We start from the raw sequence: 72,089 nt of genomic DNA, 5'->3' as shown, positions 1-72,089 counted from the left end.
CTAGGGTGAGGCAAGTGGGGTACGTGCCCTGGACGCTAAATTTGGGGTTTTTATGGTTAAAAAATTCCAAAAGAAGCTCATTCAGTTGGAAATATCGCCGGTCCTTGTTGTAATCAGTTTAATGTTATTTGATAGTGCACATGGCGTTATTGTTATGTGCACTATCAAATAACATTAAACTGATAGTCCACATAGTGTTATTATTATGCGGTTCATCACAAATCCGCCTTAAGTACTCTGTGAACATTGTAAAGCCACTCGATGTGGGTTGAGTAAGTAGTGTGTTGTTTGACTGGCCTCTTCGTTACTGGGAGGTGCGATCATCCTCCCAACATCCGCCCACTGGCACGAGGAGCCGGACTAGGGAGTATCAAAACATCTGACGGGCCGTACACATTCGCTCTTGCAGAGTGAATGTGTACGGGCATAGAATAGACAGGAAAGAGGAAGACAGTGGAGAATGTCAGAGTGTAGGCATCCTCACCCCCCATTTGAAAAGGAGCCGGAAGAATGCTAGGTGCAGTTGGGAGAGTACTGGAGAAGGGCTGTGGGTGGGGAGAAAGGAACAGGTAAAGTTCAAATTAAAGAGTCAGAGATCGCCACAATGGCGAATCACGGTATGGCTTCGGCGGAGCACCTAGCTGGGTGGCCCCTAAGGATCATCTCGCTGAGGGGTGCGCCCTGGGCCAGCAGTAAGAGTGGATTAAGAGCCAAATTTGCAGTTTCATGACTGGGCGTTTCCGGTGCTGGGTATCAGTTGCTATGTGGAGGAGGAAGTAGTGTTTGGAAGTTGCATTTGATGCCAGCGACGACGAAAGACCTCGTTGGCATTACTGGTCAGTGCACGGAAGGCATTTTTAGACTCCGATAACTTGGTTTCTGGCCGAAGTGATGTAGTGTGGAAGTCTAAGAGTAGTTGGGTTCTTAGATCTAAGTACACGTTGCGTGAGTGCATCACGTGGTTCTAGTCTTCAGGTTCTCCGCAGGTACAGAGGGCATCCTTGACTAGGCCGAACTCTAGAAGGCGGCTCTTGAAGGGCCCATGGCCAGTTAATAGGAAGGAAACATAGACGTTAGGGAAGAACCAAGTGAAACGTTTGTTAATGTAGGTTACCTGAAGGAGGAATAGTTGGGTAGTTGCACAAGTTGTGGAGTTAATCCAGTAGGTTTGCCATAAGTTTTTTTTTTTTCAGTTCTAGTCACACACGTTTTTGTTCCTGTTGGTTATCGGTACGGGTTTGAAAAGCGAAGAATTCTGCTTCCTTATTCATCTTAATGGCATGCGAGAGTCCGATAAAAGCGACGTGGAGGTCCAAGGGGAGGCAACCTGTTATTACCTGTGTGTGTATATATATATATATATATATATATATATATATATATAGCACCTACTGGAGGTAGGGCACCCACTGGTATTGCCCTACCTCCAGTAGGTGCGGGATTTAGTGCTTATTTGCACATCACAGGTGATAACAGACCCAGACCTGGATCCTTAGTGCCAGGGTTGGGCACCACGCAGCAGCTGCCCAGCTGTTGGCTGCTTCCTGGTGGAAAAGTAGCCTTTCACAAACCAGAACACACACACTAACATCCCACACCCAAACATTTACACTTTTCCAGGCCCACTATACAGAGTTTCTTTACCAACACAGAGGACAAGGTGGAGATGGGCTTTTAGCCTAAGAGCCATCCAGAAACGCAAATACACACAGTATGGCGCCAGTTGATGTCGTTCTACACGCGCGGGTCATTTTTGGTAACATAAATCGTTGAATTTGCTGAATTTGACGTTGTGCATGCACGATAGTCATTCGGTGGTATCCATACTGCAGCTCCATATGTGACAATTGGTATAAATACTGCTGAATATAGAAGACGTAGAGTTGGTCCTTTAAGACTCCAGTCCTTGAGGGTAAAGCGTGCTAAGATGGTGATGTAATTTTTTTTCTTGGACAGCTTGGATTTGTGGGATGAAAGTTCTATGGTCGTCGAAAATTACTCCTAGGTACTCACCGATCGGTAGTTTTTCAGTGAGCGACCATTAAAACATATGGTAGGAGGTCTGGAGAAGTCCAGTTTACCTTTTATTTTCAAGGCCAATACAGACAAGGCAGAGAGAACAACTGCAGCCCGGGTTTCTATGGTGGCGCGGGAGGAGCCGTCGACGATGATAATCATGTTGTCGGCATAAGAAAGCTGAGTAGTGTGTGGGTGGTCCCCCAGGAGCCAGTCGTCGTATCATATCCAAAACATCTGGCCCCAGGATGGAGCCCTGGGGACAGCCTCTGGTTAGATGTCGGTTGATGTATTTGATGCGAATCGATTAACATGCATTGGAATGGTTGTCTCATAATTTTCTCTAAAAATGAAGTATTTTTTGGTAAATACTCGTAATAAAGTAAATAAATAATTTTGTAAATAAAGTAATCGCTAAGCCCGATGAAGTAGCCTTTACAAACCAGTTTGCGTACATAATACAGTGCCGAAAACATCAGCTTCTTTGTTTTCGGCACCGTATTATTTACGCAAACAAAGAATTGCAACAACACAACACATCGCCTGAATTCTCACAATTCATCCTTGACACAATATTAGATTAGTTGTTAGATAGACACCTCAGAGAGAGACAGAGAGATCCTCCTCCCTCCTTGACGTCTGTTCATTACCCCACCATTATGCACTGCCATGATATTTGTTGAGGTCGTATCCATTATTTACCCAGTAAGTATTTATTGGGTAAATAATCAACTGTATCTGTAGTTTACCCTAGAAGAGATTGTTTGCATGGGTAATCAATCCGTATTCAGCATGATGTAATATGATATGTTTACTCGCGTGAGCAGAATAGTGCCTAATGGAAATATACGAAGCCTTCATTTCAAAGGATCCCCTTTTTTTTAAAACACATACGCAGTCCTTCGATGCATGATGGATATTATGAAGCAATTCAATTTAATGGGCCCGAAGCTGATAAGGATTTAAAATCTCTTTTTCCCAGTATTTTATTTATTAAAGGCTGCTGTTCGAATTTAATCTCAATGAGAATGTTGGTATTATTAAATGATAAATAACTTTTTTAGTTTCCAAATTTCACTTAAAGTTGCCATATATGAATATTGGAAAGATGCAGTTGATTAACAATATTAATAATAATGTTATTCTTTTAATCGATTCTAAGGTCAGGCAGTAATTTACAATAATAAGTACATTTTTTTTGATAAAGGCTGGTTTCTGTATAATTCAAATGCGAATTTTTCCACAAAACTGTGTCCGTTGGTTATCTGGGAATTAAATGAGATATCTGTTGTCTAATATCATAAATACCGTGCGCGCTACCTTCATCTTACTTAGTAAGATGAAGGTAGCGTAATATAAATAAATAAAAGAAACATTATTTGTTTTATTTTATTTCTGTTTTATGCCTTTCGAAATGTGATTGGCTTGGTTATAAAAGGATTGTTCTTCGTAACCTGTGAGCGCACCAAAAGTCGGGGTTGAGACTTAAAATAACACGCAGATTATCGTACTGGGAATAAACTGCGCAGTGCACAGCTGTCTAAACAATCACCTGATATTTTAAACCCTCGATCGGCGAAAATAATCTTTGCATTCTACTTTAAATACTTCTCCAGTTCCAAAAATAACTATTTTTGCTGATTACACCTACTGCGAGATAAGTGAATTGAAACATAAACTCGCATCTCTCCGTTTATGACTCCTGTGTTCTCAACCAGCGAAGTTCGGATGCCTTTATTCCCAGTGTCCCACTATTTTGCAATATCAAGCCAATATCCGAATAGTATATCCGACAGCACAGAAACCGGGATAACGCGGGGCACTCCATGGGAGAATGCACGTAATAATACAGAGCTTTGGGTACACACAAGCGATTTCCCAAGTTAGACGACCGTAGCTTCACTCTTACCACGCATCGTTTGCCAAAATCTATCGATCTCTTATAGTAGCAGCAGACGTGGAGATTTATTATAAGTCGGGAAAACCTCGCTTATGTCCCAAGCTTATTACTGGATTATATCCCTTACCATAACGCTCTTTTCTCCATATCCTACGAGGTTACGTTTTTGTTTGGGAGGAGGACAACAATTGGACACCGCCTCTTTCCGATAGGAAATGTCTGAATAGATACTGCTGAAGCTAAAAATAAACTATTGTATTTTCTTCGTATGGCTGCGTATGAGATGGGCCAGAATTTTTGGATCATGACAGAGAACAGTGCTTATCTGCATTATAAAATCCTAGAAAAAGAAATTATTGAAGTGATATTTTGCCTCACAATAAATGAAATGATAAATATATAATTCTTTCAATAAAGAAAAATATATATCTTACAAGAAATTATAAGTTCTCTTAGTTGACGATGTTAGCTGTACCCCGATTTTTTTTTTCAGTAACATGTACTTGGTGCAATTAAGTTACGCATGCCTATGAAGGGTTAAGGGAATAATGGACGGTTATCCTATATGAAGGGTTAAGGGAATAATGGACGGTTATCCTATATGAAGGGTTAAGGGAATAATGGAGGGTTATCCTATATGAAGGTTTAAGGGAATAATGAATTGTTATCCTCAGCTTCCCAATTAGAAACAAATGTTTCTGTACAGTTATGGTATCACTTGCATTTGAGATGGAATGTTTTTTTGGGAGGCTTAAGATGAAATAATTTGACATGTTTTTATGATTTTTGTGTTTGCTGAAGTCCTAAATGTATTCTTCCTTTGAATTTCAACTTGGTAAAATTCTTATCACGCAAGTTTTTACTATTTATTTCGGTGTCTTATTGGATTTCTTGTCTCAAAAAGCCACTCTTTTTGAGTGATTTCTTAAAGTTGCTGCTTTTGCGTTATTTTTCTTAAATTTCGGGATCTTTATTTCTTTCCTGGTTGTAGTTTGTCCGAAATGCTGAACTAAATGTGAATAGACATATCTTTGCGAGGTTACACTGCACTATGTTCCACATAAGTTGTTCTCAGCTTTGAAGTTTTGCTCTTATTTTCATAATATTTCTTGTCTCTCGCGTTCTTTTCCAGAAATATATCAAGATAAAATTAACCAGATAAAACAGCGTATAACTTTTTAAATAGAAATAGTACACTCTGACAGTGTACGAGTTTGTATAAGGATTTTGATATATCCTAATGCTCAGTAATCTCTGCTATTATCGACTGTTCTAGACGAGTAACCATTTTATTTTATGCAATATGATTCTTATTTCTCCTTGATAAAACCTTGATCGATATGCTTTCACTACTTTTAATTTTTCTCATGTCACTATTGATTATACCCCTCGAGTCTATGCAAGAATATCCGTCTTATCTTTTCTTTAAAAAATCGTCTCTTGTACCAAGGCCGAGATTTCCATCGAATACAAAGGCACATTACAGTCTCTGAGTTCAGCCAAGTGCTAATCGATTTTATAAATTCTTTCCTTATCAGCTTAAGAGACGTTCTTTGTTCTGAAATAAGACAACAGAAATCTTACTATCTTTGGTCTGATGAGAGGCTGAAGTGTTTTGCGATGCTTGCCAAGATAAAGAAAAATAATCTCTTCCCCAGTATAATCCGAACTTGCGCTAATGCATTTCCAGGCTGACCTCAATCTTAGGTTAAGATGGAGGTGTATAAAGCATTACTTTTTTAGTTTTGGGGGAAAGACTAGGATATATACTTCCCTTCTAAAATATTAGAGAATGCAGTTAATGGTAAATGGATTCTCCTTTAGCAGTATTAACAACAACACACGTCTTAAGCATGTGATTCCGCAGGGGTACGTAGGTGTCGATCTGTGAGTTGGTCTCATTATTTGCCCTATCTCTTGTCAAATTTCGAAGATATTAGGAGTTATTTAATTGGTGTGTCATCAAGAAAGAATAAATAAATAAATAAAATTCTATTCTACCACATGATTTTTGGATTCAATATACAATGAGAAGGAGACTACCCATCGTACTAGCTGCATCTTTTCAGACGTTGAAATGACTGTTTTGGCCTATTTCAGCCATTATTTCAATAACGAAAGCCCAAAGACCTTTTTAAGTGTGAAACTAAAGCAGCTAATTCGTTATGCGACTTACCAGGATGATTTTCCTGTACGGAATCCATTCCTGGCGATGGCCGCTTATGAGGTTCTACCAAGAAAATTTACAAAGTTGGATTCAATATACAATGAGAAGGAGACTACCCATCGTACTAGCTGCATCTTTTCAGACGTTGAAATGACTGTTTTGGCCTATTTCAGCCATTATTTCAATAACGAAAGCCCAAAGACCTTTTTAAGTGTGAAACTAAAGCAGCTAATTCGTTATGCGACTTACCAGGATGATTTTCCTGTACGGAATCCATTCCTGGCGATGGCCGCTTATAAGGTTCTACCAAGAAAATTTACAAAGTCCTACCAAGAATACGTACAAAGTCTTTGCTACAAAAAACACATATACTTGCAATTCAAACGAATTTGTGAAAAGTCTTTGCTATAAAATACAGATTCTTTCAATTTAAAAGCATTTCTGCATATTCAAACTCTTCTTTAGTTTCAAATTCCTTTACCCTGTGGTGTATAAGCAGTTTTTATTTGAAAGATTTCCAGTTAAAAGCTGCCAACTGAAGATGAATGTAGGATATTGAAGAAGGCACCGTCACCGGAAGGGTGAATAATTGATGGCTCAAGATAATTGAAACCCTGTCCAATACACAAATAAAAGCGAGTGGTTGAGTGATATTCATTTCAGATTTCCAAAATTATCTTCGAGTTATTGCATAATGCGATAGTTGTAAATAGTACAGCATTTTATAATATTAATTTATCTATATATTTAATTTTATATTTGAAACTATAAAATAAATAATAAATTAATTTGTTCAGGCCATTAATTACTGTTTTCCATGATATCTGTAATATATCAAGTGAATTACGACCAACTTTCTCATTCGACAGGTATACTTGGTACTGTTGGCTCAATCCTTATGAGTATAAACCAGAGCTATGATGATCAGTACGTTCTACGTTGATTTTAATATTTGTAAATACTTCTCTTATTCTTTTACAAAAATTCCATAAGAATGTAAAGAGTGTACTGTTCAGATTTTCAATATACGTCTGCGGCTTTTGTCCCTCTCTACTTAAATAAAATGAATTCCAGACTTTTGATAAGATTCAAATTCTGGGGTTATTGCAGGGGAGTCAAGGAAATGGAATATACGTGGAATATTCGTAGAGCTACCTCTTCATAAGTCCTTCGTGTTGGACACCATTGACATCTTGGAATATGTTGTTGCCGTTTGGTACAGTGTACGATTGATTGGTTTATTACATACATACTCACACAACAAAGAGGGGCAGGCTTTCAGGAATAACAAGATGACCAGCGCCTTGCCTGCAAATATTGTCCACACTAGAATAACATAAGAACACCGGAAGAATAGAGAAAAGTCGCATTGCACTCGGAGAATATTGCTTCATGTAGCTTTCGTCGCACCATACAGACAGTCGGCGATAAACAAGAGGAATAATCAGTCCACAGGATGCGTTTGTACTTTGCTAATGACAATTGTAGCTGTTCCCTTTTATTCATAGATAAACTGGTATAATTCGTTCTTGTGGGTAGCACAGTAGTTACGATCGCCGTCTTTCTATACCGTTTTGAAAAAGCTTGGATTCGAATCCCTTCAGAGATGCGAGAAAATATTATGGGCATTTCTTACAATGGAGCACCTTAAAGGGTAACACAGTGGTTATAATAACCCTCCCAAACCGAGTAAAAAGGTCTCACTTCGAATCCGGTCAGTGACGCAGTGAATTATTAATTTTTCACAAGTGGCTGTTTTATTTAGTCTCAGGAGAGAGTTGCGTGTTTTTTATCTCATGGAAACTGGGGCTTTTCATCCAAAAAAACAACAAACGCTGAAGAATACACGCAATTACAGATACATTTATACTGACGCGTCATATCTTTAGTTTCTTTAGCGATAAACACACAGAATTAAGCTGGAGGCGAGTTAGTCGGGGGTGCTAGAGCAGCATGTTTTTTCCTCCTGGAATTTCAGGCTCTTCGTAAAGCAAGCAAACCGACTAGAGAAAACGCTCAACTTATAGGCGATACACATTGGTATTTGAACTTCTAGTACCATTTTTTTTAATTATAAATTGATGTAATACAATTAATGTGGCGTACAGAATATAGCCGAACTTCTGGTTCGTAGCTTATGCCCACTCTCATTATACCGTTGCTTTCGACTAACTCACACCACAGATTCTATGCTGGCAGATGTAACTTCTGGCTCAGAAAAAGCTCATTTAGTGCTCATGCTGCTTTTAGCAAGAAGTATGACCCAACCATCTGTCTTTTCTATCTCTCCTAAATGCATTATACATGCCATAGTGAAACTCGTTATCCACAATTTCTTGGTGGCGTCACTGTATATGCAGAGAAGGTATAGCTTGATAGATTCGGACTGAATCTACGGATTGAATAAATAGTTGCATATATACCAATAATCATTTTTATTTTCTGTATGAGTCGTCCCCTTTTGCGCCTGATAGTTAGGGATCGACATGTAGACTGAGTTAAGAGTTAATACATTAGCCACATCCCTCTTATTCACAAGACTTAGCCCCGTGTGATTTCTTCCTGTTTACAGCTCTGAAAGGCAAGCGTTTGGCTTCCGATACAACGATGCTCACAGAGTCACAACGGAAGCACTTATTTCGCCTCCGACACAATGAAACACTTCTCACTCTTTCGAAAAATGGCTTCCAAAAAGCATTTGTAGCGTGAATACGACGGTAGCCAAAAGGTGTAAAGTTCAAGGGAGAGTATTTCGAGAAGCAGAAATCCACAGAAGATTCTGATAATGAAAATTAAAATAAGATCTTGCACCAGTTAACTAAATCAATCATATTATATCAATTTGATAAATTATATTAATCAAAACATAATTCCCGTTTGATACACCAACCGAAATATAACTTCTTTGAATTTACAAAACGGTGAAAATTATCTAAACATGAAAAGCTATTTGTTTTTCAGAATGACTTTGTGCCTTTGTGTTTTCTCTTCCCAAAATGCAGCATATTGCTGCATTTTCTGATACCTGAACTGTAAAGTGGTGACATGCACGATGCCATTTCTCAACATGATGCTGCTCTATCCCACCGGTCGTTATACGTCGGATGCTACCAGAGAGTACTTTAATGATAACTGGAGTGGAGACAGTGGACCAATTCCCCGGCTGCCAAACTCGTCTGAGCTCACACCAGTACATTTTCTTTTGTGTGGAGCTACATCAGGAGACCTATTTGTGGTCACCGGCCAACCGATTTGAACGATCTGAAGGGAAAACTTTCATCAGTAGCTGAAGAGATAATGCCTGACATATTGGATCGTAAATGGAAATCGCTGAATAATCGTTTGTCTACATATGGGGGTGTAAGATAACAACTGTAGCAAGTTATAGCATCTCAAAAAATAAATAAATAAAATAAAATAATTTTATTTCGTTCGTGATGAATTATGCAAGAGTTTGTTAATTTTGTATTCGTTTATTTTCATTTATGTTAACGCCCAGTATTATTCTACTCCCAAGAGATATTCAATTATTGGAAAGCAGGAACTTCTTTTCTTTGTTTGTTGGCGCACATTCAATTCATAAATGAAGTTTCTTTTTATACTTCGAGACAGCTACTACGTAAGCAAACTCTACAACTACATATTTACACTAGCTGATAAAAAAAGTGTTCAATCGGCGGTGTAATTTTATCGTCTCACTCGGATTCAAATAAGTAACAGAGCCCGCTAATTGCCTTGCTAATCACCATAGACCAGGGAAACACTAGCGTAGGACTCTCCTTGAAGCAATTTACAACTCTCTGTGTAATATTGCTGTAAATGAACATCAGAGATGTCTTTAGCGTCAGTCTAAGCTTATGGCATTCCAACGCACATGATCCCTTCGAATATCCTTTCGAAATCTAGATATTGTCCCTTGATCTCAAGAGAAAACACCGAACACTGCGTTAGTTATAATATAGCAAAAAATTAGTACAATATCGTAATATTTATCTGTTCATCACAGCCTTTGACAAAAGGAGTAACGTCTGGAGTCATGGTACTGCCGAGTGGCTTCAGATGTTGTTCCCTTTCATCACGGTGGAATATGATGACTGCACGACATAGCTTCTATTAGGTGCGCTCAAACATGTAATACAATTCCTTGCGACGGTTTGGTCCCTCGAAAAAAGAAACCCTGTGTTACGTAAGCATTTTTACACAAATGACTTAAAGACGTGGTGGCGATAAAGTTTGTTTGCCTGCAGTCTAGCAAAGATAATGGATTTGTTTGCAATATAAATTAAATTGCCGTAGATGTACAACCATCTACGATGATTTGAAATGATCTTTTGCACTAAAATGTACACATTTTTCTTTCTGTCATTAGAACAAGGGGTAAAATTTTAAAATTATAATGAAGTAAACATAGACATTAATTACTTTAAAACTTACAAGTCACACCAATATTTATTTCGTAATTAGAATGAGTATTCTAATTACGAAAGATTCTACTGCAAAGATTCAGTGAAGCATAGATCTATTGAATAATATCGAAATCCATTTCTAATGAAGGTGACTTGCCTACTTCCTCTTTTTCTTGGACAGAAAACTTCTCTTTTGATGAAACAATCTTAATATATACTTGTTTAATAACGTAAGTATTACTAGTTAAAAATGATATAAAAATGAGCAGAAATTTATCAAATCTGAATAACCAGATTTGATTAAGGTAGGCCAGGCTGAATTCTCAGTAGTGCTAATTAAGTTTCCCTAGAGGATATGAAGATACTACGAACTATGAAAAATTTTAGTAGTTACTAACAAAAATCCAAACTTCAAATAATTTATAACGATATTATTAGTCCTCGAGTCAAAAGGCTCCTGTGTAACCATGCACTTTCTGTCAATAACATGAAGTCTTATTTTTGAAATGAAACAACTACTTTTATATCATCCCTCCCTACAGCGTACATAGAAAACAAGAGTATTACTTGATGCCGAAACAAGTTATAAAGGATAATTTAAAAGCAAATTTACGATTCAAAAATTTATTCTTAATATGAAAGGAAACTAAATTACATTAAAATGAAGAGAAGTGCATTAGTATTTTTCATCAGTTTGCAGTCGTGTTCGTGTCTCAAAAAGGCGTAGCTGTTATTCGATTGAAAAGGCGAGTTTCACAGATACAAAGAAAGGCAATATATATTTTGGTTTAAGGAAACTCCGTCCACAAAAGTGCAGCAAAAGGTTCACGCACGCAAGGGAATCTTTCAGACAGATCCGCTGTATATGAATGGCACAGATTTTGTATAAAAATACTGTGTGAAGCGTGGTAAGAAAACCGGTAGGCCCACTGTGAGCAACGAAACAGATGACGCGTGCAGATGACCAAAGTAAAAACAAAAATCTACAAAGAGCAGTTGCCGTTAATTACGTCTTCCAACTATTTGTAAAGTGGGATATTCTGTGTTTGCGCAGCTTTAAAATAACGAACACACTCTCTAACATGTTGTTTTCAGTGACGAATGTACCATGGTAGTGGGAATATAAACACTCAATGGATAATTGTCGATATTCCAAAGAGTGACGCATTGAGAGGCATTATGATAATCTGTAATATTTGTTTAATAGAGAAAAACTTCATATATACGTTGAGTTAAACGAACGTTTACAGGCGTTTTCTGGAATAAGGTATCCCAATATGCTCAAAATATTTGGTGCCCAGAAATCAATGATGATGATCCGGAAGGAGGATGTGTTTTCCAACATGGGATACACCTTCTCACTAACTATTCCAAGTGAGAAAGATTGTCTCAATCACCAATTCAGGACTGCTGATTTAGTTTTGACTTTGTCTTAATCGGTCTCCTCGTTCATCAGACCTTACCCGACTCGACTTCTTTTTATGACGTTTCATCAAATATGTAGTTTATCATCCGCCATTACTACAACTCATCAATGAACTGAAGGACAGGGCCACTGTTCTGCAGGTAACTCCTGATTTGTTCCATAAAGTGTGGGCAAATTAAATTTCTTTGGAATGGCTGCTGTATGTCTTCGGAGCGTACATTGAATATCTGCAAGCTTGATGTATTTCTTTTAATTTCCGTGCCATTTGTTTTCCTTTCAAATGAAAAATAAAGTAGCTATAAATGCATGAAGTTGGTAAGATTATTTGTAATTATCTTACATGCTATGCTATTAGATATAGTAAACTAAGCAAACGAAATTGAAGTAATTTTACTGAAAAAAACCCTTGGATATTTCAATGTTTAGTGAATAACAAAGGTCGAATCATTTTGCTGAGTTTAAAGAGTAAATGCCGATATTAGAATACCATAATATTATTAAAGGTTATATAGCCTACCTTCTTCATTCAGGTACATTCTACGAATTTCCCATTGCACAAAAGAATATCAGATGAATGATGTGCAGGTTATAAGTAATTGGATAAAAACCACTTCCAGCGCTGTTCGCGGCAGTTAGTTGATCGATACTCAATTGTGATTCTGTCTTGTCTCTGCGATTTGCCGACTGCTGGCGAAAGAATTTTCTGCCTCTTATTCCTCTTCATCAATTTGTAGGCCATCACATTTTCCTCTTCTACTGATCCCTTGTTCGCGAAGTTTTTGAACAGTCTTCATACGGGTTGTTTACTAGACTCGCTTTTCTACAAAAAAGCGTCTGCAGTTGTCAACTGGAAATAAATTCACATTCGAAATGACTGAACTAATCTTTTATTCGTAACCAACGCAAATAATATTAATAAAATCTGAATAGTCTCGAAACTAAAGTTTAAGAATTTCTACATTCATTTTCATACTGAATTTGATTACTGTGTGGCTGTAGAATTTCGAAGATCTTGAAAACAAGTTAGTATTTGAAATAATTCTGAATTTTTAACTTAATAAATGTATGAAATAGTAGTTAATAAATATTTTTAACTTCCCAAAATAAATGTATGAAATTGTGTCCCTAATCACGGAGGTTAACTATATTTTTGTAATTATCTAAGTATTCAGAAAATTACAGCTTAATATTCATAAAGCCAATGATATCTGTATTTTGGTAGGAAACATGTCAATTTAAAGTCAATTTAAATTCTCTTAAAAACTTTATAAGAACTGTTTAATTAATTAGTTCTTGGAGAAAACATTATAACCTACTGTTTTGCTGTCAGTTTCAGCCTTTTTGCTTGCACTCGTTCTTGCCCGTATACCGAGCCTTCGCTATCTATGGAGAGTCATTCTTTTATCTTCAAAAAGGCCTCTAAGGTTGGGAGAGTACATATCCAGAATTTAAAACAAATACACCAACCGTTTAATTATAATGGTTTAATACTAGAAACTAAAATGTACCAAACGATACTACACTGTAAAATGATATATGCAAAAGACTGATTTACAAAATAAATATACGATGAAACTTTAATATACAATAAAATATAAATAAATAAAGAAATTAAATATTTAAAATACAATAAAGATAAAAGCGATAAAACATTGACTGAAGCTTTCGGAGGCTTCCGCCTCCTTTCTCAACAACAATGATGTTTAAGCAATACATCCTAAGTAACAGGCTCACAGCACACGTTGTTGACCAGGCGCATGCTCAATATTTCTTTCATACGATCCAGAACCGGAAGCGGCTCGGGAGCGTGGAAATATAAAACGCTCGTCTTTTGCCAAGACCACAGCTTCTAGTAGAGGGTGAAATCGAAACTCCTCTCCCTATTCATACTATTGTTCTCAGACGAGCCTATCCACAAACTCTCTAGCAACTTACGGTCCCAGAACCTATGCGCCCGGTCAAGGATGACAGCATTCACCGGGGAGACCTGATGATGTTTCTCCCAATAATGCTCAGCAATGGCGGACTTAATGAACTCTGCGGTCCGTATAGCTCGAATGTGTTCCCCCAGACGGTCTTTTAGTCGCCGTCCTGTCTCCCCCACATAACATTCCCCACAGTCCGGGCATTCGATCTCATATATGACCCCACTACTGGAATCCCCCAGGAATGGGGTCTTTGACCTGTGACAACACTGTGTGCAGCTTCCGACCCGGAAGCTGCACACAGCGTGTCTGAAAGTCACGTAGCATTCTTGAAACTCGATCTGACAAGCCCGGATAGTAGGGAATATAAACTGTGGCGACTGGAAAGGACGGTATTTCATGATTAGGCTCCACGCCTCTATTATATTTATCAATGACCCTCTGGGGGTAACCGCATTTCATAAGATCCGCCCTAACTCGCCCAATTTCTTTCTCTCTCTCCTCAGAGGTGCTACAATGCGTCCCAACCCTACCCAAAAGTGCCCTGGCCATGCTGTTTTTATGCTGGGCAGTCTGTGCTGACCTATAATGGGTGTACTGGCTCCTACACATAGGCTACCTAAACACTGTAATACTAAGCCTGGAGCCTACTCTACTCACCATTACGTCCAGGAATGGGAGGGAACCATTCACTTCCACCTCTGAGGTGAACTGTATAAAAGGAGAGAAATCATTGAGAAAGCCAACTACATCCTCTTCTCTCCCCTTTTGCAGCAAAGTGAACGTGTCATCCACGTATATCTTCCACTTGCGCATTGGGAACTCCAAACTTGTAAAAACTCTATTTTCTAACTCTTCCATTGCCAGGTTTGCGACAATGGCGCTAATAGGAGAACCCATAGCTGTGCCGTGAACCTGTTTGTACATCACCTCCTTTATACAGCAAAGTCGTATTCGAAAGACATAATTCTACACCACAGCATATATCCTCTACACTTAGGTGCGATCTAGTACTTAGGGTATCATCTCTTTGCAGTGCCACCTTTACACATTCCACCCCATGGGCTATGGGTATACAAGTAAATAATGACACCACATCTAGCGACACCATTATTTCATCCTCCCCTACATTTTGACTTTTAACGAAGTTCACAAAATCCACACTGTCTTTAACAACAAACATGGACCGTCCCACTATAGGAGAAATCAGCTGCGCCAGGAATTTTGACAAAGCATAGGTAGGGCTCCCAACAAAAGAAACAATGGGTCATAACGGGACCCCCACCTTATGTGTTTTCGGTAGCCCATAAAACCTGGGCAGCTGACACCCCGTTGCACGCATAGACCAGTATTTTTCTTTAGAAATCTTACCCGTTTTTAACCAGAGCTGTAAAATCTTATTAACACGTTGTTCTAAACCGGCTAGAGGATTTCTGCGGATGACCTTGTATGTATTATCATCCTGTAATAAATCTAGTGCTTTTTTATGATAATCATCACTATTTAATACTACTGTAGATCTACCCTTATCTGCCGGCAGAACCATAATATCTTCAACCTTCTTAAGTTCCTTTAAAGCTTTCATTTGATTACGGGTGAGATTAGGGGTAGCTTTTCTGGCCTGACATAGGATAGCTGAGGTCATTAATAAGATTTTACAGCTCTGGTAAAAAACGGGTAAGATTTCTAAAGAAAAATACTGGTCTATGTGTGCAACGGGGGTGTCAGCTGCCCAGGTTTTATGGGCTGCCGAAAACACATAAGGTGGGGTCCCGTTACGACCCATTGTTTCTTTTGTTGGGAGCCCTACCTATGCTTTGTCAAAATTCCTGGCGCAGCTGATTTCTCCTATAGTGGGACGGTCCATGTTTGTTGTTAAAGACAGTGTGGAATTTGTGAACTTCGTTAAAAGTCAAAATGTAGGGGAGGATGAAATAATGGTGTCGCTAGATGTGGTGTCATTATTTACTTGTATACCCATAGCCCATGGGGTGGAATGTGTAAAGGTGGCACTGCAAAGAGATGATACCCTAAGTACTAGATCGCACCTAAGTGTAGAGGATATATGCTGTGGTGTAGAATTATGTCTTTCGAGTACGACTTTGCTGTATAAAGGAGTGATGTACAAACAGGTTCACGGCACAGCTATGGGTTCTCCTATTAGCGCCATTGTCGCAAACCTGGCAATGGAAGAGTTAGAAAATAGGGTTTTTACAAGTTTGGAGTTCCCTATGCGCAAGTGGAAGAGATACGTGGATGACACGTTCACTTTGGTGCAAAAGGGGAGAGAAGAGGATGTAGTTGGCTTTCTCAATGATTTCTCTCCTTTTATACAGTTCACCTCAGAGGTGGAAGTGGATGGTTCCCTCCCATTCCTGGACGTAATGGTGAGCAGAGTAGGCTCCAGGCTTAGTACTACAGTGTTTAGGTAGCCTATATGTAGGAGCCAGTACACCCATTATAGGTCAGCACAGACTGCTCAGCATAAAAACAGCGTGGCCAGGGCACTTTTGGGTAGGGTTGGGACGCATTGTAGCACCTCGGAGGAGAGAGAGAAAGAAATTGGGCGAGTTAGGGCGAATCTTATGAAATGCAGTTACCCCCAGAGGGTCATTGATAAATGTAATAGAGGCGTGGAGCCTAATCATGAAATACCGTCCGTTCCAGTCGCCACAGTTTATATTCCCTACTATCCGGGCTTGTCAGATCGAGTTTCAAGAATGCTACGTGACTTTCAGACACGCTGTGTGCAGCTTCCGGGTCGGAAGTTGCACACAGTGTTGTCACAGGTCAAAGACCCCATTCCTAGGGGATTCCAGTAGTGGGGTCATATATGAGATCGAATGCCCGGACTGTGGGAAATGTTATGTGGGGGAGACAGGACGGCGACTAAAAGACCGTCTAGGGGAACACATGCGAGCTATACAGACCGCGGAGTTCAATAAGTCCGCCATAGCTGAGCATTATTTGGAGAAACATCATCAGGTCTCCCCGGTGAATGCTGTCATCCTTGACCGGGCGCATAGGTTCTGGGACCGTAAGTGGCTAGAGAGTTTGTGGATAGGCTCGTCTGAGAACAATAGTATGAATAGGGACAGGGGTGTTCGATTTCACCCCCTACTAGAAGCTGTGGTCCTAGCAAAAGACGAGCGTTTTATATTTCCACGCTCCAGAGCGCTTCCGGTTCTGGATTGTATGGAAGAAATATTGAGCATGCGCCTGGTCAACCACGTGTGCTGTGAGCCTGTTACTTAAGGATGTATTGCTTAAATATCATTGTTGTTGAGAAAGGAGGCGGAAGCCTCCGAAAGCTTTAGTCAATGTTTTATCGCTTTTATCTTTATTGTATTTTAAATATTTTATTTCTTTATTTATATTTTATTGTATATTAAAGTTTCATCGTATATTTATTTTGTAAATCAGTCTTTTGCATATATCATTTTACAGTGTAGTATCGTTTGGTACATTTTAGTTTCTAGTATTAAACCATTATAATTAAAAGGTTGGTGTATTTGTTTTAAATTCTGGATATGAGTCATTCTTTTGTTCAAGTGTTAGGAATGCGACAAACGGAATTCATAACTCGACATACTGTCAGGCGTGACTGGGTTTTTGAGGAAGCGAGTTGATGCCCTGGACCAAATTCATTCTGGAGCTCGATAGAAACTCAAGTGTCTGAGAGTATATCGGGTGACGTACTTCGACCCCAGAAATGGATCAACCGGTAAAAAATACTTTGATTCTGCAGGAGGTAGTCTTAATAGCGAACTCAATTGTAAGAGAAATAGGGAATACATTCTGTAAGAAAGAAAAATGGCATAGAATAAGAGTAGCAGGACTGTAACAAAACAAACTAAATAACTTTGACCTTTTGAACAACTGAAATAATGACATACGACATGAAGAATTCCATTTCGGTGAACATGGTGCGTTCAAGGAAGGGATGGAGAGACTACTTGAAAAAGGAGAACTGAGCCCCCTCCCCCGCCCATGATGCACCATCTCATCCAGTAAAGAAAGAACATCATTTGCCCCAATTCCACAACAAAGTGGGGGGGGGGGTGAACTGAGATAACAAACGAATGAAGGTCCCAACCGCGGGGAATGGACGCGAAACTTATCTTCAATATAATTTGAAAGAAAAAAATAAACTGCAAAAACTTTACTGGGGAACACACCTATACTGCAGACTGACTGCTGCAACCCATAGTGAAAAGATATGCGGATTTTTTTTGCTTATTGATGTAAAGTCTGAAAGTTTAATCATAGCTACGGTTTCCTCTAAATCAAACAATTTCATTTCAGTGAGAAACAAATACGTCCTCAGGATTCTGCATTGTCAAAAAGGTATGGTAATTTGTTAAGATAGGGACTGGAATACAATAATTAAGAGAAAGAGAAATAAATTTTCCTTCCAGACTCAGAAGACTGCACATGTTGTTTTAAAAACCAAAGCTTTCCTGCATGTTTAATGCACAAGTAGTAGTTAAATAAATAATAATAGAAATGAATGAATAAATAAATCTTTGTAAGTCAATTACGGTCAGTAAACAGAGATGTTTAGACATTATTTGCTTAGAGGATGCTTAAAAATTCCTTCTGCTTGATATCACCCATGATTACGATTAGAAATGAGCCGAACCTGTCAGTGGTACCAGTAAGTTCCGATTTTTATAAAATGATGTGTGAAAGCAAGCGTGACGTGACGAATAAAGACTGCTGGATGATGAAAGGTAAAAACCAAAATTTAATTTATGACATGAAGATTTCAGTTCGATATTTTCATTAGTACAGTGTTATTGTTTTATTAAGTTCAGTTTTTTTTTCCAAATGAATTGCGTGTTCTAGTAGAGTAAAGCTAAATACTGCCTTCACTGAGTGAAGGCAGTACAGAACTTGAAAATTTCTTTAAGGGAGTGGTACTGAAAATAATGTGATCTTTTCCATTCTGAATACTGTATTCACTTGAAGAACACAAAATATTGAAAAATAACACAGGGGAAATCAGTTTCTTTCAAATAAAATGCTGAAGTGTGCTTCAATTTTTTTTTTTTAACAATTGGAACTTTAGTTATTTTCTCCTCCTTCTGTATTTTAATTTAATTTTGATGAAACAAAGAAAAATATTAATTAATTATTATGTAGGTGTCTCAAAAGATTTTACACAATCTCCATAGTTGTTGATAGTGACTTCGTCTTTTCAGGCAAAAGCTCTTCTCACCATTGGCACGAGAACTCCTAAGATTTTTTTGCTAGCTGAAGAGCTATGGTGCGTTCAAAAGAGATACAGATAGACAAATTTTGCAATCCGCACGATTTTCCAGCATACTCTCTGATGGAGCTTTAGTTGTATCTGCGCTAATCGAAGGAGTGCATTGAAAAAGATTTTGTTGGGTGGTACAAGACGATAACTTGATACTCAAACACGTTGTATAGCCATTACAAAGATTTAAAATCTCTTTGTTCACAAAACTTTAGTTTCGGTATTAAGGCTTCTAAGTTAAACCTTTGACTTCTGCAGTAGTGGGACTTGTAATTTCGTACAAAGTGAATAATGTTTCATACCTTAATGAATCTAAATGCATCTAAATTAGAACATTAATAAATTTTGATTGACTTCTAATCACTGCTTAACAGCGTAAAACATCCTAGAGAATAAAGAAAATAAATTATAAATGCGAAGCCCAGGGTCTCTGATCCTGGAAAATAGTCTGAGAAATATTTGTGGGAATCATTAGTATTAATAACAGAAAACGATGCAAGGAAGAAAATTTATATAGCATCAGCAAAATAAATAAATGAAATAATAATAAATAAATAAAATACTTCACATATCATTTCTTCCACAACAGATGAAAGTTTGTTTCAACAATCAAACTATTCGCTGGGTGAAGGAAAATTTCTGCACATCCATCCTGCAACCATCCTTCCTCAATTTCGAACTTATGCTCCCCCATGTGTATATGCCGAGAAAGAGGAATGATTCCATCAGCATTGCGCTGACCAATCGATTCAATGCCTAAAAATCCTAACTCAGAACTTCTAGCAGGTTAATAATAACAAAGCTAACCGTTTTCTCCCAAACTCTACAATTTTCATAATCCGTGCTCTGATTCATAGAAGTAATAATTATAAGGATACGCTGTTTGCATAAAGAATATTAACCTGAGAGAGCATCTGATACGGCACGAATCTATAAAACAGATGTAAAAGGTTGGAGCAGAGCGGAGGGGGAGGAGGTCTGAATGATGCAGGACACGTGCTGCGAGAATTTCCAGCAGCAAGTGTCTTGGAGAAAGTGGGTATAGAAGTTCTCCCTACTATTAACTTAATTGTTATAATTAGGCGGCGAACCTATATTTCAGCAAGAAGCTTGCGAATGTTAAGCGACTTCTCCATTGCTATTGTCTTAATGCAATGAAGGCATGCACATATAAACACATTTGTACTTTAGTGGGGAAAATCAGTGGTTTCAGGGTCGTGGAGTTAGTATAATAAATTTATGTTACCAGTTTCTATTCAACCTATCTATTACTCCATTAGCAGAGCGGGAAAGAGGTTTGCAATTTGAATGCATTTTTCTGAGGTCCTCATCATGCGTTTCCATGATTCCAGTTACTGGAAGTTCTTGGGTTGGTAAAGATCTGTCACTGAGCTTGAATCTAGTTATCTTAAGTGTAGTAAGAGCATAAAAAAGAATAACTTGGTGCATGGCAAATGCACACATGCATGACGTTCTGAGAAGAAATTATCTTTGATATCAGTTTGGTTAATGGTCAGCCTCTTCGTGAAAATTATGGGAATAGTCGTCAAACATAATTTTGTAGCCATCTGTGTTGTCAAAATATGAAGGAGCTGATGCGTATTGGTCAATTAATATATACGCAATCAATACTGAGACGCCTAAAGGGGGTTCTAAAGTATTTCATCTTACTGACAAGTGTGGTAATATAGTCATTGAATCTGAGCCTTGGTATAAAAAAATAACCCCATACATCTTTGTGACTCTTGACAACGGAAATTGAAGTTTGTTGAAAGGGTGGTTAGATTTTGTCGATGCTTGCTTGAGGATGAATGCTAACCTTTTACACTTTTGTGAGTTAAGCACTAACCCAGGCTGTTGACGAAAATGAACAAAGTCACTTATTTTGTTGTTGTTATTGAATTTTTTAGACGCATCGGCAACTACGGCCATGTTGCTTTGTGTATATTGTCTATAAACTGAGTGTGTTCTGAGGTCGAATTTCTGTTTGCTGGACATAAAACTGGAGTTTTCGGAAAAAAGACCATGCTACCCTCGCCTGAGACCGACTAACTCAGCCACGTTGCGAAAAAGCCCCACAACAGTTCCTCCCGGCATTGACGGAATTCAAACTCAGGTCTTTTCCACCCAGTGTGGGGAGGACGGCTATCCTACCAACTGTGCTGCCAACGAGGGCACTTATTTTGTTGTTAATTATAGCTGTCAAGGCAGCTGGTCAGAGGTAGGCAGAATTGGCGTTATCAATTTAATATCAACTGCATATACGATCATTCTCCCAGCTCTAATAGTAGTTATTTCGTTTTATTTGTATATTTGGACAAGATTTTTGCGCCAGTATTGAATGGCACAATGCATTGAATCGAATTAACACTGCATATTCTTAAAAAAAAAAAAAAAAAAAAAAACATCACATTGTTCCCATAAGTTACATAGCGTTGATATTTGTGCACTTCTTAAAGTATTTATTTATTATTCCTCTGTGCGAGTTGTAAATTTCGCAAACTGTTTTTGTGCGAGTGGTTTATTTATATGACATATTGCATAGGATCAGTCTCCATGTGGCAGTCATGGTATTCCTACCAATTTTGGACACGCATGCTATTAATAGCGTGGGCTAAGTGGCGTTTATTAAATTTTATTTATCTGCTGCTTTATATAATAACGTTTTATATATAAATTGCTGATCTTGAAAAGGGATAATTAAGTGCCTTGGTAGCACTAGAATTTCAGGATATCGTCTAAATATACCAAGTAGTACTGTACATATCTACATGATGCTGTAAAGATTTTTTTTTTGAAACACAGCGCCTGTTTAGCAAAATTTCCATATAATTAATAAAGTGCAACTTTTGTTTATATCTTTTACTGTGGAATTGGTTGGGAAGATGTTTAGAAGGAAGACAAAATTCTGTGAAAATAGAAATATTTACTCTGTACTTAGTCTTTGTTTAGATTCCCCAATATAATAAAAGGGAATCGTGCAGACCATCCAGTTTGAACGAAAAAATATAATAGGAGAGTGGGATCATCAATGAGCAGATTCTTTTTTATCCAGACTTCGAGGAGAAATTATAAATCATTTATACCATCCGGGCTCTCTATATAATTAAAATCTCTCTTTATATTAAAATAACAAAGGTGCGTAGCTATTCGTATTGGAATGATACGGCTGAAATTTCCTTTTTCAATCAGTTTTTCTTTTTTCAAATGAAAATCTGAACAAATGATAAACGGTTGCGACCTTACTGATAGCTTTCCTGTAGAACTGAAATTAATGCCCAAAGAACGAAAATTAAAAATGAGTTCTGACTTTGGAATAAATTGTGCTTAATAGAAGAAATATCCTTTAATAATATTTCCATCTAGCAATGTTGAATGGCTTGTTGATCTAAGGCAGCTGACCTGTGAGCTAAATTTCCCTTTTTGTAACGGATCGTTGGTTTTCCACCATGTTCACTGCTCTAATATACCCTGCTTCATTCGTCTTTTCTTTCATGGTTTTTTTTCAACCATTTCAAGATGAATTGAACGCTTAAGGAGCATTTTTCAGGATATAATTTTCGCAAAGAAAAGATCATTCTCATCATTACTTATACTTTTGAGAAAGTCTATTTCCGCTGCAATGGAGTGATTAATAATATCTCCAGATTACTTAAGTTCTTCACTGAGTGCGCACACAGCGGTGCAATGTCACCGATAAAACGACGTACCGTCTGAAGATACGGTAACGATTTGATGGGTACTCGTCTAGCCATCAAGCTCGATACAACTGTTCGATTTCCGGTACGTTAAGTTGTATTTCTTCCCCTCTTCCTCCCCCGTAATATTTAGTGTATAGCGGAAAGGAAAAGCAGAGAGCAAATAAGCCCTCGACTTCACTCTTCTCCTAAAGTGTGTAATGTAACGGTAATGAAAGCCTCTCTCTAGAGACTCGGAGACACAAGTCTGGTTTCACAATTGATCTCCGCAAGAACGAACCACTTTCTCTGTAGAAACGTATTCACTCCCTCGAGAGCTACGCTTTGCCACAAGAGACCGGGCACACTCCATCCTGTGTGACAGAGGAATGAGGGGATATTTGAAAATGATAATTGCGACATGTTTGTGAAAAATGAAATGCATGATTTATCTGGCTATAATAAGAAGAAAATAAAGAAATTGTTTTTGCGCGATCGAAGTAGAAATACGATGCTATCATATTTGTACCAAAGTAAAAATAAGATTCTTTCATACTTCTTTCTACAGTAGCGTAGATTCTATACGGGAGAAATTGGTTCTACAGATAGTCTTTGAGAGGAACAAAAGGTACTCGGAGATAGCTCTTATTATTTTATTTTATTTATTTATTTTTAAATAAAAAATGTTAGTTCTACAAACTAGTACTTTCTGTCTTGCTAAGTGACTTTGTGGATTCTTTCATGTCGTTTATAAAATGCATTTCTTGATACAGTGTATTAAATGCTGATGTGACTGTTGATGGAAAATTCCTTCTCTTTATTGCCTGATCGCTTGTGGTCATTCTTCTTGGACCTTCCAAGTCAATTTTGCCCTCAGGTGTACTTTAGAATTAATGTCCTCTCACTAATTCTTTGTGATTTATTTTTGGTATGGCTAGCAATCACTGCACAGAGTCCATTGATTTCCATTATTACCAATAATAATGTTTAAGTACTTTATACAGTATGTGGTTGGATCATTTGCGTTAAAATGCTATCTATATGCATTATCAGACTTAGAATTTCGGAGCTCAAAATAGGATTACATTCAGGGGAATGTCATGTAATATACGCAGCACCTATGTTTAACGGTTTTCAAGAGTTAAGATAGTTTTTTTTTTTTTTTTAAATTACCACTGACATTATGACACATATACAGTGATAAATCCTAGTGCTGTGAGCAGCCATTTGTTCTAACATTTCTTATTTTCTATGTACAGTTATGTCACTGATAAAGCACTGGGGCCAATGCGAGCAGTATTCATCAACAGGTCGATCTGGCTACGTTATAAAATGTGAAGAGCAACAGTCATAGGTCTGTAATTGTTATATTTATCGCTTCCGAAAGGGACATGATCGTAGATGTCTCTGTTATACTCGTAGTATAAAAATGATCAAATTACTAATGCTCGCTGATTTGGCTTATGATTTCAGTGATCGGACATTATGAAATGAAATCAAATGCTACATCAAATGTTACAGAAAATATGAAACATTTTATTGCACTATTTTTAAAAGCAGATTTCGAAACAGAACTTTCTTTTGACCACGTTTCTGTATGCTTTTGCATTACAATGTTAAGAAACTTCCTTATTTTAATAACAAATCAGAGCATCATAAAATGTTTGGTTTCTATGCATTATGAGTCATTACTTGACTTTAGTAATATTTATATAATTATGAAATATTTAATAGGAAATTCTTTCAAATAATAAACGATTGTAGACATTAATCTTCACTTGCTGTTTTTTAATTCGGTACGTATGCTTATTTCCAACCACCAAATCTCTCTGCCGCCTTACCAGTCCATTTTTAATTTCAGTATTAGCGAAACTTTATTCTGTGCGTTCATTTTCCAAAAATATATATTTTTTCTGAATGTAAATTTACTTTTCTTCGATAACAACAATGACCTTTCTTGGCATAAACCTGTCATTATTATAATTTCCTTAATATTCAGAACTCGATTTCGCTTCCAATACCCCGATTTCTTCTGGACAACGTTAGAACCGTAGAAATCGCTGTTGGCAAATCTGGGAGGATGCCAAAAAAATCTTCCGAGAATCCTCGACCCCTATTCCAAACTGCGATTAGAGAAATCAGTGACCTCTACCGCCCACTGATTCATACCCTTCTTTATCACACAGGGGCGTTTGGTTTCTGCTGCATGTCATTTTTCAGATAATTCCAGGACACTGTTCTCCTGGACTGGCATCTATAATCCTGTCACTCACTTTAAACCTTTTAAAACACATGCTGCAGCCATCCGTTCGCGATTCGATTCCAGAAACATTGAAGTAAGGTTTCTTCTCTTCATTTATCACTTCTACTTTTTCTTCATCAATTTTTTATCCTTCATGTAGATTTTTTGAACAACCTTTCTTGTGCTCTATAAAATACTCTTTAAATAATTTAAATAGTAAAATAAATTTTTAAGTAGCTAGTTACAGATATCTCAAAGTGAAAATACATGGAATTGATTGTCTTACGCTCCATGCAACTTGGTCATGTATTTTATTATTATTTTATTTACTGCAGTGCTTTCGAAACTATACTTATCAATAAATGGATAAGTCAGTGAGCTCTATCTCTGTGCGTGTGTGTGTATCGCCGATCTATAAAGAATACGTATAAAAATTATTATTCTTAATGTAACTTAGAAGCATGTAATCTGATAACGTACTGTATTGTAGAGGATTCAGGCGGATTTCTCAAGGGAAAATTTTGACATGGATACTTTGACAGCTTAAAATTGAAGTTAAAAATTATTTACAGTAACCGAAGCTCATGGAAAATCACCGTAACGCTGTAAAGACTAACAGTTATTAAACACGCCATATTATTCTGTTTATACGACATATTTGAGTAGCAGATGAATTTAATTTCTGCATGAAAATTAACTGTTTTCAATATGATTAATAGAGCAAGTAATAATAAAATAATATGACAACATTAAAAAAAAAAGCTAAGGACTGACAGGATAAGCATGGACTTTTCAAAATGCTTCATATATATATTGTGGGTAACTTTCCCCTCGAACAAGGAAAATCATCTGATCTCTTAAATTCCAATAAAACTTTCGAACATTTTATCAAACCTCACAATGTCTGAAATTTGGTTTCTGGTGGAAAACACCCTAGCTGCTCCACGACAAGAGAAGGTAGATGCAGATTGAAATATCCGCACTTCAGTCTGTCTCATCGGTTCTCGTGAGTACCACAGTTGGTATGATCGCCGTCCTCCCAACACCGGGTGGAAAAGACCTGAGTTTTTGTCGCGTCGATGACGGGAGGAATTTTTATGGGCCTTTTTCACAACGTGGTTGAGTTAGTCGGTCTCAGGCGAGGGTAGCATGGTTTCTTTCCTCCCGGAAACGCTGGTTTTCCTTCCAGCAAACAGAAAATCGATCTCAGAACACACGTTATTTACAGACAATATACACGGAGCAATATGGCCTTAGTCGCTGATGCTCCTAAAACCCTACAACAACTGTCTTCTCATCCCCCCTCTTCCTGTATAGAAAATTATAATACAACAGCTAAGAGTTAAAAACAGTTGTTAATATGAGTTAATATTCTGGGTCTATTAAAGAGAATATAATCGCATTATAGGAAAAACAGTGCTAGGTGCCTTTTTATTTTCAATCTGCTTATGAACGTGATTCCATATTGTCATACTTGCTAATTGGACAACTGGGCAATAGGAATATTTAATATTCGGAGATTAATCCAAATTTAATCTCTACGGATCGAATGGCAAATCCTACAATCAGTACACAGACCTAACAAAGAGTATCACTCTGAATGTATTGAATGAACAGTAAAGTTTCCATTGGCCAAATGGTTTGTGGATGCATATCAAGCAAAGGTGTAGACAGAATACATTTTGTAAAGAGTACTGTTAATGGTGGCTACTATTCATACATTTTAAAGTAGATTCATCTGCCCATCACCAGAGACTTCTTTCAAGGAACACAAAATTGTATTTTCCAACATCATTCTGCATCTTGTTTAATACAATTTGTAGTGCGTTCATTTTAACTTGTTGCAATCACTGACTGTTTAATTGGCTTTTTTTGTGTGTGTGTGTATAATTATGTCAAGAAGTTCGTGCGAAACTGCAATATATCATTATCATGGCCTATAAAAAAAAAAAAAGGTAAACTGCAGCCATTATCAACCCACTGCAGGATGGAAGCCTCCTCAACAATTCATGCTGAGAGAAATGGACCACAATCTGTCACGCTGGTCCAGTGCGGGTTGGCAGATCGACCGTATTTAGCAGTCAGGGACTTGAACCCGGGTCTACTCAAAGAGCGTGTGCTACTGCACTCACGCCCCTGACCACTCGGCTACGGAGGCCTCATGCCCTATAAACAGTCCCAATTTGAATCAGATTAGAAACAACAGAAGCTATGGGACAGAAAACTGCTGATAGAAAAATGCATCAATATATATACCCTTGCAAGAAACCATCGTTTGTGAACTAAGCAACGATCATATCAAGAATCCAATACACTCCATGACAGACAGGCGCAAATCGGTAATTTAAGTTCGTGGTCTGCCAACAAAATACCATTAGAGAAGTCCTAATGGTATCACAACAATATTTTTTGGCTGATGGCATTAATTTTTTCCACCTTATTACATGTTAATTTCAAACATTAATTACAATGAAAAGGCATTCATATGGCCCAAGTGCATTTCTGTGATTATTTGTAAATACATGTCTAAATAGTTTTTCTTTAATTTACTTTTTATTAATAAGATGAGTAATCTTTGACATCAGCGTATCACAAGAAAAGTTGAGGGTATGACAGTTTTTTCAATTGTAATGCAGCTTGTTTTCGCAGAAAATTTAAAAGCAAGGATCAGTGCAAGTCTATGAATGTAAAACTTTGGAGTAATTGAAATTATGCTGGTTATTCAAGTAAAATTCATCAATACAGTTTGAAATAATCCAATTACGATATGACTCAGACTGCGATGTAAATATATATATATATATATATATATATATTTACAAATAAATATATAATTTGATTAGAGCTATTACAGAATGTGTTGGAAGTATGCATGTTGATGACGGTACAATTTAATTCTTACAACTTATGTATATGTCCACAATGTTATTTATGGCATTTAAACGAATTGTTTAAACTGCTTTTGGTAATTTACTTCTCGTTAAAGTCCGTAATTGCATTCGTTATTGGTAAGCTGTCATATAATCAGCGAGCTATCAAAAACCTTACTGCAAACCAAAAAACGTAATAAATATTTATATAACAGAAAAAGTTTCCATCTTTTAAAAATCTTTATGGGTTTCGTAAGAAACAAGAAAGATATTTCTTGTTTCGAAATTGTCACCTGAGATTGATCTGATATAACCAACACGCTTTGAAAGTTATTTGTTTCGGACCTACAGTAATTTCGCATCATATCCTTCGGATGCATCTTCCCTCATGTGCATATTGTTGATGACGAACAACTTTTGACGTTTGCACTCGGTACTGTCCACCTCATAACAACCAGCGCGTCAGCTGCATTTATCAGATGAGTGGCGGCGCTAATAACATATTCATGAAGGCATCTGGCTGAATTCGAGATGGACTTTAGGAGAGCAATCTTATCTTCAACAATGATAAACTCCTTACTCATAGCTTGTCAGATAAAGTCTGGAAGGTACTTTACTAGGAATTGGTCTGTAGGCCCGTGTAACCTCTTAGTACACAGGCAATTTCTTTGCGATCGAAGTTGCGTGATGTGGAAAGTAATCCATTTCTCTATACATTTACGCAATTTCTCAATTTATCTATTTTTCCATCTGGCTTCGGTATCCATCTAGCTATTTATGTCTGTTAAAGAGAATTCTTGGCAGAATTCTGGAAGAGTATACCGACTAAAATTTATAAAGCACAGTTGGGAACGTAAAAGCTTAGAAAGAGTTTAATTAGCTTATTTTCTGCCCTATATTTGCACATTATTATGATTTTGGTGAGAGAATAGGAAAAGCGACCAGCATGAAAAAAATATAAAAATTAAATTGAGTAGCTTCTCCACTTATTCCTAATTTTTATTTTACACAACCACTAGATGGTCTTATAATAGGAGACGCTACAATTTGTATAAATTCCTAGACTTTATATCGAGTCGGATAAAACTTCATACTTTCAGCAGTATTTGTAGTTTAAGTACTCGCTTGAGATACTGATATTTTTCACCCCGTTCTACTATTTTCAATGTTTAAAATTACTTCTCAAATGATGATTTTTAATGAGGGAAGAGGAGCAAATAGAAGATAGATAATGCCGATGAATCCACAAAGGTCTCACGGATCTTATGCAGCTAGGAATATATTAAATTTGTATATATATTACATATAATATTCAAATATATTAAGTTTGTCTTGTATTGCCAAGTCTTACACTGATTGTATAACGATAAAAATATTGTGCCTAATTACCCATTTATATGGTTCAGTATAGTACCAAAGTATGGTCAACGTACTCCTGGATAGGAAATAGTGCTGTTTTATTTTAAATGCAAATACAGGAGTGATGAAATTTGTCCTTTTTGTACTGCACAAATGACTTCTAGAGTAAATTTAATTAGCCACTTACTAGGTGCGGAAGTGAGGCTTTTTGAGACTCATAAACGCTGTTTGAAAGCTCTCTGTGCCGCTCATCTTTTTTTCTAAATTAATTAGAAACTTATTTATTGATTGATTTCACGATTTTCAAGCAGTTTACCCAAGTAAATCTTCGAGATAATTAGTTGTACATTGTTGTTGGTTGCTTTTGTATGTTGGAGGGGGAGGAGAATTTTGATGCATTGGATAATTATTTTTCCTTGACCAAAATATGTTGTTATGCTAATTTCTCTTCGTTTTCTTGGTGGTTTCCGGTTTGTAAAGTAATTTAGATTTGACCCCTGGCCGCATTGCAGTGAGGTCGATGTAGCATCTGTTTAATAAACTCTGGCACACTGATGGACTCGCCTTCGTGGATAGCATATTTGGCATAATCGCCGTTCTCCTCATACCGGGTGGAAAAGACCTGAATTGGAATCCTGTCAGTCACGCGAAGAATTTTTATGGGTCTTTTTCACAACTTGGCTGAGTTCGTAAGTCTCATGCTAGAGTAGCATGATTTTTATCTTCCGGAAATACGGATTTTTTTCTTCCGGCAAACAGAAAATCGATCACAGAACACACAATTTACAGACATTATATACGGCGCAATATGGTCAAAATAATCCTTGAGATCTGTCACAGAGATTCTCTCAGGTATGACAAGCTGGGCTTGCTCAGCTCAGTTCAGGTAACGGTATTCCCCTCTAGCTGTTTGCAATTAGTGATCCACTGAAATACATTTTTTCGCATCTCTAACTGAAAAAAGAAACTGGGTGCTAAAAATAATTATTCGCTGACGAATAATTATTGTTAGCAGGCAATTTTTAGCTATCCCCCCTTATAATTACGGATGTACAGTAGATACGAGTCCCAGAAACACTGTGTGTTATGTGTTTGCGCTGGAGCGAATTTGTGGTTTTTCTGCATAACTATTTTTAATTTTTATTTCACCCCGTCTAATCATAGATAATTTTTTTAGTAAGAGGAACATAAAAGAAAGTTACACTGCTCAACAAAATTAACGGAACAAAATATTTTTCATAAAAATTTTATTGTGAACAGTGTCGCCGATGACGAATATTTGATATAATGGACATCCTGGCATGCAAATTCCGATTATCCAATAGAAATCGATCTACTACCTTACAGAGTGGCAAATTATTCATGCCTATAAAAACAAGGGTTGCGACCACGTCATTTCATTCCCGTTTTTTTACCTTTGCTCGGAGGGACAGCCTCATCTCCAGTACTCAGGATGGAAAGTCATCGTCGTTTAGATGATTCTTTGAGATGGCAAGTCGTCGGACGACTTGAAGCCGGCCGAGGTGGTACATTGGCTAAATGTGTCACGCAGTATCGTCTCGGTACTATGGAAGCTGCTTCAGGAGACAGAAACCATTACAAGAAGGGCTGGCCAAGGTCTCCCGAGGACTACGTCACCCAGAACAGAGAGCTATCTGGCTCTAACAGCAAGACGGAAACTTACGATGTCCTTTCATTAACTGTCCCTTGAGCTTGCTGAGGCCACAGGTGAAAACATTTCCAACCGGACTGTGTTAAGAAGGCCCAATTGAAATGGACTCTACGAAGCAAATGCTTTTTTAACCCATAACCCCAAACTATCGCAGAGATCGTCGAAACTAGTATCATGAACATGTTTTTTTTGATTTGGTAGTTGTTGGCGCATCGGCTTCTGTGGCCATATTGCACCTCCCAAGGTTTTTGCAGTACTTTGATCCAAGCCCGAGGCGGGAATCGAACCCGCGACCTTTGGGTTGCCGGGCAGGTACTTTTACCCACTCGGCTAGCCCGGTCGGCTCATGAACATGTGACATGGAGCCCTGACAAATAGGGTACGTAGCCGGGTGGGAGTGCGAGAGTGCACAGCACGCGTTCCTTGAATGGACCGGGGTGCAAGCCCGTGAATACTAAATACGATAAATATTTGTATTGACGATTTATGGTAAAGTCTACTGACCTGTCGTGCCGATTATAAACAGAAAATTTAATTTTTACAGTGTCCCATTTTAGCCATTTTCAGCCATTTTCTGCCATTTTCTGATGTGTCCCATTTTAGCACGTTATTTCATCTGGATACAGCCGACCGGGCTAACCAGGTGGGTAAAGTGCCTGCCTGGCAACCCAAAGTTCGCGGGTTCGAATCCCGCCTCGGGCTTGGATCAAAGTACTGCAAAAACCTTGTACCATAATGCTCTGTGGCCATAATGCACCTTGGGAGGTGCATTATGGCCACAGAAGCCGATGCGCCAACAACTACCAAAAAAAAAAAAAAAAAAATCTGGATACAACGAGGAATGCGATACCTAGCATTTTAACTTCGCAGAAAGGGACGCTTACGGTGGAGGTGTTGTTCTCGTGTGGGACGGAACGATAACCAACGGTCTCACCTCTCTTCATGTTTCTAGTAGGGGGTACCGCGACCAGATCCTCGAACCCTATGTGAGACTTTTTTTAGGGGTGCGGTTGGCCCAGGTTTTTTCTTCTTGCACGATAGTGCCACTGCACATAGAGCTCAAAAGCTGGAGGCCTATCTTGAAACTGAAGACACACCCAACAACTGCCGGGGCCAGCACGCATTAGACTCAATTCCCATTGAACATGTTTGAGACGCCTTGGGTGTCGCATTGCACTCCGACAGCCAATCCCTTGGTTAATTGGGGAGCTAAAGCCTGCGCAGGTGGAAGAATGGGATTGGTTGCCACAAAATCTTATAGACATCCTTATATCGAACATGGTTCACCGCTGTCAGGCATGTTTAGCCGTTGGAGGGATACTGATGCCATGTGACCATATTTTCGCGCATCTTTTATCGACTTCTGTAATATGACCCTTTTGGTAATTCTTACAACCCCTATAAATGCCCTTTATACCTGTCCGAAGTTTCTCGCTGTCTCCTTATTTCATCGTTATTCTATGGTACACCACCTTAGCAAAGTTTGCTGCGCTTTATCGCAAGCTGCAAGAGTTACACCACGTTTTCTACGTGTTCAGTTAATTTTATCGAGCAGTGTACATTCCGTGGAGAGAACAGAAAATCCTGAGAAATTCTGCGAAGGCGAGTCAGAAACATCTCAATATGACAGATCAAGCGGCGAGTGTAATCTTGACCATTTACCAAGTCCATCTAGGAGCAAATCAAGACTTTATCACCCTCTCTGTTGATGAGACATTTTAAAAGAAATCGAGACTTGAAAGGTATGACCACAGCTTATTTCGAAGAGAAAAATAAGCATTACAAAAGAAAGACTTCGTGAAATCTGTATTTGTATATTGTAAAAAATAATTATTAGAAACCTTACTGAAAGTGAGCTATCGCATTGCTTGTCAAGGAGAAGCCAACACTGTTAGTGAAAATTTGATCATGCTCTATTGACCTGTGCGAGACAATATTTGGACCCAACGAATCTGCAAAAAACTTTGCTCAGCCGATCTTCTCAATGAACTCATTTGTAGATTTACGTTGTCGCCTTATTTTACTTTGCAACTCGATGAGTGCACTGATGTCATTAGCTTAGCTCTGCTGTTTGTATTTGTCCGATGGCGTTTGACGATTTTAAAATCACATCAACAGGAACTGATAATTTTGTGTTCATGAACTCGATTGGAAGAAGTGTACTGACTTTTCTACTGACGGTGCCAAGGATATGCAGGGTCCCATTTCAGGTGTTGGTACTAGAATCAAGGCAGCAGCACACCCGTCCTGTTCAAATAATCACTGTGTTGTACTCCACAGTGACTTCTTGAACAGGAAAGGTGGGCCACTATCTAGGAAAATTTAGCTGTGTAAACATTTCTGCAAAACTGAGATGTTTTTAAGACACTAATAGGAATTATCAGTAATGTAATCTAGTGGCTTAAATACAAGGCTTTTCCGGCAGATTTGCGACGAAATGGGCAGTGACTGCTTACTTTTTTTTACACAGAGGCACGTTGGCTAAGTCGAGGTAAAGTGCTGATGAGATTCTCTGAATTGTGAGGTTTCTTACTGATCGTGAAGCTGAAAACATAAAGTGTATCTCGATCACTAATTAAATTTATTCCAGAATGCTTACTCTACTGTTACGTTGATTGTGAACGCTATTTAAGATTATTTACAAACGAAATGCGGAGAAAAATGACGGTGATTATTTATATTCTCTCTTTATGAGAATATATGCACAAGTGTCATATCAAAATTGTCTGTAGCTGAAGTAACGCTCCAATATGTCTTTCCTGAATAAAGTACGACTGAGGATATCTCCCCTTTCAAAAGATGGCAATCTTAAAAGTTTACAGTATGTCCAAATTGAGTTTTGAATAACAGAAATACCTCATGATTTGTTCCTATGTTTCGCATTTAGGTACATTCAGACAAAAGCATTAGAGAGATTAAAGTTACTTTGGCCCACAGTTATACTAAGGTCTATTTGCAGACTGCGGTGACCCCCTTCTCATCAGTCTTCTGATTCTGTTGTAGACTTCGGTTTCTGTCACAAATTTGGCACTGGCTGCTTATATCCTCAACTATGAGCCGTTTTTCCTGATCTAAATTAGAATGAACAGGCCATCATGGCGGTTGTTAGGGGAACAGTGATGCCTATCTTCTTGCCTCCTTAACTATCATCCTTTTTATAAAATTTATTAGATTACATTCCCATTCAAAGTCAATCAATGAACTAAAACAACAAAAGTGGACCTTCAGTCAACTGGACTGAATAATTATTAGATTAAACTTCTAATACTTCGTGAAAATTATACTTTAGCAATAATCTAGAGATTCCTGGAAAGTGCTGTAGTTTATCTTATTGGTTAAGTTTTTCTCTGAAAAACTTAAGAACCGAAAGGATTACATTCGAATTTGGAACCTCGATGTTTCAACAGTGCATAAAAGTGTTCTTACCAAAGTAGTACGAAAACTCACTAATAAAATTATGCACAAACGCGTGAAATTTTCATCTTGTACAGTTTATCATATTGTTTAAATGAGCAGTAAATGGCGATTGCTCTCCGCGAATTCTTGCTGATGAAAACCATGATATGAAATGTTCACTGGAAATGAGAGACCATACGATGTTTGGAAACTTTTCTACGAGAAGAGTAGTAGTAGCCCCATTAAAATGTTGCAGTACAGATGCAGGAAAGGATTGATACGAACCCCTGTGATGTCAAAGGGAGTTGGAAAGATGATCACAAATTTAAGGACACAGAAAATGTAGATAAGATACTGGAATCGGACAAGAATGGGGACTCTGCTCCCGATATGGTTCAGCGGTATATCCACCAACATGAAGGAAATGGCTAGCACGTCAGCAGTAGTACTTGAACTGTAATATGACGTTTGGTGTTCTTCGGACCAGTATAATGAGTTTATGCATATGATTGGGTCGTGGATTTCAAGCATGAAGGGTGCCTTCTTCTTATTTGAACCCCTGTAATATTTGACTGTGGGATTATATGAAGAACCGGTTTTCCTATGCTGATATGCACACCTTTAAGGACTTAACCATCACATGATATATAGTGAACGCATCTTTTTAGACATGTTATGCTTCACCGACAAAATATCTGCTCTTCCTTTCGAGTAAGCTATGGATATCGAAATAAACCATACTGAACAGCTACTGCTTTTAAATTGAGCAACAACCTTTGTCCCTATGATGGTGAGTTCATTTTTTTTTGTTAAGCCTTCACACATCCTCTGAAAGATGTAGATCCCAAATTTATATGCAGTCCGCTCAATTCTTCGATCGACAGTTGTCTCAGAGTATAGAACCATTGATTTTGCTCAACCTGTGCTTTCTTTTTTCCTCTGCTTACAGTTTTGAATTCTTCAAATTGGCTTGTGTTCTACAATAGTGTGTGTCTACTGATTTAAAAACAGTAGATGCTCAATTCATAATGAATGTTTTCAGATGTTCTCAAAAACCCAAACAATAGGCGCGCAATAAATTGATTACGTGTCTCGCATTTTACATAATTCATTAATGCTGTCATGTTTCTATGATGCTTAATAGACTTACTAAGGTTCGGTTAGAGTTTATATACGATCAGCTTTATTAATATTCAGGCCTGTGATCTTCCGCAAAGTTGTTTTGAAACTAAACCTTCCAGTGGAGACCTTAGAACAACAAAACAAATGCAAGGCAATTTATGTGATGACAAATGAAATGGAATTCATTTCCTGTTTCAATATTTGTCAGCGATGTGCGCCGACTGGAAGCTTTGTTGCTCGAGGCACAAGATCATTTTCGCTCTGTATACATATGAAGTCAGGATGACTTATTCTACGACGTACACAGTTTGTCTAGTTTCGAACTACTTCTCTTTTATATACTGTGTACGTTCCTGAATGCACACCAATGGATTTCTTCTCGACCGAAATCCTTTGAAAACATCAATAAATCGATGTTTGTATATATTCAATGAAAGTACATATTTTGCTGTTAAAAATTTCATTCTAAAATTTTGTTTCGGTATAGTTTTCTCTGAATTTACTAGAAATTTTCAGAAAAATAAGAGGAACCTAATTCGGAGCTTTGCTGCTTACTCTGAAATACGAATTCGTAAATGCTGACTCTGAAATGCTAATTCGTCACCTCTGTACCCAACTGATAGTGGAATTTCTCTTGCTATGGTATCGAATCACATATTTTTAATGTTTCCGTCACAATGGCCTATAATACGATTTCTGGGATATAGATAAAAGGCGAAATAGTGTATAGCGTACAAGAGTACAAGAAAGGTGCGAGTAGTTTAATTTATTTATATTTGGAAATATACATTATTATGCGTGTATGTATATGTTTATTTGTTTTTCCTTTTTTACTTGTTATAAATAATCCTGCACTAATAAAAATAAAAAAATCGCTTTTTTAAGTCTGAATATTCAGTAGACCTGAACGTCCATGAAGTTTCTCTCTCAAATATTTAGTTTCCATTACCAACAACAGCTCTTTGCAGAAAACACAACACTACCTACCAACGACTTTTATTATTGTTTTTAATTGAAATATCTATTTAGGGGAGTTTAGAAGCGAGAACTTCATAAAGTCGAAATTAATGGTAGCTTGCGATATTGAAAAGCTACTCGTTACTAATGGTAAAGGAAAAAAGAGGATGCAATGGGGCAAGGAACACAAAAACTGGACAGTTGATTGGAAACTACTACTTTCATATTTTCAGACGAATTATCATCCACAGTTTTCCCTCCGTGGGCACCTGTACGTGTTGAGGGAACATCCCAGTGACGTTGCCGGTCCTCCTGATTAGTATCACTGGGATGCAATACCCACAGCTTAGGTTCCGGGCTAACACCATAGGAATCCGCCGTATTTGCCTTGCGCTGCGACCTGTGGAACTCAGAAAGGGACTGAGAGGGTAGAGCGTGTCAATGCCATGTCGCTACCATCATGGTCCGAGGGACAGTATTCATGCTGGTGGCGGTGCCGCGATAGTGTCTGAACAGCCCTGGCGTCCTACTCCCGAGCGCATTTATTGCTTGCAGTGTAGTGGGTGTTCCATTTGGGCTCCATGGTGGATGTGACGCCCGGCGCTGAACCACAAACAAAAACACTATGAATCCTGATAATGTTATTTCATTTAGGGCCCAAACATGATCCATCTCAGAAAACTTAGTTAGTGAGTCGCTTCGTCCGCAAAGAGACAAATAACTAAAGAAATATCAGAATCAATACCTCGATTCCTGATAATTCACTCTGCTAGTGAGAAGCCCTTAAAAATAACATCCTTCTTTATCCAGAAGGGTATGGAAAGGTTGGCTTGGCAGACTCTCCTGAATCACTAAAACTGCTTCGCTCAGACAACATCCTTGTGAAGACCAGACATTCGGAACAGCTCCTCCGAGCCACATCTGTGGGGGGATAGAATGCCGATCATAGCTACCCGTCCACATGACACTGAACTCATCCCGTGGAGTCATCGCAGAATGGGATCTACTTGATATCATTTCAATAATAAATTACTTAATCTACCAGATGATATAAAAGTGTAGTGTCTATCAATTCGTTAACATAATAACGAAACATCACGTAGACCCTGTATTCCAAGTAATCGAGATAATGTTTTCGGAATATAAGTGGAATAACGCAGTCGTAGGCAGAACAGTCAGTATAATCGCCGTACTTCCCAGACGAGGTACAAAAGACCTGAGTTCGAATCCTATCAGTGATTCGAAGAATTTTTATGGTCTTTTACACAATGTGGCTGAGTTAGTTTGTCTCAGGCGTGGGTACCATGGTTTTTGATCCCGGAAACACGTGTTTTTTCTTATCAAAACATTCAGTTTGCTTTACCGTCCATTTTAAAAGTGCATTATAAAGAGTAGAGAAACGGAGGTGGAGAGGAATTGGGTGAATACAACGCTTAAAGAGATTTTTTCATATTTAGGTTTCCACTCACTCTCTGAAGAATTGCATTTATTCTTGGCCATTGTAATTCGATCTCTGGGGGTGATTATGAATTTCAGCTTATTTCACCTTTGAGTGTGATAACAACAGATTTGGATGCAGGCGTTTATGTTCGGATTATTCTCGCTTGTTGACAAGGTCGGTGATAACGAACTGGAGTTCATACACCCTTGTTTTCCTCGTTTGTGCCCTAATGTTAAGATTTCCAAGTGAGAACAATTTTAACAGAGATTTTTCAAGTGTATCCATTTTACTGGTACGTATTCTCAAATGCCTCGCGTACCCTTTTGTAATTATTTAAATATCCTTTCGTATTGCGGAACTCATACTTGAGATTATCTGCATTTAAAGCAGCGATTGATTCGGAATATATTTACTGTAGACGTTCCTACGAATTTTTCCCATTTATTTTTTTTCTCTCTCATTGCTCAGATTTGCGTGAACAAGTAAACGGTTGCCATGCTTCATGACAGTCGGGTTTAGCGTTATAGCTGGCACAGCAGCAGTTCGCTCATATTTTGCTACTTTTTTATTTCAAGCGTGGTGTAACTGTTGCAGAAGCATTTCATTTAGTTAATGCATTTGGTAATACATGGACAACAGAATATTCCTATAGTCCATGTAACAGTGCTTGCCCATGCATTATGCTTTGTGATGACACTAGCCTTTAAAGTTAAGTGTGAAGTTTATTTCTGTTCCATTAGATTAGTTCATTAACTCAGCCTTGTTTTGAATTCCAATTTCCAATTACTTTGTTTATAGAATTATTACGGACATCACTGAACTCTGAAGAACTTCACAATTACAATCGATCCTTTCTTTGCAGAAGAAATATTGATTACAAAGACCGGTGAAATATTGATCCTGTTCTTTAATTATGAGTTAAGAGAGCCTTGACTGTGGAATTATAATGTTATTGTTGTATAAGTTTTCGCCAATACCTGGCTGTAAATTGAAGACACTTGTATAAGCTTTATCAGTTGACGTAGAATTCAATTTTTTCGTTGATTATCGAATAACAGAATATAAAACAATGGTCTTGATGCATTAATGTTGTGCACGGTACAATTACTTCTTTAATCTGTGAGTTGAGGTCAGATCGATCAAAGAATCAATTCGTCATTTTTCGCTTAACATTTTTACAAAAAAAATAATAAAAAACCGTATTTATAGTATTAAAAATACAAATACATGAATTCCATATTTTTAATGGAGAATTCATTGCGAGAGAGAGAGAGAGAGAGAGAGAGAGAGAGAGAGAGAGAGAGAGAGAGAGAGAGAGAGAGAGAGAGAGAGAGAGAGAGAGCTAAAACTGAATTCGCCTAGTAATGTACGAGTAAATCGCCTTAACTTGTGTATATCTATTGTTCTAAAGCAGTTGCTCTTATACTTTGAATAACGTATTAAATATAACATAATATTTTTGCTGTCCGAAGTTCTGCTTTAAAACTGTGATGATAACTTTCATGACGCTTTTTTTGTGGGCTCTTGAGCCCCTTTATATGAATATTGTGTCTGTTTTAACCGGTCAATAGTTACTAGTTACTAATTGAGTGTCCATATTTCTTCAGTGACCGCCGTACATCCTTCGCCGTTTTTAAACATCTTCTTGAACCGTACGCAGATTTTAAATGACAATCTCATCGGATGTTTTCACATTCTTAAAAGAGACAATTTTATATTATTCCATTTAGCTACACTTTATTTTATAATAATGACTTCAATTTTAACTAAACTCCCTTTGAAATGGCAACTTTTCCTTTGATTACCAAATCTGCTCTTAAAATAAAGAAACAAGTCTTACATTTAATTTTTTTAAATGCATGACTCGTACCGCTTTCAAAATATGTTTTAATTATTAGTAATAGTATTGGCAAATGATGCAAGGAAGCAAGCTTTTGTTTTAGGCTGATTCTAAATCATCAGCCATTTTCAATTCACTGATTGAAAAATCGGTGGAAAAAAAAAAAAAAAAACACTTCTCACATCACCTGTCCCTTCCCTTTAATAATTTTTCCAATTCCTCCTTAAATTAATGCAAATTACTCACTTCGACAACACCAGATGGAATTGTGTTCCAGGAATAAATTACCCTCTGGCTAAAAGCAACTTTCCCCACATCTATGCTGCGACTATCCTTCCTCAATATAAATTTATGCCCCCCTATGTGTGTTAGTAATAGTAGCGGCAAATGATGCAAGAAAAAGCAAGCTTATAAAGCATCACCCAAAAACAAAAAAAAAAAAAACCCCTCCCCCATTACCTGTCAATTCACTCCAGTAATTTTTATAGTTCTTCTTTTATTCAAACGACCTACTTCCACAACAATAGGTGAAAGTTTGTCCCAAAATCGACCACCCTCTGGCTGCAGCCAAACTTGCGAATTCTGCAACTATCCTTCCTGAATTTAAATTTATGGTCTCTCACTTGTGTAATTGAGCAAGAGGAAGAATGCCATCAGAAGTGAGCACTAATCTCGTAGCTATTCTCTGCACCCGTTCCAGCAAGCCAACATCCTTTGTAAAATGAGGCTTTAAGACCTGTATACAGTACTCAATATGCGGCTTAACCTTGTACAATAGGATAATCGCTGCTTATCCCTACTGGAAAGTTCCTGTATATCGCGGACAAAACCCCATGAGCTGTCCTGGCAGCCTGTCTGTAGTGCTCAGAGAATTTCATGCCTGACTAAAATTGCCCCCGAGTATTTTTCATTCTCTACTACCTTCAGTGTGGCACCACACAGTTGGTATATTCTTCTTGGATTGCTGCTACCCATATGCAAGACCTTACATCTGCAAACTTAGCCAATTTAATGTGACATGCCTTCATAAATATCATTAATAGAGAAAAAAATTTAAAACAACATTGGGACCCCGCACTGAACTCTGGGGAATCCACTAATAACTCTAAGTAGAGCAGTGCTCATTGATAACCGCTCTACCTTCTTCCCTTCAGCCATACCTGTATCCATAGCAGTAATTTGCCCTTAATGCCGTACGTCCCTAATTTGTATAGCAGTCCTTTATGTGTGACAGTATCAATGGTTCTTCTGAAATCGAAGCACAGTATATGATGTCAAAATTATTTTTCACATCCAGGTCTTTTCTTACTGCGTCACAGTATCTAATCAGATTGATCACACAAGTTTTCTCCTTAAAAATTCCACGCTATGATTTCGTATAACTGCGTTCTTGTTGAGGTGGTTCTGCATTCCTTCTTTAATCAGTGACTGTACCATTTCACTGGAAGTCAAGCTTACCTGTCTCTAATTACTCACCCTATTTTTGGAGTTAGGTCATCAGTGAGAGTAGAATGTCTCCATGATCTCAAACGAGTACGAAGTTTTCTTTTATTTGACGTGAAGAGTCAAAAAATAATTTGATTTTATGTCTTCATTATTTTAATGGTTGACTATCACAGGAAACTTCGTATTTATTTTTAAAATGGCATTAGCTGATGACATATGCCCTTTTGAAAGCACACAACCAAGTTTTTTCATGTGTATAATAAGAAAAAAATATGATCATTGGTTTCATGTATTTCTATATGAATAACAGTAATACATATCTACGTTGTTTTTGTTAAATATTATCTTTAACCCCTTTTAAAATAAATAGCTCTTCTAGCTCTACTGCATACTCTTCTAGCTCTACTGCATACTCTTCTAGCTCTACTAGGACTTTCAGTACTGCAAATGCAGTACTGTAAAATTTATAAGTAGTCTAATATTATGCTAACATAACTGTCGTTTGCTTTTAGTGGCCTTAGTTGGCGATATTCTATTAAAATCGAATCAAGCTAAACCAAATTAAAATAAATCAGAATGAAATCTTAACCCAATATCCCAAGTGATAACGATACCATAAAAGTAGGTGAGTTAGTATCTTCGTACATTTAACAAAAGCCCTTAATACTTTAATTAGTTTATGCCATTATGTTAAGAGATGGATTTTGAAATTCAGGGAAGTAATCAATTCATATGTTAACTATTAGAGATGTTCATAGCTTCTGTCAATAAGGGGAGTATCTTCCGCATCCCGTGCACAATTCTCATTGTACTTCCGAGCAACGGAAAGGTTTATACAGAGCCATTTACGCTGGTATTGATATCAGTTGCTGACCATGAAATGTGAGTAACTTCATCTTGGCGGTATGTCTTTAGTGAGTGCCCATTCTGCGATATTGTATAAATATATAGTTCCTAGGTGTATCGATAACTCACCTGCATATCGAGGATGATGGAATTAATGGAGTTCTCGTAATGGATCCCCAGTACTACGATGTTAGTTACTTGCATCGTTTGTAACGGAAATGCGCAAGTCCTCATGTTCACACTGCAACAAGGCTGTTTCAGATCCTTTTGGAATCAGCTTTCAGTATCCTTTGAATGTAGGGATAATGGTTTCCGACTATGAACGCATTCCTGTCGTTCTAAACTGACATCACAATTTCTCCGAAACAAATAAATTCATGAAATTAGTGGAGTAACATAATATTATTCACTTTGTACCCTAAAACGTAGACATATAATGTATAGTTCCAAGTCAAAATGTTTTATTTTCATTCGTACGCTGTTACGAAATAGTAAGGTGCAAGTGGATTCCAACGTAAATGCGATGTCAGGGAAGGAAAATAATTTATTAAATTCTTTTCCTTCCCCGAGTATTCGAAGAAAAAGAATACAAGAAAAATGTGTAGATATTTCTACGTACGTGTTGGGATTTCCACAACTTCCATTTGAGACAGGCTAATTACAGCCTCGATTGAATAGAAATTTAGAACTTTCTCAAGTAAGAAACTCCTTTATTCACGTAGGACTGCATGAAGTCATTCCTAAGGTACTAGTTAAGACTTGCATGTAAGTAATATGAAGAAACAAGAAGGAGTGGAGTAAACTAAATTCAGTAAATGTTTTTACTAATTTTACCACTTTTACACTTCAGTAAAAGTGGCCACTGCTGCGAGATATTATCTCGCAGCAGTGGCCACTCACACCACATCAGGGCCCGTGCTCGTTCTTAGAATACGAACTCTGTCACAAGGGTAAATCAGTTTTGTATAATTACTACAATAGATAAATTGGAAAGAGTGAAAACATTGCACAGTAAGAAATAAATATTTGGAGCCAAGAATGAAACCTGAACAATACCAATCGAATGGGATAATTTATTAATTCGAACTATATCTGTTCTTTAACTTGCAAATTGGATGAAAAATATATGACGTATACTGTATATACGCGTAGGATATCAGGAGGATCTTAGAAAGAAAAACTGCTGCAGACAAACGCAATTATTTCGTAATGTTAGATAGAGGAAGAACTTGTGTTTTCCTGCTATATTAGTCAAGGAAATTGTTAATTGAAATTTACTATCCGGAATGGCAATTTCTGTCAGGTGAATGCAGATTGTATTCGTAAGGTTATCAAACGAAATTTGTCTAATTTTTAAGTGGAATGTACACGAAAGACCAAAATGCTAGTGCCTTAATTAGCGAGGCTAATGATGTGCACCGGATAGTGAGCATAAAATTAGTTCATCTCTGCAGTCAGCCATGGCATACGCAACTGGGGACTCTGAATTATTATTCCAGACTGAACCAAAATTGCGAACCGTCTTAAGACGAAAGGAAAGAGGGAATACTTTCTACCTGGGGTCTCCTTTGCCTACACGTATTATTAACGTAGCGGCTTACACGAAATTATGCGTTAATTTGCTTCCAGATTAAGTCGCTCGTGAGTTTTAGCCTGTACGTGATGGAAGTAAGACGAAGATTCCAGACATACCTCTCGAATTTGTAGAGCAACGCTAAGAGGCGTTCCTCATAAAGATTTTCCTTCTTCATATAACGCCCCCGAAGCTTGGCTCAAAGCAGATTTCATTTGCTCTTCGTTTATTATAAAAATATAATTACATTTTTTCATAATAAGATGTGTAATGGGTATATTTACGTGTTCCATACACGTGCCAAGAGGGGAGAATTAAACAGATCGCTTGTTCCAGTATCAAGTTTAAAAGTTAATTAAAACAGTAAGACCGACAAGTCAGATATTTAAATTGCCTTGATTCAGGTGGCGATGATATTATGTCACTGTTTTGCCTATTCATAGTCAATCACTAGGGTAGTTATTTTATTTTATTTTTGAAAAAATGTATAATTCTAATGAATTAAGAAAGAAATTATGAAGTAAGAAAGAAATTATATGAAAATATCGTTAAAAGTTCAATTGTAAAAATTTCAATCACATCGCATTTTTAAGTTGATATATATATATATATATATATATATATATATATATAGTAATAAATTTGATTAGCGTTTCTTCCTTTTAATAATATTTCTTTAAAACTCGTGAATCGTATACAAAAGAGAAAATTCATAATCACAATGCATAATTGATTAATTATGTTTGCGAAAGCATGATTATATTAATATCCTAATAATTTCCATTGTAATCTCCATATGATGAATATTAATGTCATCGTATAGAAATTATTAACTAACATCTCGAGTGCTGATATCTTTATATTAATCAGAAATAGTTTCAAATCATCATATATTTCGAGAAAGAAGACGCTATTGATCATGTTAGTAAAAAAAACCTGATTTCATTACGCGCAACAGAATTGCACATTTCACAAGGTTGTCTTTGTGTCTTGCTTATGGCACCCATCATTAACTGTAAGAGAAACAAAAATTGTAAAAAGTTGATATCAGATCATCAGGTCGCATTTCTACACACTGAAAGAATGGTCATCTGAACTGGGTCTGGATATAGGAATCTCTGATTGCATAAAACCGCGACCTGGAAGTCCAACCTTTTTGTTGCACAAGAAGACGAGATCACATTCATAAAGTCAGTGGTTAAAACATCATCGGCATTACTCTATGTAATGCTCAAGCTCAATACAATAAGCACAAAGCATAAAATAAGGACTTGCTATGGGGAGAGCATACAAAACCCCCTTAGCATTTAGAAACTGGCATTCGCACTTGACACAGCGAGCCTTGCAAACAAGATACATGATATAAGACTTGTTATTATTTGTTATTTGGTTTTTTTTTAGGAGCATTAGCAACTAAGGCCATATTGCTCCGATATAAGACTTATTACCACAGTGAAGATGCTCGCAGGGCTTATCTCATCACCGAATATATGATATAAATGTGGTTGGTGAATTCCCCTTGGTCCTATCAGAACTGTCCCATCACTTTGCACTGTCAAAACAAGGCTCCACCGAATCAGAAAAGAGCCCAGACTCTCAATGTAGATTGTGAAAATTTTTCTACCAATAAGGATTATTTGATACCCACAGGAGACATGTGCTCAGAGAAACATTGTCGTAATATGTCTAAACATGTCTATCTAAGGTGTGTATATTCTTACTACAGTGAAACTTCCCTTTAACGGACAGTCATGGGGAACGAAAATTTGTCCGTTAGAGAGAAGTGTCCGCTAACAAGAAGTCTGAGGGAGGAAAAAAAGAAAGAAAGAAAGAAAAATCGTTAAATCGTTTAATGTAAAATTAAATTAAAATATATACAGATGTTGAACAATATTTTTGTAAATAATATACAGTACATACAATTGTGCTATGCATATTATGACTTTATCTTAAGAAAAATACATACAGTAATCACTTATTTTCTTCTGCACCTTCTTCCGGCTGATCATTTTGTTTTCAACATTTGTTTGGAGTGAAGAAACCATCGAAAGTCCTTCAGTATCTTCTTCAGCGGCGAAAAACATTTTTAAACGATTGATTTGTATGCGCGCTTCTTCTATTTTCATCGGTGGTTCGTCGTTAATATGTTCTTCAACAGAATGACCTCCTTCCATTTCTTCATCCTCATGAGGAACTTCTTGAACAATATCGATGATAATGTCGTTGATATCTAGAGCACCATCTTCTGTAGTGAGGTTCGAGTCTATATCTTTGTAGCCAGGGTCACTTGTAGCTGAAGTATCGTACATTATCAATAGATATTGAAGTTCTTGTTCTTCTTGTTGCTCCGCATTGCTGTTCACAACTTCAATTTTTGCGTTTGAGAAGCCAGATTTTACAAAACAGTTCAAGACAGTTTGTTTTCTAATTGCGTTTACTGAAGAGGAAATCCATTGAATCGCATATAGGATGCTGATTTTCTTTGCAAGGTCTCTCGCACATGTTACATTGTTCATGTTTGCAATGAGATGTCTTAAAACACATTTTCTGTAGTGAAGTTTAAAATTTTTTATTATCCCTTGATCCAAGGGCTGACACTCTGCAGATGTGTTTGGGGGCAGACAAACGATTTGAATGTTGGACAATTCAATGTGCGTGTGAGATGCAGTGTGTGATGTTATCCATGAAAACAATAATTTTTCTGTTTTGACGAATCATGTTTTGGTTAAAGTGACTTATCCATTCGCTCATGATATCTCGTGTCATCCACGCTTTTTTATCAGACTTCCAGTCAACATTCAAAAGATTCAACTTTATGCCCTTGAAACAACGAGGATTTTGTGGGTTTCCTATAACAAGAGGTTGTTCAAAGTCTTCCAGCATATTTGTACACAAAAGTACAGTCAAGCGTTCCTTAGAAATTTTTACGCACTGGCACTTTTCGTTTTTTAGACCCATTGTTTTTTCAGGAAGAGCTTTAAAAAACAACCCTGTTTCGTCACAGTTGTAAATATCCTTAGCTTCAAAATCACGACATAAATCTTCAAATTTAACGGTCCACTCTGTTACAACCCCAGTATCAACAGATCCACCTTCACCACTTACGGTTTTCCAAGAAATTTTATGCCGAGTTTTGAACTTTGTCTAGCCAAGCCACAGAAGCTTTGAACTCATTTACTCCCATAGATTTCGCAATCTCCAAAGCCTTTTCCCTAATAATAGGCCCACTAATGGGAATTTTTTTAGCACGTGCGCGACAAAACCACTCATACGTAACATTGTCAATTTGAAGTTCAACAGTTTTCGGGAATGATTTTTGAACCTGATCATTTACGTGTTGCCAAAATTGTTTGAGCAGTTCATTTTTTTTCTTTAGGATATCGCTTACCTGCGTCTTCCCGATTTTGAATTTTGCAGCGAGATTGCGAACACTATTTTTTTGCCGATCATACGCATTAATGAGTTCGACTTTATCTTTTAAAGTTAAATGTTTACGAGAAGACATTGTGCACTTCACACGACACTGAACAAAACTGAAAACTGAAACTCAAAAGACGAAAGGCCCACCAAATCCTACCCCCCTGCACACACCGAATTCATCAGGCCTGCCTTAAAATTCTTGAAAAAGGGTTTAGAACCGCGACGTAAACCTTGATAAAATTCAGAGAATCGGAAATAGAAAATAAACACACGATTGAGGCAATACGTGGAAGAAAAGTTCCTAGAAAAAGGGCCGTGAGCTCTCCCGCAGTCCGTTATGGGGAGATCAAATTAAGTGCTAATCTAAACGAAACAGTGCAGATTGCCTGTCCGCGTCCGTTACAGAGAATGTCCGCTAGACAGAAGCTGCAAACACGTTAAAACCAATAGAGGTGAGTTGGGGAATTTGAAGATGTCCGTTAAAGAGAGGTGTCCGTTAGGAGAAGTTTCACTGTATATAATATTGGTGTTATGAATCAACAGGGCTTACCTTTATTTTTGGTATAGGAAGCTTCTTTTCCAACTCTCCTTGTCCAACAACAACTGTTGGACAAGGAGAGTTGGAAAAGAAGCTTCCTATACCAAAAATAAAGGTAAGCCCTGTTGATTCATAATATAATAGAATATATGAAATATCGAGTACTTAATAGCTCTCTAGTATCAAAAATAATATTGGTGTAAACACACCGTAGACAACTCTTAAACAAAAAACTACGTTAGTAGTCTGAAGGGCATGATTTTATCTGTATCTCATATTGCGCGCTTCCTTTACGAGTTGTCGTGTATTGCACTACCTCGAATAAGTAACGCTTCACTAAAAGAGAAGACTATTGTTACTTATTCTCAGTGGGCACCACCATCCAGGTGGTGGTGCCCACTGAGAATAAGTAAAAATAATCTTATTTCCCCTCTGTATATGTGTGCGAAAGTGAGGTGCGCTACACATCACTTTTCTCCACACGCAGGCTCATATAATTTGCTGTAAAATTCCAGGCATCTGCTTGCCATTATGGGTAATACTGTATGAAGCATCAACCCTTTCAGACAAAGATTTCCTAAAGTAATAGTTAAATAAATAATAAATGAAATAAAAAGATCAGCACAAAGAAATAGACATTTTATAAAGGGGATGTATTAGTCTTTGAGTACTGATCGTCCATATCTCATTCAAGTTGGTTGCAGAAATGTAAAATTCATAATAAGGGACTTCTTAGGAGACTACTTAAGGGACTACTTAGGCACAGACGTCTTGTTTAAGGTTTTAAGTTAACAGCTGCCATTTATTTAACCAATATCAATAATTAATTTAATTTAGCCGCTATTTTAATTCACACGTCTAAAACTGTCCATTCCTAAATCCAGTGTTCTTAAAACTTTAACCTTATTTACATTATAACTAAATATCCAATCTTAATACTTACTACTTTTAACTTAATACTCGGGCGTTAATGCTAATTCTCACTTTTCATCGCCCTTCCTGGATTTATTTTAGCAAAACAAATATTTCTATTTTAATTTGTAAGATCTATATCTTACAACACATTTTATTATGTTTCAAATTTTAATATCTGTTTAAAAAAGAATTGGACAATGCGTTTATGACAGTGATCGTACACTGTCTTCTTAAACTGAAAAAATAATAACTGTGAGTTACTTTCAAATGACAACTTAATCAGGATCAACCTGAAGAAACAGTGTAATAAGGACTTTAATTTCTTAATTAAAATCAAGTTTTAAAAGTAGGAGAGACCGTGCGTGCATTCTTCTTTAATTAATACTTAATTCTACTGCTTACGTGACGTGGTTCATGATATTTATTATAATCTAAGAACTTCCCATTGTTTATTTCAAACCCGTCTTTACCCTTTCGAAAATTGGCCTGAAGCAAATCAAATCTTTTAGCCTGCTTTAAGCCTCTCAAAGAAGATTAGCTTAAATTGACTTGCAAGATCTGTTGGATAATAGCTCTAGTTCTATACGTTTGGAACGGTTTCTGTTCAAGTCCTGTTAATAAAGCAAAGATATTCACTTTTTTTTTTTTTTTTTTTTGTAAATCAGGGATTATTTATCTCACTTCAAGTGGAGTTCACTTTTTTAAGCTGCGCATACATACAAATCAGCTTCGGGACACATTCCATTTATAGATATGGTATCCAAACACCCATTTATTTGAGTACTTTGGTTCTGATTCGAAGCAAGCAGAATCACAGAACGCTGTTCACCTTTCGAATGTTAAGATTCACAACTGAAAGTTGTGAACTACTCCCGGGCCACTTCAACGAGTAGTTTCTTGAATGAATAATGAGTATGTCGTAATAGTAATTTGTTGGAGAAAAAACTTGGGCATATCTAAAGAAGATTATGATGCCAAAGTCCAGAAGTTAATCCAGGGAGGAGACTTTAGCAGAGACTTCAGCTGAAATGAGCTTGATTTAGGAATAGACCAGCTCTTCTCTTTTCATCTCAACTTTTTCGTGGTAAGCCAAGTGAGCATTCCACTACGGAATGCTCATTTGGTTATTATCACTCCACTTTTCCCCTTTGTCCCTCTTTCCTATGAATTTTCTTTCATTTTCTTAGGCAATATTTTCTCAGCAGTAGATAAACTTTTCTATATTCGCATTTTCTCTTTCTGAGAAAGAAATGTCCTAAAATATTTGTTTTCGCTAAGCATTAAGAAATTAGAGTAAACGCTGAGATATACCCAGATATACAACTATCAGAATTTTATGAAATTAGAATGAATCAAACTTCCCATTCTAACCCAGCAATAAAAGAAGTTAAAATAATAAAAATAATCATTAAATACAATAAACTAAAAATAGGAATATAGGTAAAATAGAAGCAGAAATAGTTTATTTCTGTAGTTATAGCCGTCTTGTTTAGCACGGTTGGTAGAATCTCCGTCCTCCCCACACCGGGTGGAAAAGACTTGAGTTCGAGTCCCGTCGATGACGGGAGGACTCTGATTTTTCGTCCAGCAAACAGAAATTTTACCTCAGAACACATGCAATTTACAGACAATATACATGGAGCAACATAGCCTTAGTTGCCGATGCTCCAACAACAAACGTAGTTTTATTTGACCGAAAAACAACTTGCTGATCGTTCAACTTCCATTTGAACCAAAAGCTCTACAGGAAAAGAACAATGCAATAAACGTTCCACGGACGTTATTTGATATTGACAGATATATCTAGCATTCTTTATACAAAGCTTGATCATATACCAACGTAATTTAAACCATGAGCACGCATGGTAGCACCCACCCACTGTGCTAGACTAAAAATATTGTTATGCTAGCGCGTAAAATTAGTTTTTAATTAAGAAGTATCGCTGTCACTTTTTCATGTTAGGGATTTTAAAAAAAATGGCTTTATTTCAGGTTAATTATGTGTAATAAAATACAACTATATTTCTTTATAATTAGAGTCTAAGAAATGTCTTTGGAAACTTTACAAAACGTAAGTTGATTAAAACTAAAATAATATAACTTTTCATGGATAAAAAATACAATAAGCAATACTAAATCATTCGAAGTGGAATTCCAATGAAATTCAGTAAAGTTAGAAATTCATTCTAACAGGTCTGATGACAAGAAAGAGTGACTTATCGAAATGCCACCAAACTGTTCAAACTCTTTCTGTTGCCAATCGCTTAATTATCTTTGTAACATTTTCAATAAAGCGTCTTAATCTATAAAATTAAGCCATTTTATAGAAAATGTGGCGGATTAGTCGTTATTGAATTCATGTCTATACTAATGAATAATTTTAGACTGTAATGGATATTTTGCAATTTTTTAAATGTTTTATAAACCGACAAATTTGGCCGTTATATATAGTTCCCATGCCTGTGTTTAGAGGCTGTGCTGGGTTTCAATTGCTGGTTGCATGCAGTCCGGGAGTGACTTCACAGCAATCCTCGAGGACAGTTGCCAAAAAATAATTACGAAACTATTAAAAAAGAAACATTAATGAGCCCTTTATCGAAGGGTTTATAGCAGGATGTACTGCAACCACCATTAGTCACCGCGCTGAACACTCCCGATAGCTAACGACGTGGAAGTTCGGCACGCAACCCCATGTAACTTACACAATATTTCATTACACTTGCGACTCTCTAAACATTTCCTTCTTCTGAACTGACACTTGGTTACGTATAAGTGAATATAACTCTATTAGAGTACACGCGCGTTATTTTATTTTTTTTTTACCCCCACGAAAGTTACAAGGGCGAAAAAGCGGTGGCAGTAAAGTTTAGACTCAGGAACAATTAGGAATCATTCATTGGGAAGGTAAATATTAAGTAAAGTTAAGTTATATTATGCATTATTAGTTTACTAGGCGGAAGAAAGTTATTTTTAATTAGGCTACTTATTTTCAAGAATCAAAAAAATGCTTTAAGTAGTGTAAGTGCTAAAATGCATCATAAAAGTTAAAAGCTGTAAAATAGCAGAATGAAGGGATAACGATGTTGCTATAAAATCAACATTTCTTGAAAGAATTGCATTATGCCATTATGTGGGGCGCCTAGTAAACAAACGTGTTACACGTTGCAAATGACCAATGTAACTCACTTCTCCTTTAATTGTATAAGCCATTCAGCTAGTTGCCTGAAATGCGCTATCGATCACTTATAGACTGAAGCAGTGCAGTTTGACACGAGCATCATTATATGAGCAAAGCATAGATGATGAATGATTGATAGAGAGAGAGAGAGTTATAATCAATACACTAATTTAGTAAATTTCTGCAACGATTATCGCCTATGGAATAAATGTATTGTATTTTCAATACATTTCGCGCAGCATTAATTCAGTTGAATCGAATTTATTTCCTGTTATTGCACACTAGAAAACAATATTCACAAAATATTACATGGATGCAATATTTTGTGCACAGTCTAATTATCTTCAGATAATTAGACTGTGCGGTTATTCAGCAGAGATGGGAGGAAAGCTAAGGTATCGCCTCCTGTCTGGTAGTGGTTCTCTAGTAGCTTTAGAAGAGACGAGATGTGCACGGCATCAAATGCAGATTCAACGTCTAAATAGGTAGCTGCCAGCTCTTCTCTGTTCTCAAAGGTGTGAGGATTCTGTTAGTTGTTGCTAGAAGGTTGGTCACAGTTGATCTGTATGGGAGTGCATAGTGGATTTGTGGTGGGTTATCTGGCAGAATTTCCTTGGCAGTATTTTCTTCTAGCAATAGTTGTGTAATATGGTAAAACATTTGCAGGATGAAAATATATATGCATGTTTTGAGAAGGTCTTTTTAGGTTTCTATAAAGAAAAACAATCAGCGTACCTGATTGTTTTTCTTTATAGAAACTGTAAAGTACCTGAGTGTATACCCCTCGATAAACAATAAACATAGTGGAGATGACTGAAGGTTATAGTCTGTGAATCCCGAATACGGAGGATGCGTAAAGGTCAGGGAATGACCACCGCATATCCCTGGAGCAATATGGCCTTAGTTGCTAATGCTCATAAAAACCAAATAACAAACAACAACAAACACAGTCTGTGAATCAATTTGTATTTTATTTTACGGTATGTATTAGTAGAGGGCAGCATTTTAAAACACGTTTTGGAGCAGTACTCCTTTGCAGGGAAGCAAGATATTTTTACGTGTCACCTGTCTTTAAAAATATATCAGCGAATTAATTATTTAAAAATAAAGGAGTGTGGCTTCTCACTGTTTAGCAAGACAAGGTTAGACTCTACTGCTGCAGTGGCTATCATCCAAAAACAAAGTACCAGAGTTTAAATAGCGGAATTTGCTTCGCATAGTCCGTCCATTATTCAATTTCTACCTTAGTATTAATTGATACAAGGTATTAGTATTAGTTTCATGATAGTCTTATCAGGAATGGAAATTGTATTTCTCAATACGTAGCTAGGATTTCAGACACTGGTTACTATCTCACTCAAAAACACATGGAACTACCTCAGTATCACAGTTCAGGCCAATTACGAAAGTGTCATGCATCCTCAAAGTTATGGAGAAGTGCCTTCTTCCCATCTTAACCAACCAAGTTCTCCCAAGAAATTCACAATTTATCCATTATACACTGAAACGCAGGTCCACCATCACCAACCTGCTGGCAAAAACTAACACCATTCTGGAGGCTCTACAAGACAGGAAGGAGATGGCAATTGTGTATCTAGATATCCAGTCTGCCTTCGACTGCAGTGACGTCCAGATTAAAGAAAATATCCTTGACTTCTTAAAGTCGCTTCTTACTACCAGGGTTCTTCGCCTGACGGTGAATAAAAAATCCTTCACTAGGAAAGTCAGTATAGGTGTTCCCCAGGGCGGAGTTCTATCTGGGCTCATATTTACTGCTACCATCCACCTAATTCCTATGTCAGGAAATGATTTTCTCAGCTACACAGATGATTTAAAACTCCTCTATCGAATCCATGGGACCGACCAACCTGAGACTGCTTCTGGCACCATCAACAACAGCTTAAAATCTCTTGTTACGTACTTAGCACAGTTTTCTCCCCAGATTAACCCAAATAAATCTGCACAAATGGTGTTTTCACTCAAATCACACCCAACTCAACTAAACCTGAAAATCCATGGAACCTCCATCCCTCCAGTAACCAAGCACAGAGATCTCGGGTCATCTTTGACCCTAAGCCCAGCTTTAAACACCATGTGGCAGATTTTCAGAACAAGGTCTGCCCATCCAGATGGCCTGCCAAACAACACCTTTTTCACATCATAAAGTCGCAGTACGCCATTCAATATATTTACCGGTTTCTTCAGCCAGTCATTACCTACGGATCTGAAAATATGGGCGTCGGCAGCAAAAACCACGCTAAAAACCATGTCATCTGATGAATACTGGCTTCTTCGGTGGGTGCTCTTCAAGCACAAGCTTCCACCTCTCACACATACTTCAGAAATGACCAAACTTCTAAACTACAGAAAAGTCTCAGAACGAATCTTCACCCTCCGCTTACTCTTTACCATTAAAATGATAGCGGATGAAATCAACACGCGAAGTTTTTGGCAGATTTGTAGTTGGAGAATCCCCCTGAGACCCTTAAGGGCCTTCCCTTCATTACAGTCAGTGGCGTAGAGGCTCAGGAAGAGCGACAGATTCCTGCCAATAGAGATGCTCCAAAACGTCCAAGATATGGATGCTGACTACAAGAAATTCATTGAAGACAAAGCCCTCAGAAGACGTATCATCAGGGAGCAGCTCTCATCTTCAACCGAGTGACTGTCGCTATTTTTCTTTGATTGGTTTGTTGATATTGTGAAAAAAAAAATCTGTTTTCATGTGTTTACAACTTATTTTTTTGTTGTTAGTTTTAGTTCGTTTCTCTGTTAAACCCCTAGAATTTTTGTTGTTATGGGCATCAGGCATGCATGTAAAATTTACTTATTTTCGCTGATTGCAATAAAGATATTATATATCTGTGAAATCAGCATTTGTACACAGAACTCTTCGCTAGTCTGTCCCGTTTAATTAGATTACCCCAATACACCGAAATCTGGACTCCAAATTCACATGCACGGCTTCTATTTCCTGTATAATCCCCCCTTTCCCCCTGAGGGATAACAGTATCTAACTTTGATTACCAAAGAGACTGAAGTCTGAAATTTGCTTCATCGGGCGACGCTGATTGCCACTAACCGAGCAGAAACACTTTGGAAAAGAAAGAAGTAAATTTCATTAACTCGTCCACTTAATACGAATTAGAACATAAAGAAAATAATGAATACATACAATTTATAACACTACATTTGGCTCACGTTTCTGCAGATAAGTCATGTCTGAGAAAAAATTTAATGAATCGAATGATTTCCAGTAATATTTTTAAATTGCTTTTTATTAAGGCTGTTACTTGGAAAGATTAGCCAAAATGCATGCTGTCCTTTTTGTTTTAAAGGTTCTTATTAAGCATTTATTAAAATTTCAGCATGCAATAGCATTAAAAATACATTTCCACTTACAAGTGACTTTAGCGTCTGACTAGAGATAAACAATGAACACAATAATTCAATGGAATTGTCGTGGTTTCCGTGCCAATATTAATGACCTGTACGACCTTACCTCTAAATACACACCAATATGTCTCTGCCTCCAAGAGACGTATTTCAAGCCTCAAGACACACCAAAACTGTCTTATTACAATATCTTTAGAAAAGATAGAACCGATCAAAATACTGCACATGGTGGTGTAGCTGTTATAACAAACCCATATGTTCCTGTCAAACAGGTCTTACTGAACTCTCCCCTCGAGGCAATAGCGGTTCGTGTAGCTGCCGACATCCATATTACAATCTGCTCCTTATATATTCCACCAAGCTTTTCCATCCAACAAAATGATCTAAACAACCTCATAGCTCAACTCCCCGCACCTTTCCTCATTCTGGGAGACTTAAATGGTCATCACACACTATGGGGTAACAAAAATATCGACCAAAGAGGAAAACTAATTGAAAAATGTTTAGATGATAACAACCTTCTCCTTCTAAATGACGGGTCACCTACTTATGTTCACCTTCCTTCCGGAACATATACTGCAATAGACTTGTCTATCTGTTCAGCAACTTTGTATCCTACTCTAAAGTGGACGGCAAACAATGATCCACTGCATAGTGATCATTTTCCCATTACAATTGAATTACTGAATAAGCCCTCTTATCATCTTACTAGAATTCCACAGTGGCTAATTGATAAAGCAGACTGGGAGATGTATAAAAAATTAGCTAAACTGGACCCTGAAATTATACAAAAATCCCCAACCAGGGAAGCGGTTGAGTAGGTCACGAAAACTATATTACATGCAGCAGGACAAGCTATACCAAAATCCTCCTCAAAATTACCTGAACACCCAAAACTCTGGTGGAGTGACGAATGCCGTGCAGCAAAAAGAGACCAAAATAGAGCTTGGAATACTTTTAGGCGCTGTTCAACCACAGCTAATCTCATTCAGTTTAAACGCGTTAGAGCAAGAGCGAGGTATGTTAGAGGCAGCAATAAAAAGGCCGCTTGGATTCGCTTCACGTCAACCGTCAATCAAGTAACTCCCACACATAAAATTTGGAAAACAATCAGGAAAATGAGTGGTAAATATCAAACGACACACCTCAGCCTATCATGGAATGGAGACGGCAGAACATTTCTGACCCTACCCAAATTGCCAATATACTAGGGGAAACTTTTGCGAAAACATCAGCAACAGAAAGTTACATACCAGCCTTCAGAAGATTCAAAGCAAATTCAGAAAAACAAAAGTTAAACTTTTCTTCAAAAGCAGAAGAACAATATAACTTACCATTCACTATCCACGAACTACATAGAGCCTTGTCAACATCTAGGCGTAGCGCTTTAGGACCAGATAATATCCATTATTCGATGATACAGGAACTAAGTGCTGAATCATTGCAGTCACTTCTTCATCTGTTCAATAGGCTCTACCGGGAAGCACATTCCCTAAACAATGGCACCACGCTACAGTCCTTGCTTTCCTTAAACCAGGAAAAGACCAGACAAACCCTACTAGCTATAGACCCATTGCCTTGACCAGTTGCCTTTGCAAAATTCTGGAAAAGATGGTGAACCGTCGACTGATATGGTACCTGGAAAATTTCAATCTCTTACAATCTGCACAATTCGGCATTCGACAAAACAGACCAACACTAGATATGCTAGTAAGACTAGAGAATTCCATTCAAATGTATTCCTTAGATCGGAACACCATGTAATGGTTTGGTTTGACATCAGCAAGGCCTACGATTCCACGTGGAAGTATGGAATACTCCGCGAATTACATCGCCATGGACTTCGCGCCATCTCCCGATTTTCATTCGCAACTTCCAGGACAAGCGAATTTTCCAGGTTCGATTTAAAACTTCGCTGTCTGAACTATTTTTTCAAGAAGAAGGAGTTTTTATAATTGCGATAAACACCATTTCTGAACAACTTCCAAACACTATCGATAAGGCACTGTTCGTAGATGACCTTAGTATTTCTTGCCATGCGAAAAACATGAATACGATCGAGAGACTGTTACAAGAGACAATAAATAAGATCAGTACATGGGCACAAACCAATGGTTTTCAGCTTTGTTCTCAAAAAACGTGCATCCATTTTTGCCGACAACGTAAATTGCACCCACACCCGGAACTACAACTGAATGGACAACCAATAGCAGTTCAAACCAGCATATGATTCTTAGGAATCACCTTAGATCATAAACTTACATTCCTGGAACATATTAAAAGACTAAGAACATCCTGCCAGCAAAAATTAAATATCATCCGGGTTCTCTCAGCAACAAAGTGGGGAGCTGATCGCCTTACCTTATTACGGCTATACAGATCTTTAATAAGATCAAAACTTGACTATGGGACACCAGTGTATAGCTCAGCAAGGCCTAGTGGGTGAGCTTCGGCATATAGACTATGTATTGGAGATGTGCGATATGCTCCTAGAGCAATGCGTATTGCACTATGATGGAGAGGCTCACGAACCCCCTCTCTCTATCAAAAGGCAACAACTTATATTACGCTATGCATTATAAAATTAGATCTATGCCTGAACACCCCAATTGGGAATTACTTTTCACCCCCAACACAGCAGGTTATACCATAACCGCCTTACTGCTAACCGACCGTTAGGTATAAGAATAAGACATCTTCTAGAAGAACTTAATCTGAGTTTTGATAATATCTCAAATACCCCTGCACTACTCCTTGCTCCGTGAAGCATTACTCCACCTTTATGTGATAAATACCTTCATAAATGGGATAAATCTACACTACATAAAGAAAATTTCTTGCAATTGTACCTTGCAGTGGTGGAGCAGTTTCCAAACTTCGTTGTAGTTCATACAGATGGGTCAGAGAATGACACCCACGTTGGAATCGCCGCAGTTTTCCCGAACGTAACATTGGCCTACCAACTGCCACACGAGTTCAGTATATTTTCTGCTGAACTAATGGCAATTCAGGTTGCACTGAAGCATATCGAGATCTCCAATATTGAAAACAGTATAATTTTCTCTGATTCTCTAAGTGCACTTCAAGCCCTCGAAAACACCATGAACATCACCCACCCAGTCATAAAAGAAATAACAAACTCCTTATATACCTTATCTGAGCTTGGAAGAACCATACACTTCTGTTGGATTCCAGGACATATGGGAATTCCAGGAAATGAATTAGCGGACAATGCCGCAAAAGCGGCCGACTTACCACCTGATGTACAGTGGAGAGTTCCACATCAAGATTATAGACGAATAATACAGGAAAAATGCATGTACCAATGGGAATCAACATGGCAAAACCAACTTGAAAATAAGCTTCGAAGTATCAAGCCAAATCTTGAGCAATGGCCTTCAAGCCTCAGTGCAATTCGACAACGGGAGGTAATACTAGCTCGTCTCCGAATAGGTCACACTAATATTACTCATGGTTACCTTTTAAGAGGGGAGATTCAACCCCATTGTGATCACTGTAAAACAGTGCTTTCAGTGAAAAATATCCTTGTGGAAGGCTCAAAATTTGCAATAGAACGCCAGAATCACTTCACTCCAGCCACAACTGAAGACCCACTAACGCTCAGTTCACTTTTGGGCAATAAAACAGATGTCTCAAAGCGATCAATGTATACCACCTCCTTTAGCTAGTCAACAATCAGTTTCCTGACTCTCGATCCATAAAGAAATAGCATAAATACTAACCTATGCATGGCGCACTATGGCCATAGACGCCCATGCGTCTATGGCCAAAAAAATCCCCAAACAAACAAACAAGTGACTTTAGCATAATTAGTTGTGATTATAACCCAGCGATTTCCAAACTGGGAATCGCGGCTCCCTGGGGAAACAGACTAGTGCAAAAGGAGGCGTGAAAAGTTTAACAGAAATGTAATTTTCATAACATAACATTAAATTTTTTAAAGCATTTACCGCCACCTATCTCACTCTGACTTCGATATAAACATGAGATAAACATTTATTTGGAAAAAAAATATATTATATTTTGCTGAAATGGATTGATGAATTATGATTGATATGATGAATTTAGTGCGTACTATGTATGACATGTATAGGTAGGTTGCATTGTTGAAAATACGGTTTCAGCGGTGTGCGATTGTGTTTTTTACCTAACCACATAAAAGTATTATCCTTCCTTGGAAGAACCATTCGCAGATGCGCCTGTTGGGAACAATTACCACTGGCAGATGGCCTCTGGTGGCAACACAGACACAACAGTTTTTCGATGTCATGCGGTATAGAAAAATCAGTTTTAAAAGTTGAGATAAGATTAAACTCTTTTGTATGAGGGTTGCCACTAGAAGACAGCGACTATCTGATGTGGGAGCAGTGCCTGAAACTAGCTGTCATTTAAACAAATGGTGGATTGGCCTTTTGGAGAGGCCATCTGTTTGAAAGTAGTGCAATACCAGGGAAACTTGCTGCAAAGGCAAGCTTGTTCTACAGCGAGAATTAAGTCCAGTGCATTTTCAAGGCAGTTTGAATCCTGCTTCATGTGAAAAGTCGACTGTGTGCGTAATGTGATGACACTTGTGCTGCCAGTTGGATTTTGTAAAAAGCCTCTGAACCACGTCAAGGTACCAACTGTCTCAGAGGTGTTTCTCTTTTATTTCCCAGGAGAAACCTTTCTTTGACCAGCAGCATGGTAAAGAAAGAAAAGACACTGGGTGGAGTTTTAAACTGAAATGTAAAGCACTACTTGCTGTACCAGTATTCATTTTGTATCAGAGAAACCACAGATAGGTATTATCCTTCCTTGTAAGATCCATTCGCAGAAGCGCCTGTTGGGAACAATTACCACTGGCATCCAAAGTTTGCTTCACTGGTATCAAGGAATCCAGTTATCTTGTTTTACCTGGTTGTATAAGGCATTGATTAGGATTCACATTGAATACTGCATATAGGTCTGGAAGGCACATTCGCATTAGTTGAGGCACATGGTGCAAGAAAGCAAACTTATACAGCATCAGCCAAAAAAAAAAAAAAAAAACCCTTCTCATTTCCCCCATCCACTCGCTCCAAATGTTTGTCTAGTTCTGCTATTTATTTAAGCTATCAACTTCCACAACAACAGATGGAAGTTTATTCCACCAATCAACTACCCGCTCACTAAAGGCAAACTTATGCGCATGTATTCTACAGCTGTCTTTTCTCAATTTCAATTATGTCCCCTCTTAATCTGAACAAGCGGAAGTATTCCATCAGCATTGAGCCTTATCAATCCATTGAAGTCGTTGTACACCTCAATCAGATCATCTCGCAGTCCAGATGCTGCAACTTGCAGAACTTAAGTCTTTCCTCATAAGAGCACCCCCACTGTTCCTCTCACCAATCTTGTTGCCCTTCTCTGTACTCATTCTAGCAACTCTACATCCTTCCTAAAATGAGGCCTCCAGACCTGCCATTTTAAAATGACGTGGATCTGTTGAAATGGGTGCGGCTGAAAGCAACTATATTAGCCAGGCACACCAAATGGTACCAAGTAAATAAAGCTTATGGATCGGTTGTCAGAATGGTCGATTCGGAAATTATATATGGCATTATGGATAGTTTGAATGAGCCACCCACTTCACAGAACACAGACCTACTTCTTATACGAGCGATGGTCAATCAGTATTTATGTTCGCCTAGAAATTTAAGTAAGGAATTTGAAGATTTGCTGGCAAGGGTCTCTTAAACTTGAAAGCCCTCTTTAAACTTCCTCAGGGGGTTTCTGTAGCCCTAGTGATGCTGTTGGCTTTTGGGATATAATCTGCATGGATAATACTTTTAAGTCCAAGAAGACTGAAAACATGAACTTACTGGTAGACACTTGAATCTTGGATTTTTGGGGAGTTGGTAAAGATGAATGTTTCCATTGTTTGTTCATCAGTTTTGTTGCAGAGCCAAAGCAATGTAGCCAGCATTCTTCCATCGTCGCAATTGGGTGAAAAAAATCATCAACATTCTCTACAAAACTCCAATGGTTAGGGCTTTTGAAATAGTCATGAATCTTGGAATCCATCAAGCTGCCATCTGAGACACGTGTGGGCACTCGTGCATTATATAGTGCAAGCAAATCCATGGCGAATTTTCATTTGGTATAAAATTTATAGTCGCACATCTGTCTTCAAGGGCTAGCTGTTCCACTTTAGCCACAGTGGTAGGATCTGTGGTAGAGATGGCCTTCTTGCTCTTTGTCCATGTGGACACTGGGTCATCCACATCAGAACTCCCTCTTCCAATTTTCCAGCTCATCTTATGAAATCTTCTAGGATTTCATAAGATGAGCATTCTTCCTCATATGTCCTCATTGGTAGCACAATTGGTAGAATCTCTGTCTTCCAACACCGGTTGAAAAAGACCTGAGTGCAGTTCTGTCGACGACGTGACGAATTTTTATGGGCATTTTTCACAGCGTGGCCGAGTTAGTCGGTCTCAACCGAAGTTAGAATGGTGTTTTCCTCCGGGAAACTCGGAGTTTTTCATTCACCAAATAGAAAACCGACCACACGGAATTTACAGAGATAGTATGAACATGGCCTTAGACGCTGATGGACCTAAAAGCCGAATACAGCAAACTCATTATATTCAGCTTTCATCTTCTCACGGATTTGTTTTTGACCACAATACCATAAAATGGACTATATGTAAAGAAACATCTGTGGTCAAAGATAAAGGAGAGAGAGATTTAATTCCAAGTAGGGGACTATAACTGAAGGCAATCCTACCATCTGTGCTACCCACGAGGACACGAATGGTGGCTGAACACTGAGGTAGGTGGCCATATTTCGTTGATTAATGAGTGTACTGCCTTGCATTTTTCAGTCCAGGATCCACCTTTTCTGAGGACTAAACCCAATTGCATTTGGAACACCCATCTGCGCACTATTCGAATAAAGTTGTAGCTAATAAAGTGGCCCTTCAGTGTATTTGAAGTAGTTAGGGATGCATTAGACAGGAAAGTTCTCACATCCAATCTCTGTTCACGTATAAGAACACTTAAATGTGTGAGACTGAACTTAAAATTGAAACTGCTCTCAGCTGGACGTCATCTTCCTTGGTATTTGATCTGTTTATGATAAGCTCTCATCTACATTCTGAAAAAGTACTTTGGCATTACAGGAAGCCTGCTAGAAACCATCAAGCGCATCCTTACACCAAGACAACTGATCATCAGCCACAAATCCTGCCAACAGGTGTAAGGTGTATTTAGTGTCAGACGGCACCAGGGGTTTCCCCCATCTCCGCGTACTTTTCATTGTGGGTGAAAAAGTACGCGGAGATGGGAGAAACCATCTCAACGTTGGGCTGAGGCCCAACGTTGCCCCACCTTTGCCCCGTGGAGGCAGACCAGGAACCCAGTAGGCTTAACTTAAGTTACTCTGGCAGGTCCTGCCGCCTAATTTCCTGAGATTTCAGTGGCTAGGACCTAAAAAAAATATATATATATATTGAATTTATATTGCATGCATGTATGCGTGCATACAAGCACATATATACACACATGCACATAAGCACAGCATACATGTGCCAACGTCAATCGTGGGGGTTGACGTCACTTGAGTTGGGTGCATATATGCACCCAACGTACACGCAACGTGCATACACATGCCAACGTCAATCGTGGGGTTGACGTCGCTTGAGTTGGTCAAGAACGTGGGTGAAGATATTTTGGATGTATTTAAATTTAGGTGTGTGGGGCTTCGCTAGCGTGAAGATAGAGGGGGGGAGGCTGAAGACTGGGGGAGAAAGACAGAAGAATGGAGCCAATAGGGAAGACAGCCCCAAGTTTAGTGTGGCATGCCCATGCCCCCACCAGAGTAGAAATGAGGTGGGGGGCGACGAGAGAATCGTCTCCCCGGGGAGTAGGGTTTAAAGGTGAAGGGAGCTAGGGTGCTTCTTCAGGCTGCCATGAGGCTTTGGGAGCTAGGCTGCAGTTTGTTATTTGTTGTCTCTATTCTTGTCCACTTGATTCAGATTGGGACACTCATGAGGCGATCCCTGGCCTTTTTTTTTTTCCGTTGATTCTCTTTTCTTCTTCTTTTTCCCTTCTTCTTTTCTTTTCCATTCATTTTCTTTTCTTCCACAGTTTTCTTCTCCAGGAGTTGTCTCTGTCTTATGCGATTTATGCTACTGTACTATCAGTCTCGGTGTATGAACACCCTTCTCCTTATGAAGAGGTCCTGTGCATACTGGGAGAGCGCGTGGTACTCCTCTTCCGTGTCAATGAAATGATGTTCAAGTCCTTTGGGGAGGTAATGGATTTTCGTGATGAGGGTGCATCTGAGGTCTTCGTATTGTGGGCAGTCGTAAAGCAGGTGGTCCCAGCTTTCGACCTCCCCGCACGTGCAATTTGTGTCATCGACGAGGCAGAAGCTGAACAGTCTCTGGTTGATGGGTCCATGTCCTGTGAGTAACGAGGTCAGGTGCAAGCCCTGGAAGAACCAGCCCGGTTGCCTTGGGTATATTTTGTTCAGTTCTGGAAAGAATTTACGAGTAATCTCGCCTTTTGTTGTCTCTGTACATCTTTGTTGCCACTCCTGAAGCAGGTAGGTCTGTAGCCGTGCTCTTTCCGTTTTTTGACTTGTTGTTGGGTTGATTGTGAAGTCCTGATGATTTGCGGCCACTCCCTTTGAGTGCAGGTAGAGCAGTCCTGCTTTCACAGCTTCTAAATCCAGGGGTAGCGCTCCAGCAAGCACCTGCAGTGCAGGTGTGCTTGCCGTGCGGAAAGCTCGTATGGTTGTCAATTGGATGGTCCTATGTGACATATCCAGGATTTTCTTGTTGGTTACCAGTGATGTTTTGGTGTACCATACTGCAGCTGCATAGGTTATTGCTGGGACACAGGAAATCGTCCAAGACCGTGTTCCAAATGAGAGGACCCAAGACAGACCCCTGCGGTACTCCTCGGTACTCCGCTACTCCTCGCGTTATAACACGCGAGGAGTACGCGGGATGTGTCCTGTCCGGTCTGCTGTTCGCTGCTGCTCTTGAACCTTTCCTCACAAGGTACACCAATTTCTCATCATATGCAGAGAACCTCAAATTATACATAACATCTAAAGACGCAGAACAAAAATCAGCGAGTCTCCATCCTGATCATCAGCTTTGTAGCCTGTCTACTGCAAATAGAACTGGGGCTAAACATATCAAAATCAGCTCAAATTACCTTAAAAAAAGAGAATCAAAAGAGACATCACACGATGGATTGCAGATAAGGAAAGTAAAGTCTCACACCGACCTCGGCTTGACTTGGGTCGAGGGCCTCACTTTTCAGAAACATTTTTCGACCATGAAATCGAAGACGTTCTCAGCGATGTGGGCAATTGGACAAGAGTTGACGGGGTTACTCAACGTCGATGTAGTTGGAGGATACGTCCAGCGGTGCCTACAACCCATTGTGATGATGTGTATGCGTCACCAATCTGGTCTTCTGCCACGACGTCTTATATAAACAGATTCCTGGCAGTCGAGTACTGGGTAATGCGATGGATTGGAGGAACAGGGTCATGGGGAACGTATTCACCTTCTGACCCCAGGGCTCTTTTGTATATCAATCTAAACATCACTCACGTTGCATCCAGGAATATTCTTCTTCTCTCTCTCTCAGATGCCTACCGGTGTGACTGACGCCCCCAGTTTTCGAGGACTTATCTGTACTCCACGCGCTGGGCGCAGTAATGACAACCCCTACCTACCGTTGCATGCTATACTGTGCAACCTGTGTTGTCTGAAGAATTTCTTCCCAAACGACCCTTACATGTTTTGCGTGACCACGTGAAACTGTCAATTAGAAACAAGTGCACAAATAGAAATTTTAATAAACATGAATACAATTTATTAAATATTTGAATATTTATGAAATATTTAATAAATGGATACAATTTATTAAATATTTGAATATTTAGGAAATATTTAATAAATGGATAAAATTTATTAAATAAATAGTAGGTGAATTATGCTAATAAAATAAAAATTTGCAATTTTTTAAATATATGAAAGTGATTTAAAATTAGATAGCCATACTATTCTGTGGAATTCATGCATTCTATTGATGATGGAAGACCTAAATGAAAGTATTTGCCACCACAACAAAAAAGGCAAACTTCTATCTCTTGGAAGACGAAAGTTTTCTGATTTTATTGCAAAAGAAAGAATTGGTCTCGTTGAGTCCTCACATCCTGAGTCCCCATGTACTTGCAGTGAAACACGTGTCCAAAGTTGGTACTGAAATGTAAACAAAAAGGAAGCGATTTATTAATGAGATTGAAGCTTTCATTCCTGAAAAAAATTCAAATTATACCAACAAATGCGTGTTGTCAGCAATTCTCTATGCACCTTCCAGTTCAGTATTACCTATAAAAGTAGAAGTATTACCTGGGGCTATGTTGACACTAATGCAGACAGCCTTGGTGTGTTAGACTGATCTGAGGTAGAGGACGTTTTCATAATGTATGATACAAAAGAGAAAGGCTCCTTTCATTCAGGCAGATGGAACAAAGACACCAACCCAGACCTCTGCTTTGTTTCAAGAGACGAGCGTGGAAGACCTTTACAGTGTAGCAGGAAAGTACTGAACAATTTCCCTCGAAGTTAGCATAGACCAATCCTTGTAAAAATTGGCACTGAAGTTCCAATAATAAGGTCAGAGTCTGTACCTCGCTGGAATTTTGGAAAACCCCTTTGGGAAGTCTTTACTAATGAGCTGGATTACAATGTTCAATGGATTCCATCAAAAATCGACAATTCTAAGCGATTTGTTGGTTTAATATGCTCCATAGCAAAAAAGCATATTCCCAGAAGATTTAGGAAAGAATACATTCCTGGCTGGAACAGAAGATGTGATGAGTTATATGAAGAATACCAACTCAGCAATAGAACAGAAATCGCCGAAGAACTATTGCACTGCTTAAATTCTGCTAGGAAATAGAAATGGAACACAATGACAGCAAGCATGAATTGTCAACACTCAAGTAGAAAAGCATGGACACCTCTGAGAAAACTCGGAAGTAGTACTCCCAAATATATTAATAAGAGCTCAGAAGTATCCCCAGGAAATGTAGCCAATATAATTGTTAGTCTACCCAACAGTTCAACTGATGTCAACAAATATGAAGCCAAGAAACTCAAGGAGTTAAGAACCAGACTATCCTTGGTCGTATCAACCTCCCAATTCTCAGGAGAATTTACTGTTGCAGAGATCTCAACAGCTCTGAAGGAAATAAAACTAGGCAAAACAGCCGGAGTGGACGGAATATATCCAGAGTTCCTGAAACATTGTGGTCCTAGAACTCTGGACTGGCTAGTCAAATTCTTTAATGACCTCTTGGGGAATGATAGGTTCCCGTCCATTTCAAGAGAACTAAAATAGTTGCCATCCTAAAGCCTGGGAAAAGTGAAAATAGTCCTGAAGGTTATCGTCCAATTGTTTGTTATTTGGTTTTTAGGAGCATTAGCAACTAAGGCCATATTGCTCTGGGATATGCGGTGGTCATTCCCTGACCTTTCCGCATCCTCCGTATTTGGTGGTGACGGGCTCGAACCCTGGTCTAATCAAGAAGCGTGTGCTACGCACTGCTGCTCCTTCTCACCTGGCTACGGAGGCGCCATGTTCAATTGAACTCTTAAACATATGCTATAAACTAATTGAAAGAATGGTTTACAACAGAATCTCAGCCACAACCTTCCAACACATACGAACCGAACAAGCTGGATTCCGACCAAACCGAAGCTGCTGTGACCAGGTATTGGCACTCACCAGCCACATCGAGAATGGATTTCAAGACAAGAAGAAGACCATTGCAGTTTTTGTGGACTTGACATCAGCTTATGACACAATGTGGCGACAAGAATTCTGAAATTTTTGAAAATTATTCCTTGTAAGACCCTCGCGACCTTACTCAACAACATGCTATGCAACAGAGTGTTTGAAGTACACTTAAACGGCAGAGTGAGCAAGCCTTATATACTAAACGACGGTTTACCACAAGGATCAGTTCTTGCCTCACTATTATTCAACATCTATACTGCAGACCTTCCAGGAACTGCTTCCAGGAAATTTATGTTTGCAGATGATATAGCTCTGATTGCCCAGTTCACCGATTTCAAAACAGCCGAAACTGTACTCACAAAGGATCTTCATAACTTGAACAAATATTTCAATACATGACAACCCAAACCTAACTTAAACAAAACCGAAGTTAGTTGCTTTCATCTGGATAATCGAAGGGCTAATTACATACCTCAAGTGGAATTCAAAGGCCAACGAATGAAATACAATTCCTGCCCAAAATATCTGGGAATCACAGTGGATCGGATACTTACGTACAAACAACATCTCTGTAATACCAGCAAACCCTAGAAACCAGAGAGACTGAAATCCAGGAACCCTCCATGGAAGCTAGGTGAGAAGCTCATTAAATCACATTTTAATGCTGATCAAATCTGGTGTGAAGAATGGGCCACTTCAAATCCCGACAACCTGGGTTTAATCAACGATCCATGCAGAGCTATACCTGGTTTCAACTTAACAAGAAAGGAATGGACATCAATGAATAGAATCCGAACAAGTCATGGAAGATGCAAGTTCTGGCTGCACAAGTGGGGAAAAACTGAAAGCCCATTCTGTGACTGTGACAATGTGCCTCAGACCATCCAGCATGTTACCACGGAGTGCCCAAAGAGGAGATTTGAAGGATCCATCCAAGATCTAGACAGTGCCACTGACGATGCTATCAACTGGCTGAATAAACTAGACATTACATTTTAATTTAAGTTGTTACTCACAACTTCCTTAGTAAATATTGTTTTTAAACTTATTGTAACTTATTTATATTTCCAATACTGTTTGTTACAAATGTATCCTCACTTTGCCATACGAAATAAATAAAAAAAAAAAACCTATAAAAGAGTGACTGGTTCAAAATTGTTAAATCAGCCTACATGACATACACCGAAAGGACACAATTAAAGGGATACCTGGTTCCTGGGCAACGCGACGCTGTCACCCCTTTCGCTAGTGGATGAACCCACCGCTTGTCAGATAGGCCACCGTAGCCTAGTGGTCAGGCGTGCGGGTGCATAAGTACACGTGCCTTGAGTGACCGGGGTTCAAGTCCGTGACTGCTGAATACCGTGCTGTTTCTTGTATTCTGTCCATCTTGTGTTTGGTCCTCTGACCGTTTGGTCGTCCCGGAGTATAAACAGAAAATTTATTTATTTATATAAGTACGCTGCTTTCACGTACACGGTAATTCGATGTCAGTATAGATAAGCGTCCGACTTTGAAAGAGAGATGATAAAGTGTAAAGTGCGTTTAGGGTCAAACGGCACCAGGGGTTTCCCCCATCTCTGCGTAGTTTACATTGTGGGTGAACCAGTTGACTGTAAAAGCCAGAGATTTAATAGTGTGTCGACTTTGAATATGTGCGATGCCTTGTACCATTGTTCATCTGGTCATTTAGCCTCTAGGCCCCTAATGGGACCCAACGTTGTCCTACTTTCGCCCCGTGGAGGCAGACCAGGTACCCACTAGTATGTCGTTCACTCTAGCAGGTCCTGCCGCTTAATTTCCTGAGATTTCGGTGGCTAAGACCTAAAAAAAAAAAAAAAAGACGCGTCGACGTAGGGGGAGAATTGCTTGGTTTTGCTAAGCCGAGTTTTGGGCGTAAATTTAGACATGTTAAGTTTTTGGTGTGTAGGGCTTGCGCTAGCGTATAGGTAGAGAGGAGGGAGGCAAAAGGCTAGGGGGAGAAAGACAGAAATATGGGGTCAATAGAGTAGTAGTTCCAGTTTTCAGTGGGGGCAAGAATTTGCCCCACCAGAGTAGAAGATACAGGGTGTAAAGGAGGGGAGAGGACGAAAACGTCCCCCTCCCCACAAGGATGTAGGTATAAAGGTGAAGGAGGCTAGAGTGCCCTCTTCAGATCGCTATATGCCTGTTGGCAGCTACTGCTGCATTTCTGTTTTCAAGTTCCTTCACTCATGGGGCAAGCCCCGACCTTGTGATCCTCATCGTTAGTTTCAGCCCCTACATTGTCCTGGCTGGTGTCTCAATAGTGGTACTTGATGTCAGTCATTGTAGAAGGTGATTAATATCCTTCTCCTGACGAAGAGGTCTTGTGCGAACTGGGATAATGCTCTATATTCATCTTCGGTATCTATGAAATGGGATTCCAATCCTTTTGGCAGGTATCTAATTTTTGTTATAAGTCCCCTCTGAGGTCTTCATATTGTGGGCACTCGTTGACTGTGATTCCAGCTTTCTGTCTCCCTGCACGTGCAGTTGGGGTCCTCAGTGAGTCGCCTTCATAGGCAGGTGGGCAGGAGCAGCAGTGCGTAGCACACGCTTCTTGATTAGACCGGGGTTCGAGCCCATGCCCACCAAATACGGAGGATGCGGAAAGGTCAGAGAGTGACCACCGCATATCCCCGGAGCCATATGGCCTTAGTTGCTAATGTTCCAAATAACAACATAACAATAACAACCTCAGTGAGTCCGAATCCGTGCAGCATCTCATTGTAGGGTCCGTGTCCTGTTATTAGAGATAATAATAAGATTCTTTATTAACATAAATTTTATCCAATAGTGATTCCTTACACAGAAAGCCAGAGGAATCTTACAATTCGTTATTCATACAAGTGATTTTGTTTTATAAAAAAATATAATAATAATAACTAAATAATAATTAATAGATCACAGCAAAGATGATAATCAAAATATAAAAATGAAGTAGTAATTACTGCGAAAAATGATAACAAGTTGAGCAGAACATGAAATGACATCGGTTAACTAACTCGGCACTTACATAAATGTCCTTTACAAACAGCAAGATTGGACGAGATGCTATCGCGATATGCCTTGTCTACAGTCGACAGGTCGATGTCGAGCGAGTTGAGAGTGTCCAGAGTCACATTAGGGAAGTGTCTCTTGAAATTCTGAAACCTCTGGAACCTTGAGCACAAGGAGGGGGTACTACGGAGATGTCTGTCTGGAACACGCCAACCAACCGTGTTCCAGATGTTGATGTGATCCTGCTTAGCTGAGCACAGATGAAGGAATGACTTTATTTTTAGCACATGGGCTCTGTGGACTATGGGCGTATATTGCAGGTTGCAGCAGAGAGATTAAGATGTTATGTATATCTGGTGCGACCGCAAGTTGGCCCAATTCAGCACCCATAATTCGAGGCCCCATAGTTTCCTGAGGCTGGTGGGTGGTGCCTCCGGCCAAACTTCCACGGCATAGGAGAGTACACTACAGAAATAAGTTGTAAGGTACTTCTTGATTATTTGCTTATTGTGCGTTTTGCACAGATCAATTTTCTTCCCCAGGACGCTCTCAGGGCTTTGGAATACTGAGCTTGGATTTTTTTTTTTTATAGGTGAGGTTGGCATCAAGGATTATTGCTAGGAATTTGACACTGTCTGTGGCAGTCAGAACATATCCTGCCAATTCCGGAAATAGAGAAGATGCAGTATCAGCAGAAGTCATCCGACTTGGCGTAAAGATGAGATTGTTTGACTTCTCTGGATTGAGTGACAGGCCAAAAAAATTGGCATACTTATAAAATGTATTTAGGTAGCTGTTTACAGATTCAGGAGAGGTTCGTCTTTCTTGTGAATCACCAATATGGCGTTTGCATGGCAAGCAGCATACAATATCATCAGCATACGATAGGAAAGCTGGAATTTGATCCATTAGTGGAACGAATATTGCTGCTAATAGCAAGGCTGAGAGAAAACCACCTTGTGGGATCCCTACATCGACACTTTTAGTGACTGTAATGCCATATGTCATATGATACCCTGAGAGGTACCAGGGTATCATATGGGCTGTTTTGGTTAGATTTTCTGGAGGTCTGGTAGATATCTTCTGATTATTTCGCCATTGGTGGTCTCCGCCCATCTTCTCTGTCATAATTTTAGCAGGTGGGTCTGTAGTGTACTTTTTTCTGTTTTTAGGTTGTTCGCTCGGTCAGTTGTGTAGTCCAGATGTGTGGCCGCTACTCCCCTGGATAGCATGTATAGAAGACCTATGCGACCTCCAGGTCCAAAGGAAGCGCTCCAGCAAGTACCTGCAGTATTGGGATACTAATTGTGCTACATCCACGCGTCGTAGTTAAGAGTATCATCCTTTGTATCATGCCCAGGATTCTTCTGTTCATTGCCAATGCAATTTTTTGAACCAAATTGCTGAGGCATAAGTAATTGCTAGGAGAATCGTTGTCTTGTAATATAGCGTTAGTATTCCTTTTTTTGAGTCCCAAACTTTCCTAGTAACTCTGGCTACCAGTGCAGAATAGCTCCTGATGTTTTTTTCTTATGTACTTTAGGTGCGGCAGGAACGAGAGGTTGTTATCCAGGACTACGCCTAGGTACTTAAGTTGGTTTACAAATTTAATGGTGACATTTTAAATTTTTATTTGCGGCGGTCGTCGGAATTTGCAGGGTTCCTTTAAGCAGGACTGAAGAGATCTTTATGGGTGGAATTTTGAGCTGGTGTTTTCCCAGTGCTGTTGTCTACATGCTGCTCGACAACTCACGTGTCCCCTATAAGAAATATGAGCTTGCTCTCTTGCATCATATGCCTATGTTAATGCTACTGCTAATTACACAGCTTAATTACTGCATTTTCCAAACACAAAATACATTCCAGATGAGATCTTGCAGCCGTTACCGAATGAACACCACCAACTTCGTATTATTGAAGAAACACTACTGACTTCGGATCACAGATCCGAAGTCAGTAGTGTCAGTAGATCGTTTTCTACACAGAGAAGGTGTAAGACCTACCTGCATTCACGCCACCGTCCAAAGTTCACCAAAAGTAAAAAGCGAGACTGTGTTTAAATGATCCCCCAGGACAGTGAAATATGTGCATAGCGAGGAGTGCTGCCTTCGCTTCCTTAGTCCATGGTGTTCCTTTCTCAGCAGTAAAATCAAATTGATGTCAACCAACGAACAGCTCACTAATATCAACGTGTACCTAATAAACTTGTCGCCAGTGTATGCAAACTGCTTATTAGGGACGGATAACAGAGTTAAGAGGCTCACAT

Source organism: Mastigoproctus giganteus, chromosome 5 (assembly GCF_048544385.1).
Source record: "Mastigoproctus giganteus isolate SK-2022 chromosome 5, ASM4854438v1, whole genome shotgun sequence".
Classification (NCBI taxonomy): domain Eukaryota; kingdom Metazoa; phylum Arthropoda; class Arachnida; order Uropygi; family Thelyphonidae; genus Mastigoproctus; species Mastigoproctus giganteus.
This window is presented reverse-complemented; position numbering follows the sequence as displayed.